A 72089-nucleotide genomic window follows, 5' to 3' on the forward strand; every position below is an offset into this window, starting at 1 on the left:
TCTGCTGCCCAAACCAAGGCTAATTAAAATGTTCATACAAGAGTGGTTCTCTAGGAACAGAATCTTAAGGAAGGTAGTCTGGAATTGATTCTAAAATTTGGATATATTTAAAGGGTTTAGTGAAACTCTAGAAGCTAATAAAAGATATTCTAATAGTCTCTCTAATATTAGCAAAGAGGCTAAGGAACAATGGTGACACTGAGTGTAAGAAGTATGAGTTGAAAGTATGCTCAAGCAATAGGGCTACAGATTTACAGAATTTGAACTTTACATGTAGATATTTAATCTAGATTTCTACTGTTTCTGCCCCTTACCTAATTGCCCATGAATGATAAAGCCCCTTTCTCACTACAACAGCTTCCCCTCCTTCTTCTCTCATTCACTTACAGTGCGTAACTTTGCCTTTGTTTTTATTTGGGTTCCTCATACAACAGAGATCATCTTTTGGACAGTCTCACTAGAAGATTGTTCTAACGCAACTTTACTTATTTACCCTTCCGGTTAGGGGGTAATTGGGGGCATCAATAATTATTTCCCAAAGGTTTTAAATCTCCAGATGTCATGATTTTGTATGTACTTTCCAGTGAATAAATACTGGATTTGAGAATGGAAGGAAATGTGGCAGCAAAAGGGGGGATGTGAAAGATAGCACATAGGTTTTATTTGATAATTTATCAAACTACCCATACAGTATACCCATACTAGCTTTGGCTTGGTATTAGCATGTGCTGCTAAAGAGGAAACAGACAATCATTTAAATAATAATTATTATTATAAGATTGGGAGAACCCTAGATACAAGATTCTCTGCCTTAACAGATTGTTGGGCCCCAAACATGGAATGGGAATAGTAGTAACTCACAGAACCTTAAAAGATCATGTGTGCAGACACAGGAAACCTCTTAATGATTATCCCTGTAGACTGATAACCCAGTAATCAAAAAATACCTCAGTGGCAGCCTGATTTGTACAGCGACAGGAGAAAGCTCTTGTTAGACCAGACTCAGTGCCCACACAAACCAGACCCTCATTCAGATGGAGAGTACAAGTATACTCAATTTGCCAATCGCTCACAGGGTAGGAACTCTGGGGGATGGCCCAGACTCCTTCTGAACTGGCAGTTATGTCCTCTTGATGATCACTTTCAACACCCAATTCCCAGAATGCAATGCAACTATACAGCCTGTATAAGGTATTTTCATACCTTGCATTGTAGGGGTTCTTCTGTTAGCTCATATTTTTAACTAATTAAAAGGTTTTTTCTCTCTTGCTCCTTTTCTTAATAATGCCTTCTTTCACTGGGAGAAGTCTCTTCTACTCCATGTGATCATTATCGAACTAGGAATCTAATTTCCTGAGACACATTAGTTTATTCAGGTACAAGAACATGACACAGCATAGCCAAATAAAAGTTCATGGGAAGTATAGAAGTAAGACAAAAACAAAAACACAAAACATACATTTTATTTATTGTTTTTAATCTAGTTGGAATAGGATCATTCAATCATATGGGACTCAAAAGTCTAGACTGCATATTTAAATATTTAAAATTCATAATTAATAAACTTAGCCCAACAAGTGAAACATACAAACTCTTTTGAGTCAAACAGAAATGATTTAAAAATATATATTGAACCAGTACTAGGCCACAAAAGACATCTCAATAATTCCAAATGAATTGATATTGTAAAGATCAAGTTATCTGACTAAAATATCAACACAAATGGTAAGCAGTATTATAATCTCAAGATTCACCCACATTGTTGCAAATGGTACTATCTCATCTTTTCTTATGGCAGAATAGTATTCTATTGTGTATGTAGACCACATCTTCTTCATCCATTCATCTATTGAAAAACACTTTGGTTATTTCCATGTCTTGGCCACTGTAAATAAAACTGCAATGCATATTGGAGCACATATGTCTTCATGGATAAATGTTTTCAGATTTTTTGGGGTAGATACCTAGGAGAGGGATTGCTGGGTCATATGGTAATTCTATTCATAATTTTTTGAGGAACCTCCACACTGTCTTCCATAGTGGCTGCACCAATCTGCATTCCCACCAACAGTGTATGAGGGTTCCTTTTTCTCCACAACCTCTCCAACACTTGTTACTGTTTGTCTTGTTGATGATAGCCATTCTAACTGGGGTGAGGTCATATCTCATTGTGGTGTTTATTTGCATTTCTCTGATGATTAGTTATGCTGAGCATTTTTTCATTATGTCTATTGGCCATTTGTATGACCTCTTTGGAAAAATGTCTCTTCGGGTCCTCTGCCCATTTTTTAATTGGATTGTTTTTTGTTGTTGTTGAGTTGTATGAGTTCCTTGTATATTTTGGATATTAGCCTCTTATTGGAGGTGTTGTTTGCAAAAATCTCCCATTTGGCTGGTTGCCTCTTTATTTTGTCGATGGTTTCTTTTGCTGTGCAGAAGCATTTCAGTTAGATATAGTCACATTCATTTATTTTCGCTTTTACTTTCCTTGCCTTTGGAGTCAAATTCATAAAATAAGTCAGACATATAAAGTAAAGAAACATGATTTCACTGATATTTGGTATATAATACTGAAAACAACAAGAGAACAAGACAAACAAATGAAGAAACAAAAACTCACAGACATAGATAATAGTTTAGTGGTTCCCAGAGGGTATGGGTTGAGGAGGGTTCTAGAAGAGGGTAAATGGGATCAAATATATGATGATGGAAGGAGAACTGAGTCTGGGTGGTGAACACACAATGTAAGATATAGATGATGTATTACAGAATTGTACACCTGAAATCTATATAGCTTTACTAACAATTGTCACCCCAATAAACTTTAATTTAAAAAAATGATCAGCAGTAAAAGTAAAATTCAAAAATATGCTTATAAACTAAAGTGATTATTTAATTCTTCACTAAAGTGAAGAATTGAAATGATTTAAAAGGTGCATGTAATTAATTGAAGACATGGAAACAAAACTTACAACTAAAGCCGTACTTATAGAAATATATAACATAAGAAAACCTATTAAAAAACAAAATTACATCACGAACAATAACAAATTTTGATTCTTTGAAAAGACTAATAGGAAAATTGTTAGCAAAACTAATTATAAAAGAGAAAAAAGGGTTGAAGTAAGCAACATTATGGACAAGTGCGTATTATCTACAAGTGTAATCTAGGATTTAAAATAAAAAACAGTACCAACAAATTTATTGAAATATACTTAAAAAATAGATGAAATGAACAATTTAAAATAAATGAATTACCAAAATTTCCCCAATGAAAAATTCTTAACTGAATAGAAAAAATAAAATAATAAAGTATCTCTATTTACCATCCCCTTTCTAATCTCCTTCATTGCTCAGTCAAGTGGTAAATAATTTTATCTTCTGAAAGAATACTTGAGAGGCTAGAATAGGAGTGTAAATGATGGATCTTATTTTATAAAAATAGAATAACCATAATAAACAAACTTTGTAAAGGAAAGATAAACAAATCACAGATCAATTTTATTTATGTAAATAGGTGAAAAACTCTAAATAAAAGGTGAAAAAGTTAGATCCATCAATTTATATGAAAAATAGTAGTATATCATATCCAGAAATGCAAACATAGTTAGTTGAACAACAGAAAAATCTATGAATGTAAATTAAAGTTCAAAAATCATAAGCTCACCTTTATAGAGTAAGAAAAGCATTTGCTATATCTGGTTTTCTCTCTGTTCCTCAACATGCCAGGTGAATTGCTTTTAGGGTTTTTTCATTGATTGACCCTTCTGCCTGGAACACATCCACCTCCCAACATCCGCAAGTCCTTCAAGTCATTGCTCCAATAAAATTTTGATGACACCTATCGTGTCCACTCTACTTAAAATTGAAGTCCACCCTCCTTTCCCTTAACCCCCTTAGCCTACTTTTGTTTCTCTTTTTACTCTATAGCACTTATCACTTTCTAACCTGTTGCATTATTTAATTATTCATTATGTTTATTGTGATTGTTTGCCTTCTCTCACCCCACCCCAATAGATGATAAATTCTATGAGAGCGTGGCTCTTTATCTGTTTTGATTACTGTTTATCTCAGGCACACATAAGTATGCCTATTTTTTGTAAGTGCCCAAAATATATTTGTTGAATACTTTAAAAGTGCAATAAATAAGTAATGGAAGGAGTTTATTTAATATGATAAATAGTATTTGCCAAATAAACAAAACACTTCAATGTGAATGGTTTTCAGTTATCACACATTGTTGAGCTTTACCAGTTGAAAACAATATTGAAATATTTTCGTAGTGCTGTAAAAACACCTGTGCCCTGAATCCCCCAAGTGCCTTCTTTCTGTTATTTCAGTCACCCTTACCTTCATCTTGGGACCCTGGTCCTCTCTATAATCAGTTTCCTTTGGTCAGTGCCAATTACAGCTTTTAATTACATAAAATGAAATATTTTAATATTACCATTAGTTGGATCAAACATGAAAGTGAATGAATTCACCCCAAGGAGAGTATGGAGGGTAAAGAGACATAAGGACCAAGGATAGCACCTTAAAGGGATCAACATTTAGAAAGTGGAGACTGTAAAGAAGATAGATAACAGTTACCAAAGATGTTAGAAAAAACTGTCAGCATTTACTTTTATAAAGGTAAAGGAAAAAGAACCTTTCAGCTGTCATGTTTTCCGCAAGTGATTGTTGAAGTTGTGTAAACAACATTGTTGTGAGTTTGTAAACCATACTAATTGATTTGATTGCTTTGACATTTGTCACTTTAGCTAACCCATCCTCTATCCATAAAGAGATCAGATGATCTAGTTATTTGCCTAGCTTCTACCTCTGGGCACCTCATCAGTTATGAATATGTAGGTTGAATAGAATATTCACTAAGTATTTTGGGATTGTGCAGACTTGTGTTTCATAAAAATTTTGAAACTATAAACCAAATAACATTTGGTAAAGACTATAATATAACAAAATTTTGTATTAGAATAAAAAAAGAATTTCCACAATATACTGCATATATAACAATATAACAAAAGGAATTAATATATTTTCAAGATATGAATTGATTTCAATACTTTCCTTTAATACTGTCACTTAAAAATTTTTTTTTGTAAATCTTTGAATTTTTTTCTGAACTCTGATGCTGTATCTTTGGAAGATTTTGCATAACACGGTAAATTGAGGAATTTGGTGGTTAAAAGTAGGTGTAAAATTCAGAAAGTGATTTAGGTAGAGGCAGGTATTTATAGTATCTAACAGATGCCTTCTGACTGTGTGAACTTGGACAACGAAAGTCTCAGATTTTTCTTCTACAACATGTGGCTAATAACTGTACCTACAGGGTTGGAGTAAGAATTAAGAAAAATAAGCCATGTAAATTATTATATGCATTGCAAAAGCACATACTTAACATGGAATCAATATTTGCTAATATTATTAAATACAACATGGCCAAAAAGACCAGACTTCCTTTACGTGTAGTTTGAAATCTTCTTCCAAGTTCTGCTTGTCCACTTCTGTGGGCAGCCTCTCCTCCCATACCAATATCATGTGGTCATCTTCCACTCTGTGACAGAGACAGAACTCAGTAATTATTAGCTGCAAGATAGCAATTGAATGTTCAATCTTTAAACGGTCTTTATCATTAAATTTAAAAGTGCATACTTTTTATCTCCGTGATTGGGTTTCCCAGACTCTCCTTTTGGGATCCTTCCACCCCCACTCCACTGCTTATTTTCAAAGGTGACAAGCCCTTGTGTTAATTCTCAGTTTTCCTCCTGTTAAAATCTACATATTCATTACAGGCTTACAGGACACCATAAAAAATAAAAATGTAAAAAATGAACTCTGAAGCCAGCCAGATCTAGATTTAAATCTCCATTCTTACGTTGAACTAGCTGTGGGATTTTCTACTTTTTTTTTCTGAGTATCATCTCTGTATAATCTCTCAATTAGGCAAAATCACCTCATTAGTTAATTGAGAAGATTAAATAAGCCATTTTAAAGCCCCAGGTACTTAGTGGGAAACTCAATAGATGCCTTCTCTTATTTCTCCTATTTGCCATCAAGACATAAATTGGCATTAGTCATTTTTGAGAGTATCACTCCACAAACAATGTGTGACTTGTAGCTTTGTGCATGTATTTGTGATAGATGTCAAACATCAGTGAAAAAGAGTGAGGAGCGAATACATACAGGCAAGGAGGCCTTCCTGCCACTAAGGTAAATCATTCCTGCAAGCATGCAGATAACTTTGTTTCCCACAGAAAAGCTGAATCCCAATTACTGAGGACATAGCTCTACTTACTTATTTTCTTAAATTCTTCACAGTTGTGATTGGTAATATTTGCACTATATCTCAATTTATATATTATATGTATATATAATGTATATATATGTATATATATATATATATATATACATACATATATATATATATATGGAGAGAGAAAGAGAGAGAGATCGTGGAAATTATACATATATAATGACATATATATATATATACATATATATATATCTATATATGTATATATACCTATATCTATATCTATCTATCTATCTATCTATCTATCTATCTATCTATCTATCTAAAATCATACCGTGTTTCCCCAAAAATAAGACCAGCTCTCATATTAATTTTTGCTCCAAAAGATGCATTAGAGCATATTTTCAGGGGATGCCTTATTTTTTCATGTACAAAAATCTACATTTATTCAAATACAGTCATGTCATCTTCTTCTGGAACATCATCATAATGTACTAAATGTGTCCATCTGCCTGATGATCTTAACTGGAGCTCATTTTTGGGGTAGGTCTTTTTTTCAGGGAAACATGGTATATGAGGTCTGACAATTAAGTTCGTGAACTTGTTGCAATGATGTTGCTAACCTTTTTTTTATCAGAGGGATTATTCAATATGAATTTGTACCAACTGGACAAACAGTTAACCAAGTTTACTATTTGAAAGTGCTAAAAAGGCTGTGCGAAAAAGTTATGCGATCTGAACTTTTTGCCAACAATTCATGGCTCTTGCATCACAACAATGCACCAGCTCACAGGGCACTGTCCGTGAGGGAGATTTTAACCAATAAACAAATTCTGCATTTAAACACGCTCCCTGCTCACCTGATCTGGTCCCCAATCACTTCTTTCTTTACCCAAAGATACAGGAAATATTGAAAGGAAGATATTTTGATGACATTCAGGACATCAAGGGTAATCCGATGACAGCTCTGATGCCCATTCCAGAAAAAGAGTTCCAAAATTGCTTTGTAAGGTGGTCTAGGCACTGGCGTAGGGGCATACCTTCCCAAGGGAAGTACTTTAAGGTGACCATAGTGATATTCAGCAATGAGGCATGTAGCACTTTTTCTAGGATGAACTCGAGAACTTAATTGTCCGACCTCATATACACAGGGGGTGCAAAAAAAATGTATACAAGTAGACACTTTGGTCAACGTTGCTCAAGCAGTAGTTTGCTGTAATCAGAAGTGTCTGGACGCTGATGGTAACCACTTTGAGCACCTCTTGTAATTATAGAAGTCAAACGTTACTTGTATTCATCTTTTGTTATCCGTATATATTGAGTATTACAATTTTAATACAATTTTCCTTTCTTAAAATGTGTGTACTTTTCTGGATATATATATATATATATATATATATATATATATATCAATACAAATATTTGCCTGTCACCAACATGTGAAGTAAAAATCAAATTATGCAAGATGTTCCTTAAGAAGGTTATTGTAACTGTTTATGTTGTTTTCCTATGGGGCATCTGTCAGACTGTTTACCCATGGCAGGGGAGGAGGGGCCGACATCCAGGGGATCAAATCTAATTTAATTTAAAAATAATATTTTAAAGTTGGTATTGGAAGAAACTGAGAAAAAGCTCTCTTGGCTGCTTTGAAAGCTAAGGATTAGTAGCAAAGTGCTGACCTGAAATTTGGTCTTGTGACTTCTTTCCAGGAGATTTTTCACTGCATGAAAAACCTGTCTGCAATGGCCTTATTGTTTAATTCAATCTTAGTTGGCTACAAACTGTTAAAACATGAGGGATTGTTGGAAGGCCTAACAATATACGAAGGTATTTTTAAATGGTATTATTAATCATCTGGAAGTCAAAAAATGTCTTTCATGAAGTCTCTGAACCTTTCCTCTATAGCTCGTTTAGCATTTATTTAAAATTTTGCAAGTTTCGAGGATATAAATTTTAATCCTGTAGCATATGCCATGTTTAGGGGAAGATTCAGCCATTTTCTAAAGAAGGCTAAGCTTTGTGCTCAGTGACGTATATTTTAGGAATTCTCCACGTGGCTTAACTATGATTATATCTTGATTGCTACAGGAGGTAGGTAAGCCTTCACCTTGGAAAATAGTTGGAAGCCAAGGTACCAACAGAGGGTGAGGACCAGCTCCCCAAAACAGCCTTTTATAACCTGGCCAAAATCACTGAGCGGAGCGCTATCTGGCCACCGTTTGACGGAGAAGCAAATAAATGCCCAGAGTACTTTCCTTTTGCAAGAGATGTACATGGCCCGTTTGGAGACAAAGCTAGGGAAGAGGCTTCTTTGAGTCACCCACTTCTAGTCCGATTACCAACTCTCAGAGAATATTCAGAGGGCTCGAGGTAGGTAGGACCATTTCTGTTGTTATCCTCGCTGAGACAAAGGCTGGGGATGCGGGGAGTGGGGTGGGGGCTGGCAACTGGTGCCTACTGTTTCGGTTGAGTGTGTTGGGAGGACCGATGGCAGGAGGATGTGTTTTGTTTGACTATGGAGCGGGCTTCCCCGGCCCATCCCGCCCCGGCCCATCCAGGGCACTGGGAGTCTGCGGCCGGGTAGCCGCAGCGGCCTCTGCGTCAAGCGGCGGTGGGGCAGGGAGGTGCAGCGCCCAGCCCCGAGACCTGACTCCCTCCCGGCGCCGCCCTCAGCCTCCCCCTCTCCCCTCAGCCTGTCGGCGGCCGCAACACGGGCGGGCCGGGCACGTGGGCGCCTCCGTCACACCCTCACTCACACTCACACACACCCGCGCTCACGCACCCGCTCGCTGCATCTCGTGCTTCTTCCCTGGCGGACACACAGGGGCTCGCGAGTCTCTCGGTGCCAGCGCGCAGGGCAGCGACCCCCTAACCCACCCCCAGCACCAAACATTTGCCAGCAGCTGCTTTTTCTTTAGATAGCTCCTTTGCGGCCTCCGTCACAGCCAACCGGACCCGACCTCTTAGCCATTGCTGCTCCTGTCGGGACGTGGAAGCTGCAGGAGGCGCCGGTCAGACACACTAACGGTAATGACTCGCTCCTACTGCCGAGGGCACGGTTTAGGTGGGGTGGGGTGCACCGTGAGCCACCCTGGAGCCCGGGGACGCAGGACGCGAGCGGAATTGATGGCTGGATCCCAGGAAGCACTCAGAGTATGTCCTGAGGTGACGGGAGGGAGGGAGGCTCCAAAGCCTGGGCAGGGCAAAGCTGGGCTCAACGGGCGACCCCCAGGCTCTGCGTCCTGCACCTGTGCACCAACGGTGGAAGGGGAGTGGGGGAGGAGGAGGCAAGAGGTGGCGTGCAGGGGGAAGCACATGGGGCGAAACGTGCCGCCATCCCTCTTTGCTTCTCGTCGTGGAAATTGCCCACAGCATCCTCGAGAGACTAGTCATCTCCAAATCAAGTCTGGGTTGTCTGAGGGATGGCGTTCGACTGGTGCAAGTTGTACAGGAAAGTTGGGAGGGTCGGGACGGAGCGAGGCGCTCCGGAGGTTCTAGCTGAGTTGGAAGCCGATCCTTGCGCGGGGTGGGCGGTGGGGCGGGGAGAGGAGCCTCATTCCTCATCTGCTTCTTAGTTGCTTTTTCAACTACTGAAGGCGACAACCAAAGGTGGTATATTGTCACGTGACCCCAATTCCCTTTTGCCAGAGGCATCCTGCGATAAAGGTTCCTAAAGTGGACCTCTTCCGAGGCACGTGGCTACCGAAGAAAGCACAGCCCGTGTGTTTCTGCGCATCCAGGGATTTGAGAGGGTGGTGGTGCTAGGGTTTTACGAGAGGATGGCAGGAACTGGAAACCCAGACCGCTTCTACGTTTCATTCTCTGCGTGGCCTGGGCAGAGGACGGTTTGGAACGTAGGGAGAGCCTTTTAGTCGTAACATACAGGCACACCAGCCTTATAAGTAAAAATGAATCAAAACGCCGGAGACGCCCCCTGACAGGTGTCACCCACTCAGTCTCAGAGGATGTAGGAGCGGGAATTCTTTTCCGTTAAGCAGAGAAGCGGCGTTTGCCCGCTTTGGCGAAGAGCGAAGCCCCAGACTCGCGCTCTCCAGTGTCTATAGTTCTCCCTTTCCCCTTCCCTTCCTCTTCCCACGTAGGGAGATATTGGAGTAAGACTAGGCGGGGTCCGCACTCGGGCGTGGTGACGTTGGCAGTGTTTGGGTGCTTATGCAAATGACACTGCGACCGTTTCTCCCTGTCGGCAGTTTTTCTTCCAGGTCTTAAAGGTAGACCCAGTGTTATTCTGTACCATTTTTGTGGATCACTACGCAGAAACCGAGAGGACTGAAAGGATTTGCTTTATGTACTGCATTTGGGCGCCGCATCGCCCAGATTTTAAAGCTGTTCTACAGCTGTCAATGTCTACTTGCTTTCTTGGGTTCCCTGGAGCAATGTGTTTGCTTTAGAAAATACCGTTCTCTGACGAAGCAACCCCACCCAGCTCCTTACCCAACCTAGGCCCCATTTCTGCAAGACGTGCTGAGATACAGACCTATTTGTCTTAAGCGCCTAGTACTGGGCTTGACTTGTAGTATGTACTTGCTGATGGACTGAAATTTCCTGAAGAGTATGTGTTTTCATTAAATTCGGAGGTTTGGACCATCAGACTGTATTTTATTTTTGAGAGTGCCTTTCCTATACCCATGATCAATAATACATGCATATTTATTGGAATAAAATATATTATCCCACTAAATCTTAAATTGAACTCATTGATGATTTACCAGCAAATGCAACAATCAACGTATTCTTTTTTTTTTTCAGAAAGACAGAAATTCACAGTTTTTAAAGGAAGATTACCTCTGTTGACACGTTTTCTTTTTCTGATTGCACATTTATATTCTTGATCCAAGAATTACTCTATACTTCCTATATGTGTAACTCAAGCTATAGTATTTTAATGCCATTAAAAGTCTTTATGCATGTTTATAGGAAATAAGTGCTCTGTGATCCAATTAATAAAATAAATAAGCGGTACTAACCTACTCTGCCCAGGCTTCCGTAACAAAATACCAAGAACTGGGTGGTTTAAATAAATAGAAATGTATTTCTCAGAGTTCTGGAGGCTGGGAAGTCCAAGATCAAGGCACTGGCAGATTCTGGTGTCTGGTAAGGAGTCCGCATCCTGGTTTATGGATGGTGTCTTCTCACTGTGACCTCACATGGTGAAAGGGGCTACCTAGTTCCCTGGGGTCTTATTACTTCCCAAAGGCCCTACCTCCTAATTCCATCGTCACTGGGGTGAGAACTTCAACATGAATTTGAGGGGGGAGGACACAAACATTCAAACCTAGCAAATAGTAAAGACTTGTTGAATTGCACTATATTTATTTGAGATACCAATAATCAGATGGATGCCTTACTTGTCAATTATCGAAAATTTAAAATTAAATTAGGATAATTACTCAAATCTAAACTCTATTTTTATAATAATTGATTTACCCAGTGACCACAGTTCGAACTTTACTGTGTTCCTGTGCATGTTAGAAAGTATCCTTGTCCTGTCATAAAATAAATTTGTGTATGAATACACAAGAAATTTTCATTCTTTTTAACTCTGAGGTTATCATCCAGGTAATTAAAAAATAATTGACTTAGAATGATGGAGGTCAAAGACTCCTTCTTGATTATCAAAAGCTTTGAAAAATTTTCTTAACTTCTTTTGGAGAGTATGTTAACTCTTATTACTACGTACATATGCATGATTGCATATAATAATATATTCCTGTGCAGAATAGATTTTAAAATAGTTTCTGAGCAGATGGCATTATTATCAAAATTCATAGGCATAGTCTGATGCATAAAAACATTCAAGGTTACATGGCAGGAATCTTTAGATTTATTTCCAATTTGCCTTATAACATAAAACAAGTCCTTCCTACTCTTCTAGACAAATTTAATAAAGAATTTTTAATAAACAAATTTATCTGCTTAAATATTAACTTTCACCAATTATGATTGTCTAAATATTTCTAGGTGAAAAACAAGCCCTGTAGACTGGGCTACAGTGATTTTAATTAAATTAATTGGGGTGACATTGCTTAATAATATTCTATACCATTATATAAGTTTCCAGGGTACAATTCTGTAAAACATCATCTATATATTGTATTCTGTGATCACCACCCAAAGTTTAGTCTCCTTCCATCACCATGTATTTGACCACCTTTACCTCCTACAACCTCCCCCATTCCCTTCCCCCTCTGGTAAACCACCATATTGTTGTCTGTTTTGTTGTTGTTATTGTTGTTCATGTGGTTCTTGACATTTTCTGTCTGACTTATTTTGTTTAGCGTAATACTCTCATGATCCATCCATGTTGTCGCAAATGGCACTATTTCATCTTATGGCTGAGTAATATTTCGTTGTATGTATATACCACATCTTTATCCAATCATCCATCGAAAGACATGTATGTTGTTGCCATGTCTTGGCTACTATGAATAATGCTGCAATGAACATAAGGTACATATATCTTTACAAATAAATGTTTTCAAAATGTTTGGGTAGATGCTCAGGAGAGGGATTGCTGGGTCATATGGTAGCTATATTCTTAATTTTTTGAGGAACCCTGCTACTGTTTTCCATAGTGGGTATACCAAGTTACATTCCCACCAGTAGTATATGAAGGTTTGTTTTCCCCCCCACAACCTCTCCAAGACTTGTTATTTATTCTTTTATTAGTAACAGTCATTCTAACAGCTGTGAGGTGGTATCTCACTGTAGTTTGGATTTTCATTTTCATTGTAGCTAGTGAAATTGAGCATCTTCTCAAATATCTGTTGGCTGTTTGTATGTCTTCTTGGGAAAAGTGTCTGTTCAGGTGCTCTGCCCATTTTTTAACTGGATTGTTTGTTGTTGTTGAGTTGTATAAATTTTTTTAATAGATTTTGGGTATTAGCTCCTTATCAGAGATATTGTTTGCAAATATTTTCTCCCATTTGGTTGGTTGACTTTTTGTTTTGTCGGTTTCTTTTGCTGTACAGAAGGTTTTTAGTTTGATATAGTCTGAGTCATTGATTTTTGCTTTTACTTTCCTTCTCTGGGGGTCAAATTTATAAAATCCTCACTGAGAGTAAGGTCCATAAGTTTAGTATCTATGTTTTCTTCAATGCATTTTATTGTTTAAAGTATTTTACATAGCTTTGGTTAATTTTTAATTGATTTTTGTGTATGGCGTCAAATTGAAGTCTAGTTTCATTGTTTTCCATGTGGCTTTCCAATTTTCCCACTACCATTTATTGAAGAAGCTTTCTTTTCCTCATTGTATGTTTTTGGCTCTTTGTCATAAATTATTTGTTCATATACATGTGGGTTTATTTCTGGAATCCCAGTTCTTTTCCATTGATCTGTATGTCTCTTTTCCTGCCAATGCCATACTGTTTTGATTACTGTAGCTTTGTGGTGTCACTTGAAGTTAGGGAGTAGGCTACCTTCAGCCTTGTTCTTTTTTCTCAGGATTGCTTTGGCTATTCAGGGTCTTTTGTGGTTCCATACAAATATGCTGATATTTTGTTCTATTTTTTTTTTTAAATGCCATTGGGGTTTTGATGGGGGTCCCATTAAATCTGTATAATGCTTTGGGTGATATGGCCATTTTAACTATGCTGATTCTTCCAATCCATGAACATGGGATATCTTTTCATGTCTTTGTGTGTTCTTCAATTTCTTTCAATAATCTCTTATAGTTTTCAGTGAATAGGTTCTTTACATCCTTTGTTAAGTTTATTTCTTGGTATTTAATTTATTTTATTATTGTTGCAAATGCAAATGACCATTGCAGGATGGTTGTAAATACACAGTATTACTTGATATAGGAGAGAACTATTTTTTAGTCTTGAAGGTCACTTTATTTCATTGTGATTAATGATTAATGTGCTAAGATATCCTTTCACATAAGATTAATTGATTGTTATCTTGGAATAGAATGCTTACACTGGGAGTTTTTCACCTATCAAATTGGCAAAGATCAAAAAGATTTCTCGCTATATTGAAGAAGGCAGAGGAAAACAGGAATCTTATACATTGCTGTGGTACTGAAAATTGAGACAGCTTTGATCACAGGCAGTATTTACCAAAATTATAAAATTATATACCCTTTGATCAAGCAGTTCCACCTCTTGAAATTTATTCTACAGACATGCACATGCCATTAGTTACTTGAACACTGAAACAAATAATCAGAAATACCTAAATATATGATATACTATGGATTGTCATCATACTCATTGACAAAACACAAAATGAAACAAGCTATTGTACTGAGAGCAAAAGTTTTTGAAGATTTTTTAAGTGAAAAACCACAATGCAGAACTATGTATGTAGTATCAGTTGTGTAAAAAGAAACAGGTTGGATAGGTGAGGAAGAAACATATAGTTCGAATATATATATATATATATATATATATATATATATATATATATATATATATTAGCTTGAATATATACAAAATATCTGTGGAGAACTTTGGTAACTTACAGCGTGGTTGAGGTGGATAAGCTGGGTGTAAAGGGTGAGAAGATATTTTTCACTCTATGCCCTTAAATACCATATTATTATATTATTTATTTAAAATATAGACTAAAAATATTCTAAAGTGAAAACAATACCAAATACTGTTCGGAAAACAGTGTGCAGGCATTGTTTTGAAATGATTGAGATATAATAGTGGGTATTTTGGCTCCATGATTTTCAGAGTTTCTGAATTTACAAGAACATTTTCTCTTTCAACATTCTTAATAATAAAATTATATTACAGCAGCAGATGACATTTAGTAGATTCACTTTAGCCAGTTATATCAGCATAAACATGCATACGTTTTTTAGTGAGTTGACTTTTTAAAAAATTGTATTTTGAGGTGGTCATAGATTTGCATGAAGGTGTTAGACAAAATACAGAGTTCTTGTGTGCCCTTGAGGCAGTTTCCCTTAAAAGTAACATCTTATAAAGTTATATTACAGCATCATAGTTAGAATATTGACATTGATAGAGTCAAGTTACAGAACAGTTCAATCACTATAAGGATCCCTGTGTTGCCCTTTTACAACCACAGGCACTTTACTCCTGCCCCCAACTCCCCATTAACCCCAGCTAACCACTAATCTATTCTTCATGTTTATTATTTTGTCATTTCAGGAATGTTACCTAAATGGAATCATACAATATGCAAGCTTTTGGAATTGGCTTTTTCCACTCAGCATAATTGTCTGTAGATTCATCCAAGTTGTGTGTATCAGTAATTGGTTTGTTTTAAATTCTGAGTGGTACTCGACGGTATGGATTTACTAGAGTTTGTTTCAGCATTCACCCATTGAATGACATCTGGGTTTCCAGTTTAGGGTTATCATGAGTAAAACTGCTTTGGACACGTGTTTACAGATTTTATGGAACATAAGTTTTCATTTTTCCAGGATAAATGCCCAGGAGTGTAATTGCTGGGTTAGATGGTAGTGGCGTGTTTAGTTTTCTACAGAGCTGTATCGTTTTACGTTCTCACCAGTAACGTATGAATGATCCAGCTTCTGGGTATTCTTGACAGATTTGATTGTCACTATATTTTAGTCATTCTGATAAGCATGTAGTGGCATCTCACTGTAGTTTTAATTAACATTTCCCCAATGTCTAATAATGTTCAACCTCGTTTCATATGCTCATTTGCCATCCACACATCATATTCATTGAAATGTCTCTTTATGTCCTTTGCCCATTTTCTAAATTATTTTTAATTACTAAGTTTTATGAGTTCTTTATAGATCCTTAATATGGGTTCTTTCTCAGATGTGTAGTCTGCAAATATTTTTTCCCAGTTTTTAGCTTATTTTTTCATCCTCTTTAGTAGGTTCTCACACAGACAAGAAGCTTTTTAAGTTTCAAAGTTTAGTTTACCAATTTTTGCTTTGATGGATTCTGCTTTTGGTGTCATGTCTAAGAATTCTTTGCTTAGCTCAAAATATCAAAGATTTTCTCTAATGATTTGTTTTTAAAAGTTTTATAGTTTTATATTTTACATTTAAGTCCATGATCCATTTTGAGTTAAATTTGTGTAAGCTGTGTGGTTTAGATCAAGTTTATATTTTTCCCTAGGAATGTTCAGTTCCAGAACTATTTGTGAAAAGGGATATACTTTCTCCGTTGAAATTGCTTTTGCACCTTTGTCAAAAACCAGATGAGCATATCTGTGTGGGTCTATTTATGGGTTACCTTTTTTGTTCCATTGATCTATGTGTTTATCCTGCCAACCTCACACAGTCTTCATTATTATAACTATAAAATAAGTCTTGAAATCAGGTAGAGTAATTATTCCTACTTCATTCTTCCATTTCAAAGTGTTGTAGTTATTTTAGTTTTTTGCTTCTTTGTATAAATTTTAGAATAATGTTTTCTATATCTAAAAATAATTGCTGGGATTTTGTAGGAATTGCATTAACCCTGTATATCAATTTAAGAAGAGTTTGACATATTTATTATGTTGAATCTTCCAATCCATGAACATAGTATGTCTGTTCGTATGTTTAGGTCTTGAATTCTTTCATCAATACTTTGTACTTTTCAGTACATAAAAGTACTGTCTGTGTTTTGTAAATTCCTTGGGATTTTCAATGTAGACAATCAGAATGTCTGCAAATATGGAAATGTTTCTTTCTTCCAATCTGTATACCTTATATTTCCTTTTCTTGCATTATTGCACTGGCTAGAATTTCCAGTAGTATGGCAAACAAAAGTTAAAGAGTGAACATTCTTATCTTGTTCTTGATCTTAAGGGAAAAGTATTCAGTCTTTCATTAGTAAGTGTAATGTGAACTGTACATTTTTTGCAGACAATCTTTATCAAGCTGAGAATGTTTCCTTCTACTCTTAGTTGGGCTTTATTTATTTATTTTATGACAGTTTTTAATCATGAATGGATATTGAATTTTGCAAAATGTATTTTCTGCATCAATTGATCATATGATTTTTTTTCCCTTTAGCTTGCTATTATGGTCTACTACATTATTGACTTTTGACTATTGACTCACCTTGTAAACCTAGAATAAACCCCACTTGGTCAAAATATATAATTCTTATTATATGTGTCTGAATTCTTTTTTTTTGGTTTTGTTTTGTTGTGGTTTTTTTTTTTTAATATCATGCTGAGGAATTGTGTGTCTATATTCATGAAGGATATAGATCTATAATGTCCTATAATGTCTTTTTTTTTTTTTTCTGGTACTGTTTTTGTATGGTTTTGGTGTCAGAGTGATACCAGTTTCATCAAATTAATTGTGAAATGTTATATCATCATGTATTGTCTAAAAGAGATTTGCAGAGTTGGTGTTAATTCTTTAAATGTTAGGTAGGATTATTCAGTGAAACCATCTAGGACTAGGGATATCTTTTATTTAAAAATAATGCATTCATGTTATTTGGGGAAAAAGCCTATGCAAACATAATCTTCAGATGAAGAGATTATCCTGGAATGTCCAGATGAGTCCTACATGCCATCACACATGTTCTTATTTGAAAGAGGCTGAGGGAGATTAGATACACACAGAAGAGGAGGAGATAATATAAACATGGCGGTAGAGATTGGAGTGGCTACAAGTGAAGGAATGCTGGCAGACCTTAGAAGCTAGAAGAGGCAAGGAACAGACTCTCCTCTAGAGCCTCCTGAGGAAATATGGGCCTGCCAACAGCTGAATTTTGGTTCACTGAAACTGATTTTGGATCTCTGGCTTTCAGAGCTTTAAAAAAATAAATTTCTGTTTTTCGAAGTTACTAAATTAGTAATTTGCTACAGCCTAAGGAAATGAATACTGTGCCTAAATCAGAGGTATTTTCAATATGTTAATAAAATTTTAAGTGTTTAAAAGACTTTTAGTTAAATAAGATTTAAAATCTGTCATAGAAGTTCATAGAAGTCAACAAAAAATATATTTCAATTTATGGAGGTTACTTTTTAATTATAATTAATTTTGAAATAATTGCAAGCTCACAGGAAGGTGCAGAGGGAGGTCCTATGCACCTTTCACCTGGCTTTCCCTATTTTACAGTCTTGTGTAAAAGTAATATGGTACAATATAAAAACCAGGCTATTGATATTGGTGTAATCCAGGGAGCTATTTCAGATTTTGCAGTCATTTTCTCTGGCTGTGCGTGTGTACATGTGCATAGTTCTTTGCAATAATATCAAATGTGTAAATTCATGTAACCCTTACTACAATGAAGATACTAAATTATACCATTTCAAAAGATTACTCTTTTATAGCATACCCATCTGCCCTTCCCTACCCTAACTCCCAGAAACCATTGTTCTGTGGTTCATCTCTATCATTATGTTATTTCAAAAATGTTATATAAATGGGATCATGAAATATGTATCCTTTTGGAATTGTTCCCCCCCCGCCCCCATTCCACATCATTTCCTTGAGATTCATCCAAGTTGTTGCATGTATCAAAAGTTTTTTCCTCTTTATTGCTGACATTACATTACATGGATGTACCACAGTTTGTGTAACCATTGACTCATCGAAGCACACTTGTGTAGTTTCCAGTTTGGGGCTATTATAAATAAAGCTGATGTGAAATTTATGTACAAGTTTCTGCTTGAAAATATGTTTTTATTTCTTTGGGATATATACCTAACAGTACAAATTGATGCTCACTATGGTAACTATTATTAGGGTGAAAAGAACTGTCAACTATTTTTTAGAGTGGCCGTACTATCTTATGTTTCTATTAGCAATACATGATTGATCTAGTTTCTTTGCATCCACATCAACACTTGGTATTATTAGTTTTATAAAATTTTAGCCCTATGGATAAATGTGTTCACTTTGAGGGCAAACCAGTTTTATGAGTGTAAGTTGTGACTTTGTATGGTCATTTATAAGAAGTTTCACTCAGATTGGCTGTGTGATTTTCATTATCTTTTTGCTTAATAGAAATACTTTATGAAAAGGGGATATAATTTGCAAAGGAAATGTTCAGGTTGTGTTGCATATTGTTGAAAATATTTTATATTGTTTGTCAAGATCGTTATTTCAGCATTATATCATATTTCTTTTTCCTTTTGCAATTATCCCATAACTATAAACTCCTCATCATGTGCCACTTTGAGGGAAGGGGGTTGTTATAATATGGTTTAGCATTTTGTTTTTATTCAGATAGGCTTTCCTTTTTAGCCTACATATTAGAATTAGAAAATATATTTCATTTAAATCCACAATGAATTTCAGATTCAATGTTCAGAATGAGAACACATTTAAAGAAAACTTTCTTCAGTATAATTTGAAATTGTCCAAGTCAGGAGATAATTTACTGTTTTTCTTTTGGTTCTTTATTGTAGAATGTAAAGCTTGTGGCAAATGCCAAAACTTATCTAGTGCAGGCATGTCTGTTTGAGTCATCTCTCATCTCTAAAATGCAAGTGCCTGCCTGCTGTTTTAGGTCTTTGCATATTTTCAATGGAAGTGTTAATTAAAATTAAGTATAACAGAATTTCAAAAGAGCTTGTAACAATAGTTTAGGAGCTAAAAAGTTTTGAAAGTCATAGAAACAATTGCATAATATTTTAAGTTAATTCTATAGTGAAAATATTAGCAAGGATAATCAAGACAAAAGCAAAGAAAACACCTATTACCAATGTCAGGAATGAAAAATGGAATATGACTATAAATCCTACAGATATTAAAACTGTGAAATATTATGAATCATTGTATACCAATAAGTTTGACAACTTAGATGAGATGGACAAATTCCTCAAAAAGCACAACTTACCCAAACTAACAGAACAAGAAAAATAAAATCTAAGTAGCTGTGTATCAATGAAATAAATTGAATTTTTAATTTAAAGTATTCCCTAAAAGAAAACTCCAGACCCTGATGGTTTTATCAGTGCTGCAAAACATTTATGAAGAAATAAAACTAATCCTACATATATTTGCTCAGAAAATAAAGGAAAAACCTCTTTAAAACCTTTTTTATGTGCACCAAAACCAGAGAAGCAAAATACAAAAAAAAAAAAAAAAATTGCATACCTATGTTCCCCTGAATGTAGTTGAAAAATCCTTACCAAAATATTAGCAAATCAATTCCAGTGATATATTTAAAAAGGCAATACCTCATGACCAAGTGAGGTTTATCCCATAATGAAAGATTGGTTTAAGATACCAAGCTAATCAATGTGATACTCTATATGAACAGATTAAGAAGTTATATGATTTATCTTAATAAAGGGAAAAAATTAATTATGTGTCTAAATTCAACATTCATGATTCAAAAAAACCCCAAAAACAAAACTCAGTGAACTAGGAATTAAAAGAAACTTGTTTAAACTGAGAAAAAGTATCTATGAAAGAATCCATACTTGATATTATACTTACCAGTAAAATATTGAGTACTTTATTGAGTACTTTCTTAATAACATTGGGGCATAGATGAAGATGTCTGCTCTTAACACTCCTGTTCAAAATTTTAGTGGATGTCCTAGCCAGTACAATAAGTCAAGAAAAATACGTTTAAGGTAAATAATTAGAAAAAGCTACACTACATTTATTTACTGAAGACATACTATGTATATAAAAGTCCTAAGGGATCTTTAAAAAAAATCGACAACTTGATTTAGCATTGTTGCAGGACAGAAAGCTTGTAGTAAAAAATATTTTTTTTCTAGAGAGAAACTGAAGAGATGAATAAACGGAAATATATACAACGTTCATAGATTGGAAAACTCAATTTTTTAAGATGCCAGTATTCCCCAAATGGGTCTATAGAATCAATGTAATCTCACTCAAAATTCCAGCGGGCTCTTTTTCTAGGGGTAGAAATTTACAAGTTGATTTCAAAATTTATGTGGAAAAGCAAGGGATAAAAATCTTTAAAAGAAAAAAAATGGTTAGGTTTGAGAACTACTGAGTTAGACATTTGTTATGTTGATTTAAAATGATTTTGAACCCAGTTTTAAATGCCTTAAATAGATTTTTACTGAAAAATTACACATGAAGATAATTGAAGCAATACAAAAATGGAAGAATGAGAAAAATGTAAATATAAGTCCAAATTTAAATAATTTTATATTCTAATCATTTTTTATGCATGTAAGTTCTTACATACAGTAGAAGAATGGAAAGATGCCTTGTTTTTAATTTTTAATATGTGTATTATTTAGAGCTCTTCACTGGCAAGAAATTGATGCTCCCTAAGAAGCAACTATATATATATATATATATATATATATATATATATATATATATATGATATACGAGGTGTGACCAAACAATACAGTGAATGTTTAAATTTTAAAAATTATAACAGTGAAAGACGCATTGCCATCAATGCTTCTCAAAATACTCCCCCTCACTTAGAACACACTTATCGCATCCTTCTTGCCACTTTCTGAAGCAGTTCTGGAAGTCCTCTTTTGAAAGTGTCTTTAGTTGTGCTGTCATGACTGCTTTGATGTCCTGAATCTAAATTTAATCATTCACTGTATTTTTGGATCACAGCTCATATATATATATACAGAGGGGGCCAAAAAAAGATACATATACACATTTTAAGAAAGGAAAAAAAAAGTATCAAAATTATGCTGATGGTAACCACTTTGAGCAACTGTTGTAATTTCAGAAGTCAAACATGACTTGTATTTATCTTTTTGTATCGGTATATATTGAGTATTACAATTTTAATACAGTTTTTTCCTTAATTAAAATGTGTATACATTTTCTTTCTTTTTTTTTCTTCTTCACCCTCTGTATATACAGGGTGGCAGGAACTCAAAGAAACAATGTGCTTGGAAATTAGATGGAAAAGGGCAAGAATGAAAACTAGGAACCAGGATCCCTAGTGGTAGTAGTTACAGCCTGGGCATAAAGCCTTTGGAATTGAATGGCATGCCGACTCTTATGTTTCTCTCCTCAAGATTACTTAGGGAGGGAAAATGTAACTGGACAAACGTGGAAGATAATTTTCAAAGGTTTTGGTAATTTTATCTTCCCTCTACTCATACTCTTTGCAATCTGACTTTGTTGCTTCTTCCATTAAGGAGTTTATCCACTCTTGAATCAATCTGGATTAGCTGTGTAAATTGCTTTGGCCAGTGATAACATTAGCAAATGTGACTCAAACAGAGGCTTTACTAGCACTTGCGTGCTGGGCTTACTTCTTGTGGCTAGAGTTGGAACTCTAAGCTTACAATGTGAACAAGTTGGAGCTAGCATTGGAGAGACTACATGTAGGAGATCCAAAGTGTTCTGACAGATGGAAAGCCTGCCTCCTGCCTGAATGTGAGTGAGACCATCTTACCATCTTAGAATATCTTCTTCCCTCATTTGAATTGACAAATGACCACAGTGCTGAATTGACAAAACAACTGATCATCTAAGCTTAGCTTACATTGCCTAGCACACAGCATCATGAGCATATCAATTTTCTATTTAAGTCCCTAAGTTTTGAGGTGATTTGTTATATAGCAATAGAAAACTTGTATTAAAAAAAGTGGTGTTAGAACAACTGTTAATAAAACATATAGCACTGGCTCTGAATTTGCATTATCCATAATTGAGTAATATGCAGCAAACTAGTTGTAATATAATACAACCATAAGAGAGATGATAATCTTAGTAATAAAAGAAAACATACTGAGTCCAAATACTGTATTATTCAAATACTGTATTATTAGATATGCATATTATTTTCCTTATTTTATAAATGAAGAATCTGAAGCATAGGTAAGTAACTTAGCCAAAGTCATTTAACCGTAAGTGATAGAGCTAGGATTTGAACTCAGTATGTCTCTACAACCTAGATATAAATGTTTGGCACCATTAAATGTCTCTTCACAGCAAGAAATGTTAATTCCTACAAGATCCCATTAAAATTAAATAAGAAGGATTATATGAAAATATGTAGAGGTTGAGGTCATTATTCTGTTTTGGACTATGAGTTTCATATTTAGATAGTATCCTAAATTTTTTCCTACTATGAAAGAAGAGGATATTCTCATGCTTTTGTTTTTTTCTATCTCCTCCCATATTAATTTCTGATTTTATTAGTTATATTATTTTTAATTTCAATTTATATATTTTCCCCTTGGTAAAATTTCTACAGATTTTTTTAGTTTTTAAAACTTTAACACTGTACAAGTTTTGTTTTTATTTTTTAACAATTTTTATGTTTTTCAATTACAGTTAACATACAATATGTTAGTTTCAGGTGTACAACATAGTGATTAGACATTTATATTATTCATACAGATTTTAAACCTTATTTTCATGTTTAAATTAATGTTCACTTCGATTCTCTAACATGGCTTCTCTGTTGCTGAGATCGTTATTTGGTTTTCTCTCTTGGTTGGCTAAATTTTGTGATCATGTAGCCCCTCCCTCTCCCTTCCCAGTAAGGTCCATCAGATCTCTTATGAATAAAAATATTTGCCTGTGGCCTTTGTAGTTGGAATAGAAAGTAAGTGACTATAAAAATTGGAGATGAAGGATTTTTTTTCTCTGTTTTAATGGAGGTTATTGGATATCCTGAGAAGTCTTTTTGTTTCCCCTTTTCTACTTCTGCTTGAAATCCCTAGAAATCTTTATCCCAGTAATTTCTCAGTTTTGACCCTTCTGTATTATTATTATTATTATTATTATTATTATTATTATTTGAACATACAAGTCTAAGCAAAACCTATGTTATTTTGTCTTTTAGTATGTTGTGTTTTATTAATTCTATTCTCTTGCCTGAGTACCCAATTTTAAGTTTGTCGGATCAACTTTAATTTAAATATCCACTTAGCTTTTCTCTAAATTACCTAAAAAATGTGTCCCTTTTATTCTTTTTGAGAAGTTTCCTTCAGCCTGTCCTCCATGTCTCTGGATGTGGTTGCAATAGCATTTATTCTAGTTCTATTTGTTTCTATTATGCCTTTTGTTCCTGTAATGGATTTACCCATTGCTTACCTGTATTCAATATTTATCCACCTAACTTTTTTAAAATTCCTGTTACTCTTTTATATGTTTTCCTTGAACTTTTCTCCTTTTTCTTAAGGGCAGCTTTTTTTTATCTTTTATTAGTTGAATGTTTGAGGGTTTTTTGTTTGTTTGTTTTGTTTTGTTTTGTTTTGTAAGTAATCTCTCAGAAACTTCATAGCACTCTCTTTCCTGAGACATAGTCTACATTTGTATGCTGCATATGTTTCTTCCCCTTTCAACTACTACCCCTCCCTCTATGTTTCTTTGTAAAACTCTTTTATTCTTAGTAATTACTCATCTTTGAAGGAGAGTTCTATCTTGGAATACTATTTGATAATGAAATAAGTGTCATTAATGTTTGTATCCCTTAACGTCTCATCACAATTAATATCACATTAGTGAATGGGTAGATACATGAAAGGAGATTCTCCATAAGACAAATTTGCAGGAATGTCATGCAACTGTGTATGCAATTCTATAAGTAATAAAATGAGTGTTGTACTTTAGTCAGAGAGGGAAAAAGGAAGAATTAAGAAAAAAATCACAAATTTTTATTATTAATGAACAGAGCTTATATTATGCATTGGAGTATGTCGGAGCTCGAAGTGGAGTTTTGCAAGAAGGAATTAGCTAAAAGAAAATGTTTGTGAAACTCGTGTACTGTACAATTCTTGTGGAAATAATTAAGCTTTGAAAGGCCAATGATCATATGGTTTATACTCTGTAGAAAGAGGTTCCATCATAAAAATTAATAAGACAGGGTCTTCAGTATTTTTTAATACTTTTCCTCATTAAATATTATTGTTTTTCAACTTAAAATTTTACAGATACTTACAGAATATTGGACATACAGATTCAAGATCCATGACATTATCACCTTGAAGCAAGGATTTATTTGATAGCCTCCTCCATCTTTTCTTCGTATCAACTAAAATAGTTTTAAAAAGAATTAACAAATTTTCCATAAGGGAATTTTAAAAATTAGTACTACGCATACTTTCCAATGCCTAAGAATAGCAAGGTGGTAAAAAGAGAACTAGATGACGAGGTTATTGAATCTGTCAAAGACCTTCTTTCCAATGAAGACTCAGCCGATGATGCTTTTAAGAAAAGTGAACTAATTGTTGATGTCCAAGATGAGAAAGATACAGATGCTGAAGAAGGATCTGAAGTTGAAGACGAAAGACCAGCTTGGAGCAGTAAGCTACAATACATCCTGGCCCAAGTTGGATTTTCTGTAGGTTTAGGGAATGTGTGGCGATTCCCATACCTATGTCAGAAGAATGGGGGTGGTAAGTTTTTTTGTCTTTTCATTTTTAAGTGATATATTGCTGAGTACATTGCAATTGATTATCTCAAATAGCTGCTTTTATTGCTGGGTCTCATTATTTTACAAATTATGAATTCCATTATAAAGCTAGGGAGACACCTTTGTTGAAAGTGAGTTCAGACCTGTTTTCAGAGTAGGTTTGCATAGGAGCAGATGGCTTGCTATGAATACTCAGAATTGTTTTAAGGGTAATAAATTCTCAAATTCTTTCTGTGGATGCTCTTAAATATCTCTAAATTACTGACTTTTCTAACATATGTTGCATCCCTTGTGACTGTCAGTTATTTTCTGGAGAAAAACCTAAAGTTTCTGGTATGAGACAAATTTGATGAAGGAAGACAGATAATTTTCTCTCTATGACTTAGTAACTCTGAATTTTAAGTTGTTTCATTCTTCAAAAAAGCAAAAATTACATATAATTTAGAATGATTATAGTCTTCAAATGCTGACCAGAACTTTGTAGATTCCAGTAGAAAGGATTTAACTGGATAATTAATATAGTGCCAGACATTCTTCATCTTTAGATATCACATGTATTTGGTTTCCAATTCTGTAGTATTTTGGGGCACTGTTTGGTTTCAAAGAAAACTTTAAAGAAATTAACATCCTTAGTTTTAAACAAAAATATCTGTATCAACATAATATTCTAGTTTTTTTGTATTTATGCTATGATTACCTAGGGTTATTTAGTAGACATTGTCTTAAAAATCAAGGGAAAGAAAAACAAAAATTTATTGATTATCATGTAAAACATAAGCTCTATAGTATTCTGCAGTCAAATTGAATGTTAAGCTAACTAACATTTGTGTTGAAACTTTATTATTTATATACATGGAAGCTGTTAAAATGAATGTAATAAAAAACTAAATATACACCTCATTTCAGTACACAAAGGATAAAAAGAATATATTGGTATTTGATTCTAGTTTGTGATAGTTTTGTTGACTGGACAAAAACAAGGTTTTATTTTGATGTAGTTGTACCTTACAAATGAAATTAAATAATGTAACCATACATATATTAAATTTCTTCTTATAGCCTCTAAAAAATAAGCTAAGGTATTACAGTGATAAAATATGTTTGAGATCTTGCTTAATTAATTCAACCAGGCAAAATAAATAACAGGTTTGGGAAAAGTAACCTGTTTGATAAATCTTCCTGAGAGGTAAGAATCAATTCATGTCAGTGATGTACTATATATATAACTCTACTGACATTGTAAGCTCTTAGCTAGTCGGTAACATCACATATGAATTATTTATCAAATCAGCAATATGCATCTATGTAATACTCTGCGTTTTGTTTCTCACAAATTATCATATTTGCCACGACTGACAAAGGACGAATTCTGATTTTCAGACCTGTCATCTTATGAGCCTTACTGGACATACTGTTAGGGAAAAAGGCAGTCTTTGCTGAAAAGTCAGGTTGCCTTCCATTTAATACGATTTTTGTCTTGATGGAGAGCACTAAAGGATTTCATATTTAGTAATTATTTATTAGTAAAGATGCTCCTCTTTCTAATTTTCATATGTAAAAGGAGTCAAAGTGCCCTTCCTAGTATTGTTTCCTCTCTTCTAATCACAAGTACTAGAGTGGGATATTATAAAATACCAATGGATTTTATCATTCCAAGATGGTTATTAGAGCACAAAAGGTTGTACTCAGCATTAAGTATAGCATCGAGCCTGCTGGATATTCAGTTAGTATCTTCTGGCAGTTTAGTCCAGCAACCTCAGGCTGCCTAAATATTACTTATTCATCAGTTGAGGCGCTTTATGAATAATAGAACTAAAAAGTAATAGACCCAACGTAAGTTGATTTGTCTGAAGATATTATACTTAAAGCACATGGTTAAGCTTAATAAGTGGTTTAATATAGAAATCACTAGCTTATGTTGTGAAGTCAGTTTGGCTATGAAGCCTGGCACTTTCCCACACGATCCATGATCCTTGCACAAGTTAGCTTACTTCTTCTGCCTTACTTCCCACACCTGTGAAATGAGGGTACTAATGGTATTTACCCCCATTGGATTATTGTATGGAATAAATAACTACAGCTTAACAAGCTTAGAAATGTGCCTGGCAAATTGTAAATGCTTAGTTATATTTTAGCTTTGATTATTTTTAATATGGAGGCAAAGGTTAGAGTAATTGAGTTAGAAGAAAAGGCTCAGTATCTAATAGTATGTCATGCACACATAACTGAGGAAAGATTCCCAATGAGTCCAGTCTCAGTTAATTCAATTAATCTCTTTCTCTCTCCCTCGCTTCCTTTCTCACCCAGAGATAAATAACATTATTTCAAAGATAAATAACTTGGAAAAAAATCATTAATATTTACCCCTCTTCAGCAGAATAACTACCAGAACAATTTGAATAGTTTCCAAAGTCTATTCAATACCACTAAACACTTTTTTTATTTTTAAATGGGAAAAATATAATAAATAGCCTCACTTAAAAAGGGAATTAGTAGCATCAATTGCATGACCCACTTGACAGTATCTGGTTAAGACAAAATTCCAGATAAGAAATTTGAATGTAGGAAGTCCATATTAGAGGTTATTTAATGAGTAATTTGTATATACATTCTCATGTAAAAATGAGTACAGCTTTCATATTTAACTTTATCAATTAATAGAGTTTAATATTAACATTGTAAAACTATTCAATACATTTTTAAATCACTATTCGTATGTCTTAATTTGAGATTTAACTGTAAAATAATATTTCTTTTAAGCATTAAAACTTTGCTACAAGGATAATAGCACATGTATTTTCCAATAGATATTAAATATATTAGTTTCTCAGTCAATTACACTACCCCTTTACAGAATTTTGCAAAACAAAATATTAATTCTTTTCTGAAGTGTACTTTTTATATGAAGAACATATGGGGGAAAAATAACATTTGTCTGTAGTAGAGGTTATTTTTCTTCTTTTTCTTTTTAAGTCTAGGCAGCCATTTCTTCTGTCCTGTTGTTATTTAAGGAAAAAAGTCAGTTTTAATACCATAAAATTTCATTTTTTCTAATTTATCAGATTTGGAATACATGATTTAGATGAATAAAATTTAATAAATGACTTCATAAACATGTGTGAATAAGATTTCCAGGAGTTTATGAAAGCTGCTTGAAAAAATATTTTCAAGGAATCAGTTATTTTTATGAAAAATGAAGTTGTTTATCCTTTCAATTCAATTAAATTAAAACTTCTCATTGATATCCTTATTTTATCATATTTTTTAAATCAAAATTTGTAGCAGTCAAATTCAGGTTTTAAATACTAGAAGTTTTAAAGTAATAAAATTGCATTTTGTTCAAAGTCCTATGTAACTGTACTATATAGAACTTCAAATATCATCTTTGAGATAATCAGAATTAGTGCATTCTTTACTGTGACTGTAGAAAATGTAATCTATTTTATTTGTCTTGTCTCTGTAGGTGCCTATCTTTTGCCATACTTAATACTGCTCCTGGTAATAGGTATTCCCATTTTTTTCCTGGAACTTTCTGTGGGCCAAAGAATTCGGCGAGGAAGCATTGGTGTATGGAATTACATAAGCCCTAAACTGGGTGGGATTGGATTTGCAAGTTGTATAGTAAGTTTCTTGGTATGGTATATACTATATAATTTGTACATAGTTTATAATTATATGGTTTGCATTTAAATAGAACTTTTGAGAGTGTAATTCTATTCTGCTCTTTAATCATGTTTAAAACAAAACAAAACAAAACATGGATCTTGCTTGCACTGATATACAAAACAAGCTGTAAATATTAATATAGTTCAATCTTGTTAATGCGTGTTCTTAAGATCTGTGAGAAACATCTTTTTAGAATATATCATGTGTTTCAATGAAAATAAAATGAGGATTTTTAAAATGTTGAATGGGGTCTTAAACATATCATCTCATTGTTTCAGTGGAAGGGCATGCGAAGTGTAATGTAATCATATTTTCATTTTGCAGGTGTGCTTTTTTGTGGCTCTCTACTACAATGTCATCATTGGCTGGAGTTTGTTTTATTTTTCTCAGTCTTTTCAACAACCTCTACCTTGGGATCAGTGTCCGTTGGTGAAAAATGCTTCACACAATTGTAAGACATGGACAAATGTAGTGTTTTTATATTTAAAAATCCTAAATTAGTAAAGGCATGAGCTTTCAAGATTTTTGTAAAATAATGTGGAAAAATATTTCAAAATTATTATTACAATCTTTTTTCACTTTTAGGATTGGCATATTCAGAAGCATAGATCGTTGGCACCCACTAATTTTATTAGCTCTTCACACATTATTTTTTTAATTTAAGTATAGTTGATATACAATATTATATTAATTATCTTAATATAATATTACATTAATATTATATTAATTATATTAGTTTCAGGTGTATAATATTTTGATTTTTATGCCTTACAATGTGATCACCTTACTAATTCTAGTAATCATCTGTCACCTTGCAAACTTGTCACAATATTATTGACTACATTCCCCTTCCCAATTTATTTTATTGTGTGCATGACATTAGGGTGAAATATTATAAGCCTTCAATTGTTAATTTTGACAGTCTTTTATTTTGTATACCTTTCTTGATGCCTTCCATTTTCATTAAAATAAAACAAGACAAAAAGAAGAATTTGGATTGAAGTAATTTAATTGTTTTTATGTCTTTGGTCTGTTGTTTCATAGTTTTCCAATCATTTATTGTTATATCCTAGAATAGAAATAAAGAACAATTCCCTATAGCAGTGATGTCTGGTAAATACAGAATGAAACTCACATATGTAGTCTAAAATTTTCTAGTAGCCACAGTTTAAAAAAGTAAAAGGAAACAGGTGAAATATTTTATTTAACCAATATATTCAAAATATTAACATTTCAACATACAATTAATGTAAAAGTTATTAACGTAATAATTTGCATTATTTTTCTCATACTAAATCTCCAAAATCCCCTTTGTATTTTATATTTACAGCACATGTAATTTTGGACTAGCTCCATTCTAAAAGTCGCATATGGCCAGTTGCTCTGTCTCAAGAAGATAATTCTGGGGATGAAAGGGACATACATTTGATATGTTTTAACTATTTTGATCTAAAGCTCACATATTCCTATTTAGAAATGTGTAATAAGAAATATCAAATAGGATACATATCTGTTGATATTTCACATTTTTGTAGTTGAGTTTTTATTGTGAATTTCAATGCTTCTACAAAATTGTAATACTTTTCTAGGAAATGTTAAGAATTGATTTACAGACTTACTGGAATAAAAAATTATCTCATTACTCTTTATAGTCTGAAATGATTGTGTCACTTTCCTTTCTACAGTTGTAGAGCCAGAATGTGAAAAAAGTTCTGCCACCACCTATTACTGGTACAGAGAAGCACTGAATATTTCCAGTTCCATTTCCGAAAGTGGGGGCTTAAACTGGAAGATGACCATCTGCTTGCTGGCTGCCTGGGTCATGGTTTGCTTGGCTATGATCAAAGGCATTCAGTCTTCTGGAAAAGTTAGTATGTTAGAGCCTCTCTTGATTCTGCTAATCACCATTCCTGGGTACTGTGACCCCCTCAAACTCTGCTATAAATCTCTGTGGGCAAATTGCCAGTAGCACTTCATTCTGGGTAGTTAAAGATTGGTGAGAAGGGGTGTTTTTTTTTGTTTTTTGTTTAAATGTGTTTAAATTAAGGAAAGGACATAAATAAAGATATATGTTTTATAGTGAAGTCTAAAGCTATTTATAGTTTTTTCTTATTTCATCAAGATCTTTGAAATTTTTTATTGATACCTAAAAAAAATCATTTTTTTCTCTTTTTTTTTTTTTTTTTTGCTATTTATTCAGTTGACTCTAATGTTTTAGTTCCATTAACAATTAGTTCCAATCATGGAAATTGGGTAAAGTGGTAGAATGAAGAATTTGTTCCTTTTATTTGTCTTATATCATTTATTTTTCTCTATTATAGGTGTTCTAAGGAATAATTGCATAAAACTCTTTAATATAGTCTCTAGTGTGAAGTGTTTCTTAAAGATCTGAACATCATTAGGTAGTTATAATCTCAACAGGGTACTCATAGTAACATAAAAAGACTAAAGAACATGTCTGCCAGGATAAATGGAAAATTTAAAAGGCTGTGATTGAAAAAAACATTAAGTAAATTCTAGAAACCTTGATATATACATACATATATATATATATTTATATATTAAGAATACATTAGGAAAGTAATTGCTAGTCAGTCTTTTGCTTTCATATTGTATTTTTCATCATCACTATCATTGTTTTAATGTTTTCTATCTCTTTGGGCTGGACCATAGCCAGCATTTATTATTGGTTCTTTGCTCTGCTCTTTAACACTCTATCTCTATAATGTTTTTCTTTCCAAAGCATAGATCTGATTATATATCTTTCCAGGACAATATATTACCATTTGCCATCATATACTAGTAGAAGTAGGAGTAGTAGTCATATAGTAATAATGATGGTAAAGGAGATTCTGACAAGGATCAGAGCAAGAACAATAACAGAAGCCAATATTTATTATTAGGTTGGTGCAAAGTTTATTATTCGGTTTCTGCAATTATTTTTAACCTTTTAAACGGCAATTACTTTTGCACCAACTTAATACATATTTATTTTTCTCCAGGCACTGTGATACATACTTTATATACTTTATCCCATTTAATTCTAAAGAAAACTCTAAGAAGTAATGACTACTTTTAGGCCTGTTTTACAGATACAAAACAGTTTTGAGAAGTTGGGTTACTTGCCCAAAGTGTTATGGCTAGTGGTTGCCCATACCTGGAGTCAAACCCAGCTCTGTCTAAATCTAAAGCCCATGTTATTTCACTGCAACACTATAATGTTTCCCACTGTCATATTTTTTCTCCCCAAATAGTTAACTTTTTTAAATCAGAAGTTTAATTCACCTCTGCTTCCTGTTATTTCATATTTTGTTTAAAATGTTGGATGATTTTTTAACTTGTAAATCACAGCTAATTTTACATTTACGTTTTTGCTGGAACTTCTACACCATTTTTCCTTTGAAGAAATGAATATGGTAGATAACGCATCTGAATATCTTTCAATCTTTCTGAATGACAATGTTTTGTGTGATTAAATAAGTTCAATGAATTGGTTCAGTTGGGTGTCTTCTACTATGTCAGAGACACATTACAGTCAGGTTATAAACAAAGTAATAGATTCTTAAGTTACATCTAAACACCTTTACATGCTTCCTAACATAACATCATTTGATATAAAGAGAACCAAATGTGGTCAGCCAGAGAAGTCCAGAAATCCTTGTGTTTGAGTCTTACTGCCATATTTTGTTTCTTCTCAGTCTGTGTGTCTTATCATTTAAAGAAATACTCGTCCTTTTCTTACCACAGAATTTTGGGGTTGGTTGTTTTTCTTATTTCATGTAATATAACTATCTAGAAAAAAATAATACAAGCTATATACTACATATAATTTATTCAATGAGAAGGCTTTAATGGCTTTTGGGCAGGATTTGACAAAATAATGCAGTAGACACAGATAGGAAGAAAGTTGTAAGTAATATGATCAAAGATATGAAAGTATAAATTGTCATAATTCCTCAATCTGAAACAATGAGTTAAATATAAGGAAAAATTATTAGGAATAAATGTAATAATTTAGGATATTAGGAATAAATGTAAAAAATGTGTTTGCCTGCCAAACAATAATGCCCCCAAATAAATTATCACACAAGTACAATATAGAGAAATGTGATTTAAGGATAATATGGTTTAACAGTAGTATATGAAAAAAATGTTTAGAGGATTTAGAAGCTAAAAGAATATTAGTCAACTTGTGATATACTTGGCCACACACACACACCTTACACACACACACACACACACACACACACACACACACACACACACACACCTTACAATGCTAATCGGAAACTTTATGAATTAAAAAAGGAGTATGATAGTATCATTCTCCTCTGAGCCAGGTAGGCACACCTCAGTTGAACCATGCCTGTAATACTGAATTTTACTGAAATCTCTATTTCCTCCTTTATTGTGAAGAAGAGAAATTTCAGCCCTGTGATCATAATCTTCAAATAGTTGAATAAAAAGAATAAGGCTAGTGCTGTGGGGCTACAGAGAACAGAATGATGGTCAAATATTGGGGAGTATGGATAGTGGTTGGGTGGTGGTAAATCTTTTAAAAAAGGAAGACCTTTCAGGAATCAAGGCTGGTAACAGTGAGAGAGCTCAGCATTGTTGGAGGTTGTCAGACAGAGGTTGCATGTCCTTTTGTTACAGTCTCTATTAAGGGGATGCCTACCCCAGCATGAAGGATAGAAATGAAAAACTCTAAGTTTTCTTCTAATTCTAATTATTTTCCTATTAGTACTACTTTGCTATCCTTGCTACTACTGGGTTAAGTACTTTGTAAGTGTTAGCTTGTTTAATCTTTTTATCAGCCAGATGATTTGCATAGTTTTATCGTCATTTTACTGCAAAGTTAAGCTTAGGGAAAATAAATAATTGACCAGAATTATAAAACTGATAAATGGCAGAGCTAGAATTAGGCTATGATGTCCTCAAAGGGAATGATTTTTTCTGAAAGTATGTTTATGATAAGCATTTTAATATGTAAGGAAAACAACCCAACTAAATGATTTTATACTTTTATGTTCTTTGATAGTTGAATAGAATGAAAGTATTTTCATACAACATTTTGATTGATAAACTAATCCCTCTCACTGAATGTACTTGCTGTGAAAGGCATTTCGGTTATCAAGGCCCAGAGGGTCTCAAAATCAGCCAAAGAAACATATGTCATTGTTTCATTTCCCAATTACTAAAACTGTGTACTTCCTGAACAATGTAGTCATTCATCAATCATTTAATACATGTATATTGAGCACCTACCACGTGCCAGGAATTGATCTTGTTCTGGATATACACTGATGAATAAGGCAGACAAAATGCCTGTCCTCACGGAATGTCCATTCTAGTGGCAGGGACAGACAATAAACAATATTGTAAAATAATTTCAGGTAGCAATGGATAAAATAAAGTGCGATAAGGAGAAAGTATAACGTTTTAGGTATAGTCAGGTAGAATTTAACCTATTTTTAATAACAACATGCTACTATGGTGTAAGACTAGACTCCTGGGATTAAATGTAAAGAATTTGTGTTTAAAAATAATACGGACACCTCTATAAAGAGCTGACATAAGATATCATAAATCTCAGAATTTAATGATTATTATTTTTTGTTTGTTTTACCTGCTCACAGAATAAAATTATGATGTGACCTACTTAATACTACTTAAGTGTTTAACATTTTGAGTGTTATTTTTCCCCATGTTACATTGAATATAAAATTGTATTTTTCCTTTTTAGGAAGCTATGCTATAGCCTTATCATTGAATCCAGATCGGTGTCTTTAAGAACTCAAATACTTGTTAAATTAATAAATGGAAATTGAAATGAGTCTGATGATATGATTAGCATATAATTTTTAAAAGACTGCAGAATAAAGATGAACTTATTTTGGGGTGAATGTATGCGGAAAGGAAAACTTAACTTTCTCTAAATTCTGTCAATGTACAATATTTTTTAGTATCTCCTTTAGGTTAGAAACTGATAGACATGCAAAAATGAATAAGCCACAGTTTTGTGCTCATGGACCTCATATTTTAATGGGTGAGATAATTAGAGCAAAATAAGTGCAGTTATAGAGGCATATGAAAAGTGTGTTATAGCATAGAAGTAGCCACTGAAATTACCATGTATTTGGGGAAGTTTTCATAGAGGACGTAAATTTTAGGCTAGACTTTGTGTTTGTGGAGGAGTTCACCAGAAAGTTCAGAGAAAGAACACTGGATGCATGGAAAACAGCATGTACAAAGCCCAAAGATCGCTTAGCACCCCTCTGTGACTTTTATATACAACTTCTGGAGCGCTTGGGAAATGAAACTTGAAATGTAAGTTTACTACAGATATTAAAGGATATGTGGACATTGGTAAAATGACTGGCTGTTACCTAACAAACAGTGTGGAATATTTGAGCATTTTTAGCAGGATTTTTAGAGGATTTAAAGATCGACACCATCAGATCTTTAAATTAGAAAGATCATTCTGGTAGTAGTGTGGATGATGGATTTGAGGGATGAAGGGGAGAGCTGACAGGGAGAATCTAGAGGCAAGATGGCCAGGAAACTATTATAATAGTGAAAAGTGACATCACTGAGGATGGAAAAAAAGGGACAGATGTGAGATTTCTGTGGTAGAATCAATAGAATTGGTTGACCAGTTGGTTATGGGACCTAGGGAAGAAGAACATAGTAAAAGTGTGATTAGCCTGGACAAACAAAAGTACAGGACAAGTCATTTCTTCCCTTAGCCTCTAGTTTGAAGTTATATTAAAAGCGTGCTGAGTGTAAGTCATACTTATTGGAAAAATCATAATCAACCTATTCAGACTATTTTAGTGTATAGCCTTCATTTTCAGTTTTAAAGTAAGTGGAATCAATGGAAATTATATAAGTCACTTATAAGACAGCAAATTTGAGTTATTTTTTTTTAAATAGCTATTTTGCCAAAGTGAATCCTTGCTTCTGAATAGTGAATCTTGCCTCAAGATTTGTGAAGAATAATAAAAGGAATATCTTTAATTCAAGTTAGATAAGGGCTACTTAAGTAGATACATAGTAGACTAACAAATTTAAAGAATGCTGAAAGTAGATAAGAAGAATTAAAAAAAAGTACTCCATGTGAAGGCATTTTGATAAAAGAAAGGTAAGTGAATGGAAGTACTCAAGGAATTAAAACAATTTGAAATGATTGAAAATTCATGCTTTGCTATAACTAATTAAAATATAATTAATTAAAATATTGGTTTTAAGTAATTGATATTTTATTCATGATGTTTTTTTCTTAGGGTCTTCCACATGTGTTTATGATGATAAAGTGAATAGAACTGTAGAAGTGCAAGTTGTAATGTTGACTTATACATTGTTCATCTATAGTTATTATTGGATTCAATATATCTTACCTGCCGTAACCCATCCTCTGCTATGGCAGTTTTTACTTCATTCTTCACACCTTCCTTCCCTCTACAGATACATATCATATGCCTACAGTATGCCAGCAACTGTGTTACGTGATTGGGATATGGTAATGAACAGGAGAGAGGAGGCCCCTGCCCTCACAGAACTTACTATATTCCAATAGGGGAGTCTGGAGACTAATAAGGAAACACATAAAAAACAATTTTGACAGTACTAAGTGGTATCAAAAAAAAACAAAACAAGATATTATGGAGGGTTTGTGAGGCATTAGTGGGGGCCAGATGGGAAATACTGGGTGAAAAAAATCATAGCCTTATTTTTGTTGGTGTGGGAAGATTTGCTGCAGAAGGTAAAGATGAGATGTACATAAAGAGAAGAGAGTCATGTGCAAATGAGGGAGACAAGTGCAGACTGAGAGCATTGCTCTTCTCTGGCCTTGAAGCTAGAGAGTTTGGTCTACCAACAGCCAGCAAGGGCTTGCAGGGCTAGAGCTCAGCTGAGGGAAGAGTGGTGGGGAGGACAGGTGGGGCTCTGGAGTAAGGCTTTGCAGGTCAAAAAGAGCAACTGGCATTTTATTTCAACTAAGTTCATGATCCCTTGAGTGTTCTAATCAGGGAATGAGCTAACCCAAGTTATCTTTGGGTACCCTGGAAACCAGTTAGGAGAATACTATAAGTAGTGCAGGACTACTTCTGGACATTTGACTTTAGCCACTGGATGGATGGTGGGGCCATTTACCAAGATGGGTGGAGACAGCTTTAGGGCAAATTCAGAAGTTTCAGAAGACATGAAAAGTTTTAGAGATCTATTAGGCTTCCACATAGATGGCAAGGAAGCAGTAAATGTCTGTCTGGACAATTCTTTTTCTATAGTAAGTATTTGCTCAACCTCAGTGGTGAAACTACTGAAGCAGAAAGTTAAACCTTTATGTGGTTACTTGTTGAAGTTCTGTAAAAGACATAATAGGGACCACTCCCTACTCCAGAAGATTTATAGGATCGTAACAGAACTTAGGTTACTGGAAGAAAATATGTTTTGTTTTGTTTTTTTCTACCTAAAACTGTAAAATTAGGAATGTGTTAAGGAGTTAGTGCCCCTTCACTGTCTTAAATTTTGCTTTTTTTATGAACTAAAAGGAATCAACACGATTCAATTTACATCATACCCATGGATTATATTAAAGGAAATTAAATACGGAAGATTGTTTGTATTTTTGGGTATATCTCAAGATCTTAACTAAATCATATCAAATCAAGAATTATAAGCCATTCTAATAAGATGACTATACAAGTTATTAATAGTGTTGTTAATCATGTTATAAAAACAGTAAATGCCAAGTATGGGACAGAAGACATAGCCTTACCTGTACAAAAGAATATAGTAGCTGGTGCATCTCACCTATTTGTGTTCTTCTTTCTTTGCAGATCATGTATTTTAGTTCTCTGTTCCCCTATGTGGTACTTATATGCTTCCTAATCAGAGCACTCTTTTTAAGTGGTTCAATTGATGGCATCCGTCACATGTTTACCCCTAAGGTATGTACTGTATTTCTATTTAAGGCTTATGATCACATAAGCATTGTTTTGTTAAAATGTTCCCACAGTTCAAGGGATGATTTTTCTAATATGTGTACACTATACTTTTAAATTATAGCTTTTATGTTACCTGTCCTAGATAAAGAGATTTTATATATCTATAATTATATCCATCTATCTATCCCCAATTTTAAATGTCCCATTTTATTAGGTTGGTGCAAAAGTCATTGCACTTTAAGAGGTTAAAACAATTGCAAAAACCGCAATGACTTTTGCACCAACCTAATAGTTCTAGAGTAAGGCCATCACTATTTAAACTTTAAAAATCCCTCTTTTATATTAAATTAGTTTATAATTTTTGCAGTTAAATTTAGAACTTTTTAGTCTTTATTCTTGTTCCTCCTCTATTCCAGTGGTTCTAAACCTTTTGTGTCATAGACACTTTTGAGAAAAAACAAAGAACCAAAAAAACGATAATAGGATTTTGTTACCAGGAAAAAAAAAAAAAAGAACATATTAATTTGCTTAGCGTCTCAGGAGGTTGACAGATCACTTAAAATCCATGGACCCGGGTTAAAAACCCTATTCTACTCTAAATCCCACCTCAGAGAAAAATCAATGTTTTCTTGTTTTGTTTTGTTTTGAGATTTTGTACCTCCTAGAATATTTGCATGGTGAGTTTGGAAAGTTCCGTAACTTTAATAAATACATATACATTTCAGGAAATTCTCGTTAGGCTTCATAAAGGGCTCAGCACTTAAACTCTGTCATTCAACTTAGAGCTAAACTCAACACCGGGTACATTGAACCTGATTAATCAACCTTGTGGACTTGTTATACTGATTTGACAGGGGAAAAAAAAAAACAACACAAGTTTTAAGGGGTATATGTGTTTGGTTATTCACTGAAATGAAGTTACATCTCACTATCAGTCTGCTACCACTATCGTAGGCAGACACTGTGCTATAAAGATGCAATTTGAAAATTAGTTCAGAAATTGGAAGTTACCTGAAGAATGATTGTGCAGAAGACATTAGTGTCCCAAGAATTCTTTGTCACTCTGGGCAGCTGCCTTGATACTGTGTAAAAGAGACTGAGTTCTTTGGGCATCTGGTTCCTACTTGGTGTTCATTCTCTAGAGGCAAAAACATTGACATTGGTTTTCTGGAATAGTTCAAAAGTCCTGTTTAACATTTAGTGTTGCTGGAGCTCCTCAGTGAATAACTAGTTAAGATTCATAAATTTCAGCTGTATCATCATTTAGATCAGCTTCAAATAGCCACACTTAATGACCAAAATTATTTATATTTGTAATATTGAAAAAATATAGTTTTCTCAGTTTAAAACAACTAGCTTTGTTGTGGATTTCTGGCATATTACCTTTTCTAAGTTGGCAATTGCTTGAGACATAATTCTAAATATTTGATTTAAATAGATGTTTTAGAATTTAAACTCTTTGATATGATGCTTTTACATGACCCCCATATTTAAAACTGCAACATTATTAACATTTTAAATGAGGCCTAGGTATCTCTTTTAAAATATGGTTAATTCTTCAGTTCACTTTTCATTGACTGTTGATCAGATTCTGTATTAGGTCACGTAAGAAGTGATAATTAATATAATAACAATAAGAAGTTGCTAATTACTTTTAATTTACCTTTTTTATATAAGCAAAAAAGTGCCTAAACACATGAAATATTCCAAAAACTGAATGGAGATTTAGTTCCTGAGTTGAAAGTACAGCAATCTGAATAATGTCTTTAGTAAGTAGGTGCTTTCTGCCATCTAGTGGGTAAAGTAGAGATAGACAGTTGATTGTAGTTGAGTAGATCAGCATTTTAACCATAGAATAGTAAGGTAGCAATGGTGAACAGACGATATGCGTCTTAGTTAATTGTACAAAAATTATAAATATAATTATTATGTTTCATGAAAATATTGTAGACATTTCAATAATAATAACTAATATTAATTGAACATTAGATCCTAATATTTCAGAGCACATGAATTTTGTAATCTACTTGTGTTCATATTTCATCTCCACCCCAGAACAGTGTAACCTCAGGCAGGTTACTTAACCTTTCTAAGATTTAGATAATAGTAGCAATGGATCATTGTGAAGACTAAATGAGATAATCTATGTATAAAGGGCTTATCAGTGTGCCTGCCATTCTAGCCCGTATATATCAGCCGTTTTTGAGCCCTTAGAGAGTGGTAGGCAATGAGATAAATAGTACATCTTGTTACTCCCATCTTTCAGTTGAGGAAGCTGAAACTCAGAGAGAACTGGCCACTTAATTTAGGTTGCACTATTTTTAGATTATTATGTGCCAGAATCAGGATCTGAAACTGTCTGTGGAACTCATGTTCTTACCTATATGTTTGACATTGCTCCCAGTAAAGGCTATTTCAACACAATGGTGGTAAAAAAAAAAAAAAAAAAAAAAAAAAAAAAAAAAAGTAAAATACCAATTTAAACACTACTGTTACTGAAATCAAACTTACCTGTTTCTTGTGGTCTATGTTGGATATGGCTAATATGAACTGTTCCATTTAAAAGGTTCGATCATTTTCTAAGAAGTAAAGCAGTATTACTTGAAATACATGTTCAGCACAGATTCAGAACTTTAGAAATTTGGATCTGAAAAGGTCTTGGAGATGATATAGTTGCATTTTCTCCAATTTTCAAAGGAAGGCTTTCAGGAAAGCCTTTTTTGAATGAATGGATAATATATATGTGAATATGCAATGCACAAATAGTTCAACTCTTCCAGGCTTGTAATTACTATCTGCTTTGACTATTAGACTTCCACCAAAAAATACAAAACTTAGGGTATTAGTTAAGTAATTATTTAACTTTTATTGATAATAGATATATTTTGCTTGGGAAAGAAAACAAAGACACACATAGGAAATAACTGAAGATAGTTCATTTCTCTTTTAAATTGTCCTTTGATGATTTGTCTTAAAGATAGTGAAACATTCCCATATAAGTAGAAAATCTCCATGTAAATAAAATGTCCATCTAAAGGCTTGATAGTCTGTAGTCTACAGTATTCTTATTCATATTCTTTGTTTCATTTTTAAATGAAAACATTATTTCTACTTAACAGATTATCTCCCCAATTTCAATAAACTTTGGGTGCATAAGTATTATGATATATTTAAACAATACAAGTAATTCCATGTAGATTAGTCTGACATATTATTTTGCTGCTGACTTCTATCATGTTTCCTTTTAAACAGCTGGAAATCATGCTGGAGCCCAAGGTCTGGAGAGAAGCTGCTACTCAGGTGTTCTTTGCCTTAGGTCTGGGATTTGGTGGCGTCATTGCCTTTTCAAGCTACAACAAGAGAGACAACAACTGCCACTTTGATGCTGTCTTGGTGTCCTTCATCAATTTTTTTACCTCTGTCCTGGCAACATTGGTGGTGTTTGCAGTTCTGGGCTTCAAAGCAAATGTCATAAATGAGAAATGCGTTGCAGAGTATGGATATTAATTTCCTTTGGCTTTTGATGGTATAACTATATAAAAAAATATACCCCCCAAACCCGTAAGTCTTCATTAATATATTGTTCTATTTTTCAGAAATTCGAAAATGATCATAACATTTTTGAAAATGGGCAACATTAGTCAGGATATTATCCCCCATCACATCAACTTTTCAGCTATTACTACAGAGGATTATCATTTAGTTTATGACATCATTCAAAAAGTGAAAGAAGAAGAGTTTCCTGCTCTTCATCTCAATTCCTGTCAAATTGGAGATGAGCTAAACAAAGTTAGTAGGCTATGTTTAAGCAATAAAATAATTATCATTTAGTTAAAATATGCATTCTCTGGAAGATTTTTTTGTTTTGTTTTTAAGGAAAATGACCTTTAAAATGTTGGTGGAAGGTTGTGCTGGTTCAAAATTCACATTATTTCAGAAAACGTAATTTCTTAAATCATAAAGGTTTGCTTTGCTTAAAAAAAAAAAAACAATTTCATTGATTAAGACACAGTAATTTAAACTATGAATGTAAATTGATTTCCATCATAGAAAATGAACTTAGTCCTATACCTTTCCTGGTATATTTAATACAAAATTTGAATGACTATCATTTTTATATTATGATTGTTTTGACACATGAATGATATTTGGCTACTTTAACAATTGTGTTCCACAAGTCACGGTTAAGTTCTTTTTCTTCGTTACTGTCATATACTTTAATTACACAAAATAGATGAACATTAATACGTATTCTGTAAGTGGTTGTCACCTTCTTACTGTGTTGCCAAAAAGGAAAATATAATAGAAAAATTGGCCATTAATCACTTTCAGATAGCTAACTATTACTGAGACTAAACATAAAGCATCATGTGCAGAAAATTATGGATGAAACCATCATTACTATAAAAACCTTGAATTCTGTGAGGAAAGATTTAATTACTAACTTGCCCTTAGATTTTTTTTTTTTTTTTTAATTCTGGTCTATCTGTTGCCTTTATGAGATAATACCATCAATTTGAAACTTGTTTAAAGGCACAATTTCTTAAGAGACAACATGATAGCATATTTATTTCCAGTTACTCCCAGGCATTAACTCAGAATTTTCCCTCTCCTTTGATATATATATATATACATATGTCATATATATGATACATATATATTTTTGTCTCGTATATTTATATATATTATATTTATATTATATGTATTAAATATATTAAATATATTATATTTATCTCATATATTTATATATTTTACATATAAATATAAATATGATATATATATTTTTATATATGAGATATCTCATATATATAAATATATGTATATATCATATATATATCACAATCACTTAATATTGTTCTGTATTAATGTTGTTATTTTATATATTTTACAGGCCGTTCAGGGAACTGGTTTAGCTTTCATTGCCTTTACAGAAGCAATGACACATTTCCCTGCATCTCCCTTCTGGTCAGTGATGTTCTTTCTCATGCTGGTAAATCTAGGGCTGGGCAGCATGTTTGGAACCATTGAAGGGATTATCACACCTATTGTGGACACTTTCAAAGTGAGGAAAGAAATTCTTGCTGGTGAGTTTTTACATATTTGATGTTTTGTTGAATTGATCGAGGCTACTTGACTCTTGGTGAAGGATCAGAAATGCAAATAGGAAAGTGTTATATTTTGGGTTTTATTAATGTCTATTTATTAATATGCATTGCTATTATTTGTCATATTATTTATACATTTATATAATGTGCAAATGATAGATTTAATATAGATCATAGTATTTATTAATCATTATTTATTATGTTGCTCTTTATTAATAGGTAATATTATTATCATGAATTACTGGCACTAGAATAAAGTCATAGAATGTTCATGTATAATTTTGTATACAAATCACACAATTATAACGAGGTAGTTCAGATCCATTACTCCTTTTCCAAAGAGGCCATAGCTGAAATTGATAAACCTAAATTTACTTCTCATATAAAATAGTTATTGTGCTTTACTAGTAGTTAATGTCTCTAGGTGGAAAGACAATAAAACATTTAATCAATATCAATGGTTGTTAATAAGTCCCATCTGCGAGCATTTCTTATAATGCCAGTTTTTTACTGTATGAATCTTGTACTTGAGGGATATACTACGAGATCAGACAATTAAGTTAGCGAACTCATCCTAGAAAAAGTGCTACATACCTCATTGCTGAATATCACTAGAGTCACCTTTGAAGTACTCTCCTTGGGAAGCTATGCACCAATGCCAGTGCCTAGTCCACCCTTCAAAGCTATTTTGAAACTCTTTTTCTGGAATGGCCATCAAAGCTGTTGTTGTATTACCCCTGATGTCCTGAATGTCACCCAAATGTTTTCCTTTATCTTTGGGTAAAGAAAGAAGTCATTGGGGGCCAGATCAGGTGACTAGGGAGGGTGTTCCAATACAGTTATTTGTTTACTAGCTAAAAACTTCCTCACAGACAGTGTTGTGTGAGCTGGTGCATTGTCATGATGCAAGAGCCATGAATTGTTGGTGAAATGTTCAGGTGGTCTAACTTTTTCACATAGCCTTTTCAGCACTTCCAAATAGGAAACTTGGTTAACTGTCCAGTTGGTACAAATTCATAATGAATAATCCCTCTGATATCAAAAATAGGTTAGCAACATCATTGCAAAAAGTTCTAGAACTTAATTGTCATACCTCTTGTTATAAAGGATGGAAATTATAGCAGAAATACAGAGATATGAGAGAACCTCTTCTCCAAAAATAATAGTACTTATAATTAAAATCAAGCTGGATAGATAAGACTTGTACCATGTAATATACTGATAGATAGCATAATGGAGACTTTGCATCTTAAAAGAATAAAAAAGAAGAAAAAAGGTCATCTAAATATATAATGGAACTGTAAATGAAATAGAAGTTGAATTTGAAAGGGGAAGAGTCTTCTTGGCCTCAGAGGCCCGAGGATAGCTTTAGTACGCAAATATAAACAGAGATAGAGGGAACCATAAGGAAGCCAGTCAGACCAGAGTGCAGGAAGTGTTTCTAAGTCAGGCAAAAATAAATTGGAACAAAAAATGTAGGTGATCTTGAGTGCTGGGCAGTGGTGCACAAGCTCCCCAAGCCTCTGTTTTTAGTTCTGAAAGATTTAGTAATAATTTATGTGTAAATAACTCTCAAATATATACTTTTATCACTGCTCGCTAAGTGTGTGCATGTGTGTGTGTTTGTAAAACAATTTCAGCAGTTTTTAAAAATATTTATAGTAAATAACCTGAATTCAGCCAAACATAAATGAGAAACTTCTTTATCTTCTCCCAAAAGGCAGTCTCTACTTTGAAGTTTCTATTTCATTTAAGGCTGTCAATATCCTGCTAATGTACAGTCTAAATAACAGTCATCTTTGCTTCTTTCCTCATATTTGCCCCATAACCAAACCCTCCTGAGGTATCAGGACTTGCCAAATTAAAGGGGAAAAAAAAAACAGTGTGGAGGGAAAAACACACAAGGTAGTATTAGCTGACTCCCACCAGAGACCTGTTTGGTCAGAGCAAAGGGGAATGTACTCTCCTCTCCCATTGCCTATTTTTGGGATCATGCTTGTACTTTAAGTTATATTTTACCCTGATGAAATGTCCCCCCGTTACCTTTGTCAGATGTGTTTTTGTCTTCTCTGATAGTACATTATCTTTTCCTCTCACATCTCCACTGAAACTCTTATTGTCTGTACCACCTAGAATGCACTTTCTTCATATTTACCTTATACTATAGTGTAATTGGGAGACATAGGCTATGACTCATATTTAAGCTCTGCTACTTCCATCCTGAGACAATATACTGTGACAAGCATTGAAATATTTCAATATGTATAGACTCCAAGTACAGTACATGTTGCTTTTCCTTTTCTAAATTAGGTTTATATAAAATATTTGTTTATGTAACTCATACCACTGGCATAGTGCTTAGGAGATGGCAGTGATGGCTTAATTTAACCCCTACTTATTGAGATTGTTAGGGAAACCCCATCTTTGAACACAGGGATGTCTGTTTTTCTCTCCTCCTGAACTGCTCTACTTCTTTCACTTTTACTCACCTTTGCTAAAAGGTGGTTGAAAAATAGAACACAGTCATATTGTTTTGGAGGGCTTCTCTACTAACATGCATGAGAGAATGAAGGGTCTAACAAAACTATGGAAATATTATGTGGATTTCAGCAATGTAAGTTTTTATATTAATGGTCAGAAGTTTCTGCATCTTTCTTAGATCCTACTGCAGAAACTCCTTTTAAATGGTTCTTCTTAGTTACTTGGATAATCAGATTACCCAACCCTGTATAATTGTATTCCCAAGTAATCTGTTCCGGGAATATTAAGGTATAGATTTGTGTTGGTGCTTTGGTTACGCCTGATCGGATTTTTTTTTCCAGTTATGCTTTAAAATCAACCATATTTCAATCAAATATAAAAATATGTCATCACACTCATTATGTGCTGTATTAGCCTCATTATTAATTCAAAAATTCAATATAGCTTCCAAAATTATAAAACATTATTGAAAGTAGAAATTACCTCTGAACAAGTTGGCCCCTGAAAAAGTCACTTTGCTATTAATAAAGGCAAAAGGGCATGGAAAGTTATACTTTTAAAATCTTCTCAGTTTTGCCTCATTTATTATTTGTGCTTTCTAAGTAATTTTCCATAGACTCAGGGAAATGAGTTGAGTTACTGTCTTACAATGAATTTATATTAAATCGGGGCTAACTCAGGTAACTACCTCCCAATATGTGATATTCCACAGTATTAGGAAAGGTCTTGCCTATTTATTTCATTGACAGTCATAAAAGTGAAAACAAAATTATTGTTTCAGTATAATAATTCATAATGATGTTTAAAAGACTTGATTCTGAAGAAAGGCTTAATTTTTCATTTATTCCTTTTGTCCAGTTATCTGTTGTCTTCTGGCATTTTGTATTGGCCTGATATTTGTGCAACGCTCTGGAAATTACTTTGTTACAATGTTTGATGATTATTCTGCTACACTGCCTCTGCTAATTGTAGTCGTTTTGGAAAATATTGCTGTGTCCTTTGTCTATGGCATAGATAAGTAAGTATATTTACTTTTATGCATTCATTTTTCATCTCTATTTTGGAAACACTAATTGTCAATATCTATTTCATTTAGAAGAGGAGGGAAATGACTAGAGGGAAAAATGCCAGTAATTCAAATCTTTTACAAGTTCTTCTGTATTCAACAATTTTAATAAAGTATATTCCTCTATTAGGTAACTGGATAGAATTGTGTATTTGATAATATCGGCTAATATTCTGGAGTTTTGATTTAATTCTGGTTATCAAATAGTAACTTCCAAGATCTAGTGAGTATTGGCTATGTTTTAAGAACCTTTTTGTTTTGCGTTTTTATTGTCTGCATTTCACAGATGAGAAACCGCAGGCTTAGTGAGACACCAATTGACTTGCTCATCTCACCTGGACAGAGGCAGACTGGGATTCATAGCCTTTTCTGCTTAACTCTAAAACCTATGCTCCTAATTACCTTGCTAACCTGTTTTATGAGAGGGATTTTATTTTATTATGCTACATAGAGCAGGCCTTATATGGCAGGTCAATTTTGGTAAATGATACATCCTGTTCTGAAATGTACATAGCATTTACTTTATATAAACTTCAAATTTATATGGAGTTATTACTTGAATTTACTAGATGCCTAAACCTCTGAATTATATACCTACTTAATGTGAAAAGTATATATACTTGGTGTGAAATGAAACACTAGAGTAATCACAGAAGAAAAAGTCTCTGGAGGCCTTGTCCAATATTTTTTTAAAGTTGTTATCTGTGATTAACATATATGGACTAAGGCAATAAGATCATCAAGCTTATTCGAGTTCTGTTTAAAGTAGGAATAGGTGTGTTGAATGAAAACCAGAGTCCTTTTAAACGATACAAAGAACGTTGTTGGTATTGACTGAACTTGGTGGCAAAGCTTAAGGAAAGTTTTTATCATTGTCAAAAGGTCCAGACAATGAAGGGTAGGAAAACTTATATTTTGTAATCATGTACTAGATAGCAATAGTAGTAATAGCTGTCTGACATGCATTAATCCTTAATCTTTATAAAAATGCTCTGTGGTAACTAATAGCACCCATATCACAGATGGAAAATTGGCCCTACTTATATAGGACTCAGTATGTTAGTTGTAGAGCTAGGAGTTTAATTTAGACCATAATTTCAAAACCAGTTATCTCTACACTTTAGTAATCTGCCTCCAACTTCTAACCTGCACCGTGTTGGAATTTGATATTGTTATTAGACTAGTCTGTGGATCAATAAGGTCATAATTTAGATTTCCATTTAAACATTTGGTCATTTACAATAAGCATAGTAAAGAATATCTCTTTTAGTAGTGTTGCTAAATAATAATACTTAAACCAAAAGGAGGAATAATGCTAATCATAGATACATCTATTAAATTCCTACTTGCATGTGAGGTGGTGTGCTCTGCACAGTTGTCTAGGAGCCTAACAATAACCTTCCAAGATAGCTATTGTCTTTTTTGAAAATGCCCAAAACGAATCTCAGAGGGACTAAGATATACATTAAAGGTGACAGAGCCGTGATTTGAAACCAGGTCCTTTGGTCTCCAAAGCTCATATTTTGGCTTAGGAGCAGGTTTAGAATTCCCATGTCTAAAATGTTCTCATTTCAATACATTCCCCTCTTTTAGATTTCTGTAGCAACCTTAGATTCTTCCTGTTTATACTTTCAACAGTTTCATGAGCTCGATTCTTCTCTCCGTTCTCTGTCACTTGTGCCTGTGTTTCCAGAGACAGAGTTGTGAGAAAGAAGGCAACCAAACCTAAACTTTTGAGACAGCAAATTCAAATGCAGAAAAATACTATCTATTGAAGCACAGCAATTTAGGGATTAGGGAGAAATATGAATGAAAGAGAATGAGACGTTTCCTGTGAAGCTGTAAGTAATGGCAGTGTGGTTCTTGCATCTCCCAAAATCTCCTTTTAAAAAAAGAAAGAATGACTAGCAGAGCAAAAACAAATACCCATGGGCATGGCAAGAAGACATTCTCATGGACCCTCAAATATGAGAGGTAAGGGACAAACCACTGACAGCCACAAGACATGTGTGGTACGACATCTGTGTGGGAGATGGCAGAGGATATGCAGCTGGACTTCTGACAGTTCCCAAATCATCCCCAGATTCTCCCTGCAAAGTACGGTAGGCTAATCTGAAGATAGTGACCTAAAACGGGAGAAATTTTATAGGGTCCTTGCCCTCACTTGAAGGAATGCAGATGGATCAAAATGCAGCAAGATCATCAGTGCTGGAACAATCTGGTCTCCAAAAACTCTTGAAAATAAGAAACACAGTTCTCTTAAAGGGAAAGCTCTGCACTGAAGAGAAAGTGATGGGAGCAAAACCTGAATTGAGCAGGAGAGAGACAGTAGGGCCAATGGAAGAAGAAAGTCCAGATAAATATAAGGAGGACTGCAAAAGAGGTACAACTGAGAAATTATGAGGTGAATTTTCGATTACTTTGCAGAAACAGGAAATGCCCTCCCTGTCTCCTAAAAATACAGGAAAATGTATGTTATTTAATTGTGGTGAAATCTTAAGAACAATTATTAAAGAGAGAGAGAAAAGGAGCAGAACAATATGCCTGCAAACAACAAAAGCACTCAAGCAAAATAAATGGAAAACTAACAATATTTCAAAATGAGTTGAAATTGATTTAAAAATAAACGATAGAAGCCACAAAAGAAAAGCATGTATCGGCTACTTAAAAATCATTAAATATGATAATTAGGGAAAGGAAGATTTGAAAACAGAGGTGGTATAACTTAGGAAATAATTTTGAATAAAAGAAAAACAGCTCAGAAATGAATATCAAATTAAAAAGATCACAAAAACAATAAACACAATGGCTATTTCCACAAGTATTAGAAGCTAGAAAGGAGGAATACTTTTAGAACCAAGGAGAAATAATGGAGGATATAAAAAAAAAAGGGGTAGAAACAGGAGATAGGCAGAGGTGATTCACCATATGTACAATGAGGATCTCAGCACAGTGGCCAGAAAAAATACTAAAAACTATAATTCAGGAAACTCACCTGAAATACATGACAATTTGAGTGTTGAGAGGGGGAACAATATGCTTGGAAAAATAGACATCATGGCCAACAGCAGGACATAGTCTAGGATATTACTTCAAACAAAGAAAAAAAAAAGGGGGAATCTAGGCAAAAACAATAGAAAATAAGCAAAATTATTTGTAAGAGAAAAATGTGATAGTCAAACATTTTGGAACAATATTATGTAGACATACTTAATGATTCTCACGGAAAAAAATGTAAGCCACAGATTTCAAATCCAGATAAAATGATATGTAAATATAGTGACCAGAGACAAACAATTACAAGCATGCAGGAAATTAGGGAATATAGTTATTGTGTTCCCTGTTTGAAGAATCTTCTCGAGAACTAGCTTTAGACCACCCCAAAATCTACAGAAATATCGGTACAGCACTGGTGTGTAGGCAGTAAATATTTATCTCTAGATAAATATTAAGGGATATAAACTAGTGTGTAATAACCATGTGCTTTGACAGTGTTAACATCGTCCACCTAAAGAGGGTGAATTTTATTTCATGTAAATAATACCTCAGTAAGCTCACTTAAAAGAAAGTCTGATCAATACTAGGTCGAAGTACTAATTTACAGGAAGTAGGAGGATCAGATGTACTTGTGAAGCAACACTGTGGGGATGCAATCAGCAAAAGCCAGACTGGCAAACTGCAGTACAGAGGACCCAGCTGATTCAGCAGAAAATTGGAAGAAACAAAAGAGATTTGTAGAAGGAACCTAGAGATACGACTTCACTCATATGTGGGATATAAATCTGAAAGCAACAAATGAACAAGATAAACAAACAAGCAAAAAGTCATAAACACAGACAACAGTTTAGCGGTTACCGGAGGGTAAGGGGTGGGGTGGTAGAAGAGGGTGAAAGGGATGGAAGGAGAACTGACTCTGGGTGATGAGCACACAATGCAACATATAGATGATGTATTACAGAAATGTACACTTGAAACCCATCTAATTTTATTAACTAATGTCACCCTAATACATTTAATAAAATGAAAGAATGGGCTTGAGAGACACATCAAGTAGTTGCAATGTATTGACCTTTCAATTCAAATGACCAGAGTATAAAAAGAAATGAGACTATAGGTAATATAAACATGGATTGTATATTGGATGATATTAATTAATTATTGCTAAATAAAGACAAGAAGACAAGGAATTTTTAATGTATTGCAAATACTGTGTTCATAGACAAGAAAGTCATCAGTAGAAGGAAACTTTTCAGTGATTGGCTTAAGAGGGCTTTCACTAAATAAAAATTACAGCATGTAATTAACTGGTTCCATTTTACCGTATATGTGCTCTTAATTTTTAAGTCATCTTCTAATAGGACTGTTTGATTCAGTATAAAAGGTGCATGGGGTATCATGTCTAAACCCGTCATACCATTGATAGAATGCACATTTTTAAGGTATTACATTAAGCTTGAGGAAAACTTGCTTTCTTTTTATTTAGGTTTATGGAAGACCTAAGGGATATGCTGGGTTTTGCTCCCAACAGATATTACTACTATATGTGGAAATATATTTCTCCTCTAATGCTATTATCACTGCTAATAGCTAGTGTTGTGAATATGGGATTAAGTCCTCCTGGCTATAATGCATGGATTGAAGATAAGGTAAACTACAAAATAAGAATTTGTAGAAAAAAATATACGTAAAATGCCATTTTAGAAGTTTTTGTCTTTTGCTTTCTTCACAGCATATTTTGCTGTTTAATGCATCGTATTGCTTTTATGCAAGGATCTAGAGATTTATGTTTTGTTTGGTCACAAACATGTATGATTTTTTTGTATACTGTAGATTTTTTTTTGTAGATTTTCTTTTTTAATACACAAGAAACAGTAACTTGGTTCTCATTAGTAGCTTTATTTATGTCACTATAGATGAACCAATAATCACCCGGCCTTTAACTAGAAAACATGTTGTTCAAACCATCGGAAATATTTTTCATATATGGTATGAATATATTAAATTGTATCCCAGATACTATATAACAATGAAAATATGTGTTAGCCATGTAGACATAATTTAAGTAACTGTTGAAGTAAAATTTTGTTATTGCTGTTTTATATTAGCAACCACTATTTTAATTCTGTTCTCAAGCTGTATTACCCACATAATAATGCAATCATAAAACATATATTAGCTGTTATAAAATTAGAGTGCTTACTTTTCAGAGATAACTCTGATCTTTATTCCATGGTCAATAATTCTATATAATAACAACTAAATTTATGACTGGGGCATGAACAAGCCTGTTATCCCTTACCCAACCCCTTTGGCCCAGATGCGCTTCACAATTTAGATTTTAGGACTTATGTAACAGGTATCCATTGCTTAATAATGAACTACCCCAAAATGTAATGATTTGTTTTTTCTTGGGTCCTATGGAAGCTGATTAAACTTGGAGAGTCAGTGTCACTCTCTGATTTTTCATTCTTGGCTTCTTTCGAGCAATATGGATTCAGGGCAGCATTCTATGTAACAGAAGCCAAAACTGCACGGCCTTTAAAACCTAGCCTTGAAAGTTGCTAAATGTCATTTCCACAGCAGTCTACTGGACAAAGCAAGTCATAAGACTAGCCCAGATTCTTTGATTACAACCCTGAATATTAATAAATACTTTTTTTTGGCTTTAACAGGCATCTGAAGAATTTCTGAGCTATCCAACCTGGGGAATGGTTGTCTGTGTCTCTCTGGTTGTCCTAGCCATACTCCCCGTCCCGGTTGTCTTCCTCATTCGTCGCTGCAACCTTTTAGATGATAGCTCTGGTAATTTAGCCTCTGTGACCTATAAGAGAGGAAGGGTCCTGAAGGAGCCTGTAAACTTAGAGGGAGATGATGCAAGCCTCATTCATGGAAAGATACCAAGCGAGATGTCCTCTCCAAATTTTGGTAAAAATATTTATCGGAAACAGAGTGGATCACCAACTCTGGATACTGCTCCCAATGGACGATATGGAATAGGGTATTTGATGGCAGATATGCCAGATATGCCAGAATCTGATTTGTAGCTGGCGGGGGTGGGGAATCAGTGGGTTTTATTCGGTTCATCTTTGTCAATGAACATTGGCTCAATGAAGAGAAGCATTAGGCTTCCTTTATCAGAGGGCGATCTCAGGTTATCCATGGCTGTGATCTTTAACCCTAACAGTGTATGTAAATTCAGCTAGAGTGTTCCTTTGGGTTCTTCAGTTTACATTTGCACAGAAAGAGTTGCAGACAAGCTTACAGTGACTGAGGTTCATGGTCGTCAGAATTTTTAAAAATAGTCTTGGTGTTTTTTCAAGTATTTCTATCTCTAAAACAACAACAACAACAACAAAAAAACCACACACAAACAAACAGATGTTACCTCAGTTTCTAAAAATTTCTGGATGTAATACTATTGGCAATTCAAAAATGGTATACTTTAAAATGAGTAAGTTTGCCTTCAGGGTAACTCCCAGTATTACAATTAACAGTTCTGTAAGTTGGTGCCTCTCAACACATTTCCATGATTATATTGTGTATATAGACTGTACTTATTTTGGTAGCATTGATACCTTCTTAGGCAACTAGTTGAAGAAAACTGCAAAATATTTTCTTATGTAATGGCTGTATAGAGAAGTAGTATCAAAGAATAAGAAGGCACTTATATTGGGATGAAAGGTTAGACTCCGAGGTGACTGGGGATCATGTGTGTGATGGCTGTATATTTTGTGTAAAATATATGTGTGAAAATGATCTAAGAGTGAGTCACTCAGCACTCTCAAGAATTATGCAGATTCTGCATTTTTCTATGCCGTGTGCCTAAAAACCTCCTTGATATTTATTGTGGATTCAAGATTACTCATAGTATATTTATATAATATACTTGCAATGTATATAGGTGTATATTAGTACTCCAAATACTGATTTGAAAACTTGAAGCAAGGTGGCATTTTATTTCATATCTTTCTCTTTTGCTTTTGTTTTATGCAAATATAAATCCTTTTTTAAGTGATTGTTAAAATTGTATGGCATTACATTTTAAGCTATGAATAAAGTAAAAAATGATATTTGTTTTCCATATTGAGTTTTCTTGTATCACCTTAACTGGATTTTCTTGCATTTCAGTCAGCAGTTAGGCATTTCTTAGTAATTAATCATCACATTCCAAGTGGGATTAATAGATTGATTAACAGAGTTACCACCACCTTAGAGACAAAGACAACATCGAGTATTATGGTAAATGGTGTTTTAATATAGCCTCACAATTCTTGAAAAAAATACTTCTAGGAAACCACATGTACAGTTGACAGCTTGCTGGGTCAGTATTGTCTCTGAAGTATAAAAAAAATTACGATGATTATTGTGAAGCTGTTGTAGATATAAAATTGGATGAAGCAGAACTCCACTGAGTACCATCTCTTTAAAAGCCTTTATTTATAACCACTATATCAGTTACAGTTTTTAAATGTACAGTTTAAAAAACAATGATGGCTAAAGTAGCAAAATAGGGGAGGTATGGCACACACCATATCCATTGATTTATTTTGGCCAAGTATTTTTGGTCTGCTATAGACTTATTAACAGACTGCATCATAGTTTTTGCAATATAATTCCACTGGTGACTGAAACTTTGTTTCTTTTGTTTTGTTTTTGCATATTCACCAATATATTTTGCATCTCTTTAAAATAGTTTATAATTTTTTATATTTTTAAAATATTTTATAGATTGGAAATATATGTACATTATACAAAACTCAAAAAAATTAACAATTCAGTGAAAAATAAGTTTCCCCTTCAAAATTTCTCCTAGCCACCCATTTCCCGTCCTTGAAGGCGACCACCATTATCAGTTTCTCTGTATCCTTCGAAAGATGCTCTATGTATACGCATTACATAAATGACATCATTCAGTATTCTTTCTTCTGAATTTTACTTATTTCAATGTATAATTTATTTTGGACAGTGTTCCATATAAAGGGGCATAGATTTGCTTCACTATTTCAGAAGTTGAAGTGATACAAATTTTGTTTATTTTTGTGTTGAAGAAATATTTTTTCATAAGCTACCCCAATATTAAAAGTTTGTATTAAATATTTTACCTGCAAAAGGCAGTAGCTTACATTCTCCAACAGTACCATTTTTCTTTGCTCCTTCTCTTTCCATGAAAACTCTTGATCTACAATTTGGATACCTGCCTTCGACTAGGGAATAGGTCCCCACCTTTCTATTCAGAAAGTCATGTGAAGAAGGTAGGGATTCTACTTTTGAAAAGGAAGAGAATCTAAACTACTTCTAATGCTCTCACTTGGCATATGACAAAACGAGGTCATAGAGGTTAAAGCGAAATAAACAAGGTCTCTCCTTCCTGCTGCTTTCTTTTAGTCAGTTCTTTGGCTATTCATTTATTCATGTGCTCATCCTTTCTTTCAGCAGCTATTCACCAAGAATCTACCCTATTTTTACTAGTAAGACAATGCACCAATGTAAGTAGAGTATAAACTATTCATCTTTTCCCTACTTTCTCCCCTTCCTCAGGGAGAGCCCTTCCCTGTCCTTTCCCAGATAGTGTACTATTTAATCAATGAGTGATAGTATGAAGTATCCTTCTCTGCACTCTAAAATTTGAGGCTACTTGTTTTTGTATTACTTTAAACTTCTTCTGTTTGAAGACTTGGTCTAAACTTTCACCTAGACATAACATAGCCAAGTATTGTGTATCTTCAAATGGAAGGCAGGCTGGGGAGTGTGACAGGAGGGCTGATAGAGTATTCAGAGTGAAATTAAAGGAAGGGAGAGAAAATAAACTCACTATTTGGTGTTTGAGTCATAATGAGGGAGTCTAATCTATTGGTGCAACGAATTCTTAGGATGCAATTTCATGAAAGTATATTTGCATCAGCATGTGTCTGTGTGTATGTGCATTTTATTTTATTTTATTTTATTTTTAGGCAGAAGTTACTTTTTTCGTCAAATCTTCAAATGGGTTTGTGATCCCCGAAAGTTTAAGATCAGGAAGTAGTGCTTCTTCACTATAATTATGCTTTCAAGTCACTTGTGCCCTTTTAAAGACATATTTTCAGCATATTGAATCCGAATCCTGTTGGGATTGGATACAGGACATGAATATATTTTAAAAAACATATTCTAATGTGCATTTTGAGTTAGATACTATGAGTGTAAAGAAGATTAAAAAAGTACAAGTAAAATATGAATCCTAATTGTATCAATCAAAGAGAATGAAAATGAAGGTACTATAACAGTGATGACTGGGGTGAAAATAATTTGGTGGCTAGAAGCTGAAATTTGTAATAAAAAAATTCTTTAAAAGTAAAATATTTTTCTCCTTTTGATTTGTTTCTGGTTACTCTGTTTCCTGAACACTCCCCAAAGAGATTCGTATTTATATTGATTGGGTATGAATAAAAGCAATAGCAATTGCATGGATTTTTCCATAAATTTTCATTGTAAATTTTTGAGCCATAAAGTTGTGACAAAAATGGAAAAACCATAAAACTCTAGAAAACTATTGGAAATATTAAAGATAACACTTTCCATAAGCTATCCATTATGGAGCGTAGCATATTTTTACCTTCATAACTTAGGACTGAAGTAAAATGTTCCATATGTTATTTTGCCTCAAATGACTGACTCCAAAATTGGCTGATCTTCTAGTTATCCTGACATGCATTCCCATCTAAAACATTACCTTGTGAATGCCTATCATGTGGAAGTAAAAAGAGAAAACGGACTGGGACATTATCTTGTCCTAAATTCGATGTCTTTCAGATTTGACTATTGTTTTAACACACCACAGTGATTCCTAGTACCACCATCAAAACACACATATCCATACTACCACCACAAACAACAACAAAAACAAAACACCTGATGTATATGAACGTTAAGAAATGTGCCATGTGGTGCCTATGCAATACCATATGTTGTGCCCTGTAAATAAAAGGAACCATGCCCTGTAGATTAATGGTGATATCCCAGCTGCCATTCTTTTTCCACTGATTGCCTTTTCAGGTATTCACTTGGATAGTGAGGAAGATAAAGGTTCTTTGGAAGAGATTGATATATTTCTGAGAATATAATTTTCCCAGGAAAAGCCATTAAAAGATTTGCCAAAATATGTAATTTCACTGTTCTTTAAAAGACTTTATAAAAAGCAGAACTCCTCAGTGTTACCCCAATGTGAAAAGATTGAGTCAACCTTAAAATGTGCAAGCATGGAAGCAACGTGGCATTCATTTTATCTGCTCATTACCAGCATTTACCCACACTATTAACAAGGTCCATCAAGTTCGTAGGTGCAGATGCCTGGAGTGTACTCATTCTAGAACACACTTTCTTTTGTTAGGAATATGAGTTTTTTCCTCTTCAATTTAAGGCTTGCTTTATTTTGAGTATTAAAAGGATCAGAATGGGAGATTTGAAGTCTGTTAAATCAGTAACTGATAGAATTGCACAATGAAGATAGCTTTTCTGAGCAAGAGGATATCTGGATGGCCCAATCTCTTAGTGAAATAAATCAAAGAGAAGTTTATGCATTGCATATTTTCTTAATACACTTTTGGGTAGAATTATTTCAATTCAGCCTTTTTGCAAATAATTCTGTACGATATTTAATAATCTCAATGATTTTTTTCTGAGTTTCTGCATAAAGTAAGCAATGCGGACATAGACAACTGCAAACCAACGAGCCCTTCAGAAGAGGAACATCTACTCCCCATTTCTTTAGCCAAATAAAGTTACTAACAAACTGATTCTAGGATTTTGATCAAGCAGAATAAATCTAATTATTGACGTAATATATACTTTATTCTCATAATATGGAATTTATTGCCTATTTTTACTTTTCAACTTATTATCATAACTCATATCCATGAAGCATACAGAGCATTTTCTCATCCAAAACTTTTTCATTTCTATTTATTTCCCATCTCTTCATGAAATATTTATATTCAAACAAATCCCAATTCAAACAAGTAGTTAAGCTACCTTCCTACTGAATTTCACAGATGAATTACAATAGTAGAAACAACAAACTTTTTGCCAGCACTTTGTGGTTGATTTACCTTTTTGTGTTCTTTTAGAAAAATACAGTAGTCCATATCCTAAACTTGAATTTTTCAAAGATTTTAATTTTTCAAATTGCCAACTTGTTCAAATAAGACTGCTAGAACTCATTTCTATTTTAAGGCAGAGTGAGCAAAACACCTCTACAATAGGGATGGTGGATAAAAATATCACTTTTTTTGGGTGTTTTCACCACAAAAGTACACTTTATAATGCATATAGTGATGACAAACACTAGTTCACAGATTTTTCCTTGATTTTGCCATGACTAAATGAAAAACTATCTGAAATTTCACAAGTAATTTGTTTCACAGAAATTCAATTGTTGTATATGATTAAAGCATAAGCATTTCTTTTTTTACAATCAAGTAATGTCAAGGCCCTAAAGAACTTTTTTTTTTTAATAGGGAGGAAATATTTTGGGCATGAAATGATGCTGTTTCTGAATAAACATAATGATGATTATTTGACAATAGTCCTAATGGAACTTTAAATAGTCATCTTTACATCAATGTTCAGGTAACCAGAGGGGAAATAAATTTATATATGAATGAGTGTTTGTCTTTTAATAGGAAAATAAGTATTGCCTGTATAATATCATTAACAAAAGACAAACTAGTTCTAATCTATTTGGAGAAAATAGGGAGGTGTTTCCAGTAAAAGAGCTTACTTTTGTGCACTAGATAGAGGAACTGACTGCTCTCCTCTCCCATGCTGTGATATCTTTCACTGATCAGCCAGCAATGGCAACACTGTCTCTTCTTATTGATTAGCTATCTTATTGATTAGCTAGGAGCCTTATGCTGTCCAGGTTTCAGATTTGTCCAGTTGGTTTCACACAAAGGAAATACTAGGACCTGTCACCTTAGAATGTAGCCAGCCCTAACAGCAGCCCCGTCTTAAACTGTGGTACATTTAGACAATGGAGTATTGCTCAGCCATAAAGAAGAATGAAATCTTACCATTTATAATGATATGGATGGACCTAGAGAACATTATGCTAAGAGAAATAAGTTAGACGGAGAAAGACAAATACCATATGATCTTACTTATATGTGGAATCTAAAGAATAGAATAAATGAACAGGCTAATCAGAAACAGTCTCTGAGATATAGAGAAAAAGCTGAGGGTTGTTAGATGGGAGCGGGGGAGAGATGGGAAAGAGGGTGAGGGGATTAAAAGGCCCAATCAGTAACCACAAATTGCCACGGTGATATGAAGTTTGGGGAGTACAATCAGTAATGTTGTAAAGATTTTGTAGGGTATCTGATGGACACTTGTCTTATTGGGGAGACCACTTCATGGACGGTGTAAGTGCCTGGCTGCTGTGGTGTGCACCTGAGGCTGAACAGTGATGGGTGTCAACTGTGGTTTCCTATATATAAATGTATATAGTCACGGGATGTGGAGTGCAGAGCAGCGAATGGGGTCAGTGGAACTGTGGCGGCTGTACGTGATGTCAGAGGGGTGCTAGATTGGGGAGTGTTGTCACATTGGGAGCGGTGTAAATGTCCAACTATTACATTGTTTTGTACACCTGAAACTAATAAAAAAAAAAAGCACAAGGGAACAAGTCGTGAGTGTTATTACTGAGCAGAAGCTAGAAAAGTCTAGAAAAATAGCTCTCACTTGTTAGTCATGTTTTAAGAAGCACAGTATGTTTCAGTTAATATGGATTTGAAAATCTAGAGACTCAGTTACTGAAAATTACAATCCAAACTTTTGAAACATAATCATTTCAGTTAAGAACTCTAATATCGAATCCCAGGCCACTAAGTATGGAGAATTCAGCTATTGCTTCCCTAATTCTTATTAACAGCATTTAAGCTGAATCTTTACAAGTTTTAACTGAGTAGTATTAATCTTAAAGTTAACTAGGCTTACCTCACTCTTTCCTCTCTCCTTGACAACTTTCAGGCAACAGTGTTGTGGGGACAGAGCCAGGAGTGCAGTTTCCAGGCTCTCAGCCTCACGTGAAAAGTTGCTGGCTCGGGTAGTAAATGGCCATTAATTGTGATTAGATGGCTGTCAGCTGTGGCTAGTTGGCCATCAGCTGTAACCAGTGAGCCGTTGGCCACTAGTATAACTGCCGGGGAGTCAAGTCGAGGAGAGTCGAGTCGTTCGGTTGGCAGAAAAGCGGATAGCAGGTCTCATGTCATGTGAATCCAGCCTCCAGTGAGACTATAGTGGTGTGACTCCCATACCTATGGCTCCGTGGGTGTTCCTTTTTGGCCTCACCATATCCTGTGTTCTTGTGTGGGGAGCGGGAGCTGAGACTCCGCAGGACGCCACACGTGACAAGTATTCTGCTCTTTTCCGCCCATTTCTCCTTAATTCATATCCATTAGTCAAGGTGCAAATGACTAATAAAAGATTTAGGTTTTAGCTCCACTGTGAAAGGCAGCTACCATTTGACAGTTTCACCTGTAATCCCTGGAGCCCTGTGGGGGAGGCAGTGAAAGGGCTTCTACTCTACTCCACCCCCCTCTTTATTCAACTGAAGCAGCATCACTTTTTTCAGTTCTTAAGTTGGATAACATTTAATTACAAATAAATTCCCAGAGTATGAGAAGCTATATGTAAATATTCTTATATACATTTTATACACACACACACACACACACACACACACACACACGAGGTCTGAAAATTAAGTTTGTGAACTTATCACAACGATGTTGCTAACCTTCTTTGATATCAAGGGGATATACATTATGAATTTGTACCAACTGGACAAGCAGTTAACCAAGTTTATTATTTGGAAGTGCTGAAAAGGATGCGTGAAAAAGTTAGGTAACCTGAACTTTTCACCAAAAATCCATGGCTCTTGTAACAGGGCAATGTACAGTCAGGAAACAAATAACTGTATTGGAACACCCCCCACACCCACACACACTCACCTGATCTGACCCCCAATGACTTTTTTCTTTACCCGAAGATAAAGGAAATATTGAAAGGAAGACATTTTGATGACACTCAGGACATCAAGGGTAGTTAATATGACTACAGCTCTGATGGCCATTCCAGAAAGAGTTCCAAAATTGCTTTGAAGGGTCACTAACCACTGGCATCAGTGCATAACTTCCCAAGGAGAGTACTTTGAAGGTGACCATAGTGATATTCAACAATGAGGTAGGGGTAGCACTTTTTCCAGGATGAGTTCTCAAACTTAATTGTCTGACCTCGTATGACACTTTGATCCTCAATTCAGATTTATTTTTTTCTTAATATAAGCTCTACTACTTCTTGTTGTGTAACTCTGGACAATTTATGAAGCCAGTCTGAACCTCAGTTTCCTTATCTGTAATGTGGGATTAATAATAGTATCTACTACCTCTAGATATTATGAGAATTAAAGAACGTAATGAACTAAAATGCTCAGCACAGTTGCTGGCCCATATTAAGTGGTCATTATATTCAGGTATCCTCCAAAAGCTGAAGATGATCTTTTGCAAGCTTGAAGATTTCCAAAACCCTTAAAAATCAAACCATATGTACGTATTTCCCTATTTATTCTATGGCAAGACTAGCCTTGAGATACCAAGATAAATTAAGCCTCCTGATATATAACTGGCCATGGCATTATATACTTCTGTTCCACTCCAAATGCATTGCCTAAACCCAGGCGACATGTAAATTACAGCCAAATTAGAGAAGCCAATAATGTATAGGATCCAACCAATGAATGCAGGGCTAAAGATAGAGGATGTAGCCCAAAGAATCAGGGAAGACATGGAAATAAACAAGGAAAGGAAAGAATGAGGTCTGAGGGACCAGAACTTTGTGAATGTTCTACACAAAGTTCTACACAAAGGGACCGGATTAGTGCAGACCCTCCTTGCCCTCAATAAGCATAATACAGACAAGATGATAGGTACATACATGCAAAGCAGGGTGGATGACGTATGGTGAAAAACTCAGATCCTTCAAGTTAAACAAATTTGAGTCTAGAAAGCATGAGGGAATGTGGGGACTGGGCTACCTGTCTAAATTCATTCAAAATGCTTGCTAAAAAATCTAAGAAACATGTGTGTTAATGAAATAACACATGACTGAGAGCCAGATTCTGCTAACAGGCTGCCAGTTTACAATCACATAAACATGCAGTGGGTCATTTGTTCTTATTACCATCACAGCATCTGTACAAAATCTTGAGAATCAGTCACCAGGCCAGGGAGTGTTTCTTCATGCACTATTGTCTAAGCAGGCAAATAAGAAGATGTGAGACTTAACTTATGAATCTTTTGGGGTGCTTAGAAAACTGTATTTATGTAAGCACGTGACCATATAGAAAATTCAGAGAAGAAATTATGTAAAAATGTCTTCAAAATATAACGAGAGCCTTTTCACACAAGTCAACTGCCTTTCACTTGGTAAATTTTGTAGAGCTCTGGAGTGCTCCTGGTATGCAGTCCTAATGGCAGAGCTAGGAGGGAGGGTGTATTTGATTTTTAGGACTTCCATACAAAGTACCACCGACTGGGTGGCTTAACAAAACCAGACATCTATTCTCTCACAGTTCTGGAGGCTATTAAGTCTGAAAATGAACCATGCTGTCTTGAAGGTTCTAGAAGAAAGTCAGCTCCATTCCTTTTTTCTTAGTTCTGGTGGTGTTGGGCAATCTTTGGTGTTCCTTGACTTGTAGATACATACACCATCTCTGTCTTCAATGTCACACAGTGTTCTCTCTTCACATGTGTGTATCTCTTCTTATAAGGATACCAGTCTTGTAAATTAGAGCCCATCCTGACCCAGTATGACCTTATCTTAACTTCATTTAATCTGCAAAACACTATTTTCAAATAAGATCTCGTTCATAGGCACCAAGGGCTAGGATTTCACCGTGTCTTTTGCAGGGACAAATTCAACTCATGATAGAGGGGGGTGAGGATGCGTTCATTTATGTTTACCTTCTTTGGTGAAATAATACATTCTTGATTTCACACTCTTCTTTCATTTAAAAAAAATGCAAATAACTGGAACATTTAAAAGTATAATTCTGGTTTAATCATTCTGTAAGGCTCTGCATTTCCCTCAGGATGAAATTCAAACTGCTCAAGATGGTAGACCTGGTTCTTCACGTTAAGTTCCTACCTTACCGCTACCCCATCTCTTCCCTAGTACATTCGATACCCCAGTCGTATGCAAGTGCTGTATTTACATATCTTCACTGTCAATTTTTTTCTAATTCATTTATTTGCGCATACTGTTCTATGTGTCAAGATTGATCTCCATTCCTTCCCATTCCTCCCTATATCTTTGGCTAGAATCAACACACTTTTCAGTTCTCAGTTTAGATGGTATTTTCCTTTGTGGGGTTGTTCACCCTGTTTTTGTGCTTTGATTACCCTTGGATCAGCATTCATCCACTATGTGCAAATTCTGTTTCTCATGTTAGCTTATAAACTCCTAAAGGTCAGACGTTTTCTTTTATTCAGAATTGTATCTCCAGGACTTACAGAGTGCTTCTTATAGAAGGAGCTTGCTTTTTTTTTTTTTTTTTTTTAAGGAGGAATAGGGGAATAGAAGAGCAGGAGGTATTGAAGAGGGATGAAGCATTAGAGAATAAACAAGATCATATCTAACACCCACACTCATAAAATAGGAACAAACTAGGTTACCCATTCAATTTGTTAAAATACTAAAATAATCTAGAGATGAACTGACAATTTCTGGGTTCCTTTTAGGGATCATAAATACATCAGATGTTTTTATGATTTATCTTTATTGTAGAGCATTGGTAAAGCTTGGACTTAAAAAACAGGGAACCAGACAGCCTAGGTTCAAACACCAGCTCTGTAACTTAGTATCCAAGTGACTTTGAGTAATTCATATAGTTCTCCATGCCTCCCTTTCCTTATCTGTGTATTAGGAGTGATATGGTTTATGTGAGAATACAGTGGGTTAATATAGGTAGAATGCTTTTTACCTAGAACAATGTATATCAAATTGTACATGTTATAGAGGGCTAACTATTATTTTATTCAGTGTTTTCATATGGATTAACCAGCCATGTTTTAAACATTAAAATGAGTATTTTACTCACCCTCAGCATTAAATGCTCAACTATTGTATACCAGTTTTCCATTAAACGTACTACTACAATTTTTATATAAATTCAAAGAACACTATGTGAGAAACAAATTTGTAGAAATTATATATTGATTAACTTAAGGAGAAAAAAATTATACAAATAAAAATTGTTAAGTATTGTTTTGTAGTCAGGAAATTAAACAACAAAATATAAAATAATCAATTATACCACATTTAAAAAATGTTATAGTATTTCCACTTCAAAAGAAATGTGTAAAACCACTGAATGTCATTCATGTACCTTCCATAAGAGGGCAGTGGAACATTTCAATATTAATAGGTTTTCAAGTATTTTCATTTACATTATGTCCAAGTAACAGTAATAATCAATGCTTTGAATGTTGTACATTTATGTAAAAATTTTGTTTTTCTGGCTTAAAGCTTTATTTTTTACATCTTTATTACCATGTAACTTCCAAAAAAAATATTTTTATTACTATGTAGAAATAAAACCTGTATAAAATATTTTTTTAAATCAACATAATTGAGTCTTAAAAACAAAACACAGACAGACAATAATTACAAGTCTTGCTTTCCTAAATGAAAGCAACCATCAATGAAATTAATATAATGAATTGATATTCCACTAAAAATCCTGGAAATTAGTAAAATATTTTGAAAACACTTCTATTTTATTAAAATATAAGTAGTTACAACATATTAGCCATTTTCCCATCATTGTTTAAACATTTATTGTGTGTATGTATTAGTGTGTGTAGATTACCATGAATCATCTTTGAAAATAAAAAGTACCTCTTTGTAAAAGATAGTCCAGAAAAATAAATGTACTCACACTATTTTGCATATGTTTACAGACATGCAATATTTTTCATTGATACAAATTTATAGTGTTTCTTAAGGACAAAAATATTCAGGTAAGTTTAACGATATTTGCACAGTACATAATTATGATTTTAGGGATGCATAAATTCTTGAAGAACTTAAATCTGAAGAATGCTACTGCTAATATTAACATAAATTCAACTTGATATCAATGACAATAATACTACCCCAAACGTATTTCAGCAACAACTAAGATTTTTTGACTAAGTGTCTACCACATGCCAAATAAAATTCACAGCAAGACCTTTATTATTCTGATCTTGTTTATTTTTTACAACATCTGTATGAGTTTGCTAGCTCCATACTATGAGCCAGTTTTTAGACTTGATGATTAAAAACTATTGTACATGTTCACATTGCTGGTAAGTGGCAGAATCAGGTCTCTAGGAGCCTGAAATCATAACCACTTTGCTTGAATAAAGCATCAAAAATTTGACACTTTCTTTTAAAGGGAGTATAAGGGAGTATAAATACTAGTAGTCAATCTTAAATTTTTCTTATGATCACTGTGTCACTGTATAAAAAGGATTCATCTTAGATGGTGGTTGCATTTAAGCAAGGACCCAAGAATGAGATTAAAGTAACTGAAAGACATGGTGAGGTTTTCTCCTTCTTTTCTCCCTTTTCCTCATTCTTTTTTCCCTTCACTGAGTTTTTGCCAAGACTGCTGGAAGATTGGTACATACAATGCAGGGAGATGGAGAAAATAAGCAAATAAATTGAGGACCATGGGAGGCAAGATTCTCACTGTTAAAAAATGGAGTTACAAATGTAGAAAGAGGTGACTAGAATTGGAACTAGCAATGTGAAATTTTGATTTAAAAAATAAATTATAAATTTTCTCATCAAGATGGTGGAGTAGGTAATAGCTATGCCTGCATCCTATTGTGATATCAAAATTAAAACTAAACTACAGAACAATCACCATTGAGAGTCACATGAAGTCTAGCTAAACAGAAGTCCTATAACTAAAGACATACAGAAGAATCAATGTGGAGACTAGTAGGAGGGGTGGAGACATTGAATGAGCTGGTCTCACACCCATGTGTGGCAGTTCAAATTCGGGAGGCATATCTTGGGTATGTAGGTCCACCTTGAGGATCAAGGGGTCCCAGCCCCTCAACAGACTCCTCAGCCCAGTGTTTCAATGCTGGGACGAGAAATCTTCACAACTTCTGACTGTGAAAATCAGCAGAGATTGTGACTGTATGAGACAGAGAGCGACTAGAGTCCCAGGCGCTCCTCTTAAAGATACTATACATGGACTTACTCACTGACAGACTCATTTGTTCTGAACTCCAGCACTGGAGCAGCAACTCAAAGCATTCCAGGGACATATGGGGAGAAACTGAATTGTCTGTTTTCAGGATGAGGGCTGGAGGGGCAGCTGCCTCCCAGACAGAAGTGCTGGCAGAAGCCATTGTTCCTTTATTGAGCCTTTCTATCACCCAGCCTTCACATGCAGGCTGGAGCCATATCTGAGTTTTCTTCAACCTGGCTGACATTGGTTACTCTGCTCTGGTGATTCCCTGAGACTCCGCCCTACCCAACATGAGGGCCCACCCTAGCAGCTTCCAGTGGCTTTTCTATACAAACTTCCTGCCTTTGCTCATGCTGTGGATTTTCCTAAAATCTCCCAAAGGTTCACAAACTCCAAACAAGCAGCATCTGGCCTTGATGTGCCCCGTACCTCATGCTGAACAGACCTAAGCCCAGGACTAGTGACAACTGCCCTTGGTTCATGGCTTGGCCTCTCACAGGCACCTCCAAGCCAAGCGTCAGTGGCAACCATCTGTTGCATTGCTTTGTGGATCATTCCAGGTAGCCCCAGTCTGCAGTTGAACTAGGCATGTGGCAAGGCCCCTCCCAGGAGATCGTAAGGCTGGCATACCTAGTGGCAAGCTCTGGACTGCCTACCTCCTTGGACGGCATACCCAATTGGCAGACTGGGCAGGCACCAGAGCCCTGCTAGAACAAATCCTGCTCTGTAGGGCCAGCCCCTGCATAACAGCTCCTCCACTGTAATCACAGCCAATCCTTACAACCAATCACCCTGAGGGACCATCCCTCCCATTGACATGCAAACAGCAACCAAGGCTCAACTACGATAGGAGGGCACAGAAAACCCACACAAGAGACACACCTGAATCATCCAGCCCAGGTGACCAGGGAGACTGTGCTACTGGGCCCCATAGGACACCAACTACACAAGGCCACTCTTGAAGACCAAAGACATAGCAGCACCATCTAATACATAGAAACAAACACAGGAAGGCAACAAAAATGGAGAGATAAACATGTCCCAAATAAAAGAACGGAAAAAACTCCAGATAAAGAATTAAACAAAATGGAAACAAGCAATATCCTAGACAAAGAGTTCAAACACTGCTTATGTGGACGCTCAATGATCTCAGAGAGAACTTCAACCAAGAGATAGGAAACGTTAAAATGGAGATAGGAAACATAAAAAAGAATCAGTCAGAAATGAAGAATGCAATAATTTAAATGAAGAATATATTAGAGGGAATCCACAGTAGATTAGATGAAGCAGAGGATCAAACAGATATTTATAAGATAAAGTAGCAGAAAACCCCCAATCAGAACTGCAAAAATAATCCAAAAAAAAATGAAGGTAGTTTAAGGGGTCTCTGGGACAACATCAAGAGTAACAACATTTGCATCACGGGGGTATCAGAAATAGAAGAGAGAGTGCAGGGAATTGAAAACCTATTTGAGTAAAGAATGATGGAAAACTTCCTTAACCTGGCAAAAGAAGTAGATATACAAGCCCAGAATGTGCAGAGAGTGCCAAATAAGATAAATCCAAGAGGCCCACACCAAGACACATCATAATTTAAAAGTCAAAAGTTAAAGACAAAAAGTGAATCTTAAAGGCAGCAAGAGAAAAGCAGTAGGTTACCTACAAGGGAGCTCCCATAAGATTTTCAGCTGGTTTCTCAACAGTAACTTTGCAGGCTAGAAAGGAAGAAAGGATTGGCACATAATATTTAAAGTGATGAAAACCAAGGACCTACAACAAAGGTTACTCTACGCAGCAAGGCTATCATTTAGAACTGAAGGAGAAATAAAGAGCTTCCCAGACAAGGAAAAACTAAAGGAGTTCATCACTACCAAACCAGTATTATAAGAAATGTTAGACTTCTTTGAATGAGAATAAGAAGAAAAAATATGAAAAATATGAATAATCAAATGGCAATAGCTATATACCTATCAACAATTATTTTCAATGTAAATGGATTAATGCTCTACTCCAAAAAACATAGGAGGGCTGAAAGGATAAGAAAACAACACCCTTACATATGCTGCCTTTAAGAGATTCACTTTAGATTGAAAGACACACACAGACTGAAAGTAAAAATATGAGAAAAAGATATTTCATGAAAATGGAAACAACAACAAAAAGCTAAAGTAGCAAAACTTATAATACAAAATAGACTTTCAAACAAAAGCTATAACAAGAGACAAAGAAAGATACAGTAATCCCACTTCTGAATTTGAAGAAACCTAAAACATTATTTCAAACAGACATGTGCACCCATATGTTCATTGCAACATTATTTACAATAGCCAAGATATGGATGCAACCTGGGTGTCTGTCAATAGATTCATGGATAAAGAAGAAGTGGTACATAGTATATACAATGGAACATTACTCAGCAAAAGAATGAAGTCTTTCCATCTGCAAGAACATAGATGGACCTAGACGGTATTGTGCTGAGTAGAGTACGTCAAACAGAGAAAGACAAATGCCATATGATTTCATTTAGATATGGAATCTAAAGAACAAATTAAATTAACAAACAAAACAGAAACAAACTCATAGATACAGATAATATTTTGAGGGTTGCCAAATGGAAAAGGAGGGGGGTGGGTGAAAAAGAGAAAGGGATTAAGAAGTGCAAATTGGTGGTTAAAAAATAGTTATGGGGATGTAAACTATAGAGTAAGAAATATAGCAATAATATTGTAATAACTATGTATGGTGACAGATTGGTATTAGATTTATTGGGGTGATAACCTTGTTAGTTATATAAATATATAATCACTATGTTGTACAAAATATAATATTGCATGTCAACTATAGTTGAAAATTTACAAAAGTAAATTGTAGATGAGTAGGAATAGAAGTTGATATAGACGCATATGTGTCTATATCATATGTATATATACATATATTTTCCAACTCTCTCCACTGATGTACCATTTGAAATCAGCACAACTAACACTGAGATCTCTGTATTTATACATACTACTTTACAATTAAAGGAACTATGGTTTCTGAAGAAGTGGCTGACTCCAGGGCTTGGGCAAGTGAAATAAAATTTGGGCTTGGGGCAGTTCCTTGGGCTGGGAGCAAGGAACTGCTCAAATAATGATGGAAGTGTGTTGAAAGTATACAACAACTTTCAAGAGGCTTCAACTGACCAACTATGGAGGGATTTCAGCATCAAATAATAAAAATAATAAATAGTAACTTTGAATAAAATAAATTCAAATTAATAGATGAATAAATAAATAAAATATTAAATTGAAGAAACAGCAAGTTCTACTTTCAGTAGAATTCCAACTTGTATGTGTAAAGGAATGCGGGAGTTGGAAAATCAGCATTTGGCAGCTTTCCTACTAATAATATATGCAAGCATCATAAAGGGATGCAAAAATTGTGAGGAACAGAGTATACATAGTATCAAAGTATATTTCTACCAAATACTTTAAAATTCTAATTAATAAACACATTAAGTAATCAATTCTACAGTGGAGAAAACCAGTATTACCTTAATCAAACTATGAAGGTTAACATCACCAATAAAATAACTGCCATGGTGTGTTTTCTAATACAATGTATTGAGGAGAACACAAATCAATATAAAAAACGTGCTACAAGGTCACAGGTCTGAATTCTTTAAACCCATCAAAGTCATGAAATACAAGAAGAACCTGATGAATTCTTTCAGCTTAAAAATGACTAATAAGAGATGTCAATTAAGTACATCATAAGATTCTGGATTGTATCTTGGTCTTTTACATCATATTATTAGGACAATTTGTGAGATTCGAAAGGGGTTTGTGAATTAGATGGTAATATTTAATGAATATGTGATCAATGGCTTTTTCCCGATTGTGACTATTTTATTGTAGTTATGAAAGCAAGTTTCCTCTTCTGGACAAAGGGTATACGAGAGCTCTTAATATTATCTGGCAACTCATGTAAATTTGAAATTATTTCAAAATAAAAAGGATTTTAAAAAGCAAGATGGAGGAGTTTACTAGGGGAGAGAACAGTAATTGCCAAAGTGCTCAAGTAGAGAAGGAAGGTAGAGACAAAAGGGCACGATAGCTGAGCATAACAAAGAAAGGGATGCAGTACTACTGGTAGGGCTTGAGAGCTGTGCGGGAGTTCTATCCTACAGGACTTTGCTGGCCAAACACATTTGGGTTATATCACAACAGAAAAGAAGCTCTGAAAGTTTTATAATGAGTAATTAACATGGTGTGATTTTTTTATGTTTTAAAACCATACTCTGTGTGCCAAGTGTAAATTGAATTGGTGGTGGGCCGGGGGCAGGGGGACAAAATGTAGAAGCAGGAGTGAGGAGACAAGTTCATGGAAAATGATGATTGCTTAGCCAGCGACTGCAATGTGGACGAAAAGGAGTAATTATACTTGAGATATATTTTGGCGTTACAACCTACAGCTACAGCCTGATGGATTGAATGAAGGAATTAAGAATGACTCTGGGGTTCTCTGTAAAATCAGAGAGCTTGCATATTATACTCTTTGGTACGTTCCTAAGTACACACATATCATTGCATCTTGCATATACCGTGTTTCCCCGAAAATAAGACCTCGCCAGACAATCAGCTCTAATGCATCTTTTGGAGCAAAAATTTATATATATATATTTAAAAAACTAAGACTCGGTCTCTTATTTTACTGTAAGACCCAGTCTTAAAATATAATTAATATAATATATTATAATACCGGGTCTTATATTAATTTTTGCTCCAAAAGACTCATTAGAGCTGATTGTCTGGCTAGGTCTTATTTTGGGGAAACATGGTATGAAACATTCCATGTATATTGTGAATATGTTGTTTGATATATTTTTTATCATTTAGAAATAATTATAATGGTGGACATAAGTATAGAATAATGCTCTGTAGTGAGTGTTTTATGAGTAAATTATGCAGGCTTGCACTTTGAAGCAATTTTAAGTGCTAATGTAAGCTATCAGTGTGATTACTGTTTTTATTCTATCACATTTTAGATAATTTAATATCAATTCCATAATGGTCCGGAACACCCACTCCTTAGTTGCTACCTGATGGTTCGTAGAATTACAATATCGTAGCAATAAAAGTAATTTTAGAAGTGACTACTAGACTCCTAAAGTAATACCATATTTCAGTATTTTCTGACAAATGTCCATCTGATCCTTCTCTAAGGATCTTGGGGACTAAGAAATCTTTGCATTCATTTCAAAGACTAATCAACAAATATTGATTTCTGCTGTCTTTTTTATTTTTTTCCTTCTTCCTCCTTCTTTCATATCGATCATGTCCTTTATGAGGCAAGAAGTATGGAATAGAATGGTGTACTAAGCAGAGGTGTACTAACTTTCAGGAAATGGGGACATCAACATAGAACAGGGAAATTATCACCAATGACCTCAGAAGCCTGCAGTCCCTGGGCAGGATACTTTCAGGCGGAGTCCAGAAAACCTCAGGAAGCTTCCATGAATGACTTAAATGCATGAGCACTGAAGTGGATAATACTCAGGAGGAATTACAGTGGCTGCAAAAAATAGCCTTCATGTGCGGCTTTCCTGCTGATGCCCACTCACTGGTCTGCAGCTGCCACAGGATACTCCTTCTTCCTTCTCTCCACCTTTCAGCTAGTGAAAGAGTCTGGGAAATGTAGCTTTTAGCTTCCTTGCCTTGCAGTTTTTGGGAATGCTTTGAGGGGCAGGAGTAGTACTGAGATCAACAAATAATATCTATCATACATGGATAAGTGTTATTCTTTCATCGGGCTCACTATCCAAATTAATGGCTTATTTCTCTGCACCTGCTTTTAAAGTCAGTGGAAGGTGAATGTTTTATCTTTAATTAACCAGAATCTTCTAATATCAATATAATAAAAAGCAAAGTGAGGAATTTGGGAATATCTAATTTGGATGACTCAGATTTTCATCGGGATGGCAATGTTAATTTAGTCACTTTTTTTGTTGTGCTTTGGTGTACACATATGGGAAAAAAACAATGGAATTT

At 34.4% G+C, this 72089-nt stretch overlaps 1 protein-coding gene across 1 annotated transcript; it reads left to right on the top strand.

The window, feature by feature from the left end:
* The first annotated feature begins 8323 nt into the window (after nucleotides 1-8323).
* Nucleotides 8324-53856, top strand: SLC6A15 (solute carrier family 6 member 15). The gene is made up of 13 exons (XM_074325337.1): nucleotides 8324-8623; nucleotides 9172-9280; nucleotides 25028-25492; nucleotides 28973-29130; nucleotides 29500-29626; nucleotides 30861-31042; nucleotides 38016-38126; nucleotides 41376-41617; nucleotides 41720-41912; nucleotides 43015-43207; nucleotides 46568-46727; nucleotides 51259-51421; nucleotides 52448-53856. The coding sequence occupies exons 3-13, from the start codon at nucleotides 25204-25206 to the stop codon at nucleotides 52817-52819; spliced, it is 2190 nt and encodes a 729-aa protein (XP_074181438.1). The 5' UTR covers nucleotides 8324-8623; nucleotides 9172-9280; nucleotides 25028-25203; the 3' UTR covers nucleotides 52820-53856.
* The last annotated feature ends 18233 nt before the right edge of the window (nucleotides 53857-72089 follow it).

Source organism: Rhinolophus sinicus, linkage group LG02 (assembly GCF_036562045.2).
Source record: "Rhinolophus sinicus isolate RSC01 linkage group LG02, ASM3656204v1, whole genome shotgun sequence".
Lineage (NCBI taxonomy): Eukaryota > Metazoa > Chordata > Mammalia > Chiroptera > Rhinolophidae > Rhinolophus > Rhinolophus sinicus.

What these genes read in the sequence shown, in the direction of transcription:
- SLC6A15 (XM_074325337.1), top strand. Translation starts at nt 25,204, where the DNA reads ATGCCTAAGAATAGCAAGGTGGTAAAAAGAGAACTAGATGACGAGGTT. An exon ending in AATGAGAAATGCGTTGCAGA is followed by an intron (nt 41,618 to 41,719) that starts GTATGGATATTA and finishes TCTATTTTTCAG; the next exon opens with AAATTCGAAAATGATCATAA. An exon ending in TTTGTCTATGGCATAGATAA is followed by an intron (nt 46,728 to 51,258) that starts GTAAGTATATTT and finishes CTTTTTATTTAG; the next exon opens with GTTTATGGAAGACCTAAGGG.